General features: G+C 53.5%; 1 protein-coding gene and 1 long non-coding RNA gene across 5 annotated transcripts; one reads left to right on the top strand and one right to left on the bottom strand.

Annotated features, from left to right (window-relative positions):
- The first annotated feature begins 24,782 nt into the window (after positions 1-24,782).
- LOC137457156 (uncharacterized) lies at positions 24,783-29,011 on the top strand. The gene is made up of 3 exons (XR_010991217.1): positions 24,783-25,049; positions 25,405-25,506; positions 28,219-29,011. It is a non-coding gene; the product is annotated as an uncharacterized lncRNA (long non-coding RNA).
- Positions 29,012-29,557: 546 nt separating this feature from the next.
- TMEM268 (transmembrane protein 268) lies at positions 29,558-48,835 on the bottom strand. Of its 4 annotated transcripts, none has more exons than XM_068168972.1 (9): positions 48,695-48,835; positions 44,954-45,264; positions 42,571-42,680; positions 41,966-42,073; positions 38,817-38,966; positions 36,964-37,074; positions 34,688-34,768; positions 32,607-32,798; positions 29,558-30,695 (listed from the first exon to the last, which is right to left on the bottom strand). In XM_068168972.1, the coding sequence occupies exons 2-9, from the start codon at positions 45,057-45,059 to the stop codon at positions 30,516-30,518; spliced, it is 1,038 nt and encodes a 345-aa protein (XP_068025073.1). In that variant the 5' UTR covers positions 45,060-45,264; positions 48,695-48,835; the 3' UTR covers positions 29,558-30,515. The 4 variants fall into 4 exon arrangements, with proteins under 4 accessions (XP_068025073.1, XP_068025072.1, XP_068025071.1 ...); XM_068168971.1 differs by lacking the exon at positions 48,695-48,835 and adding an exon at positions 48,159-48,273; XM_068168970.1 differs by lacking the exon at positions 48,695-48,835 and adding an exon at positions 47,773-47,988.
- Positions 48,836-53,415: the final 4,580 nt, after the last annotated feature.

The following is a 53,415-nucleotide window of genomic DNA, read 5'->3' as shown; positions in this document are numbered from 1 at the left end:
CAGGTTGTCCAGGGAGGTAGTGGAGGCCCCATCCCTGAAGACATTCAAGATCAGGCTTGATGGGGCTGTAAGAAACCTGCTCTAGTTGGGCATGTCCCTGCTGACATGGACTGGATGTTCTGTAAAGGTGGCTTCCAACCCAGTGCAAGCTCTGCTTCTATTGTATGAGTGTGCTCAGAGGGTTTGGCTCTGCACTGTGTGACAGGAGAGCAAGGACTGAGTCAATTCTTGCAATTCCTGACAAGCAAATTCCTGACAAACATCCAGGAGAACAAAGAACCATAGAATTGTCAGGGCTGGAAGAGACCTCAAGGCTCAGCCAGTTCCAAACCCCCTGCCATGGCCAGGGACACCTCACACTGCAGCAGGTTGCTCACAGCCACATCCAGCCTGGCTGCAAACACCTCCAGGGATGAGGCTTCCACCACCTCCCTGGGCAACCTGTGCCAGGCTCTCACCACCCTCATGGGGAACAACTTCTTCCTCACATCCAATCTCAATCTGCATCACTTCTAGTTTTGCTCCACCCCCCTAGTCCTATCACTCCCTGACACCCTCAAAAGTCCCTCCCCAGCTTTCTTGGAGCCCCCTTCAGATACTAGAAGACCATAATTAGGTCTCCTTGGAGCCTTCTCTTCTGCACAACCCCAACTCCCTCAGTCTGTCCTCATAGCAGAGCAGCTCCAGCCCTCTGCTCCTCCTCATGGCCCTTCTCTGGACACCTTCCAGCACCTCCAGATCCTTCCTGGAACAGAGGCTCCAGAACTGGATGCAGTACTCCAGGTGTGGTCTCAGCAGAGTGGAGTGGAGTAGAGGGGGAGTGTCACCTCATTGGCCCTGCTGGCTCTGCTGCTCTTGATGCAGCAACCTCAACATGGGCTGTGCTGTCAGCACACCAGGAGGGGTTAAGGCTGAGGTCCTGCTGCAGAGATGTCCTGAGAACTGAGAATTTGAAGCCCTTGCACTGGCTAGCAGCAGGCAGCAGTAATTAATGTTTCACACCTTGGATGAATAGAAATGATTCTCCAACATCTTCAGGTGTCTGTGACAAGCTGAGTGTGGAGCTGTGCAACCCCCTGGGACAGGATGTGCAGGTCACCAGGTAAGCTGAGGCTGACATGTGGCTGCTGCCATTTCTCCAGGTTTTGCTTCTTTTTCTAACCAATTCCAAGCTGTGGAGATAAAAAAATAGTAATAAAGACAAAACAAAATCAATCATTTGAAACAACAGACTGGAGAGATTCCCAAATCAAAGCAGCTCCAAGTCAGCCTCCTGCCACTGCTTTACTCGGAGCATCCTGCTGCCAGGGTGATGTTGCAGCCCTTCAGGAAGCATCTCCAGAGAATCACAGAGTGATAGAATCATGGAATGGGTTGGCTTGGAAGGGACCTTTCAAGGCCATCGAGGCCACCCCCCACCCCCTGCAGTCAGCAGGGATGTCCCCAACTAGAGCAGGTTGCTCAGAGTCCCAAACAACCTCACCTGGAATGCTTCCAGGGATGGGGCAGCTCCCACCTCTCCAGAAAAACCTGGGGCAGTGTCTCATCACCCTAGGGACCAAGCACTTCTTCCTTCTCTCCAGTCTGAATCTCCCTCTTCTAGTTTCAAACCATCACCCCTTGGCCTGTCCCAATTGGTCCTGCTAAAGCATCTGTCCCCAGCTTCCTGCTCAGCCCTTGAAGCACTGCAAGGCCACCACAAGGTCTCCCTGGAGCCTTCTCTTCTCCAGGCTGCACAACCCCAACTCTCTCAGCCTGCCCTCACAGCAGAGGGCTTCCATCCCTGCCAGCACTGCTGTGGCCTCCTCTGGCCCTGCTCCAAGGGGTCTCTGGCTGTGCTGAGGACTCCAGAGCTGGCCCCAGCACTGCAGGAGGGGTCTCACAAGGTCCCCATCCTTCCGCTGGCTGCAGCGGCTGCGCTGTGGCTTTCATCAGCGGTGCTGATGCTGCTTTGAGACCTTCTGCCACCAACAGCAGAGGTTGTGCCAGGCCTCGAATTTCTTGCATCTGGTCTGTGCACTTACCCAGGGCAAGGCTTTGGAGGTGGGCATCAGGACAAGGACATCAGCACAAGGACATCTAACTGATGTGTCCAAAGCAAGAGGCACTGGGACCTTGGGAAGCTCAGAGGGTTGGACACCTTCCGAGTCTGACGCCTCTGACTTGCTTACCGCAAGTGACTTCAGCACCCACCCATTCCATCACCTCAGAAAATGCATGCAAACATTAAGCAACCAAAACCAGAATCTCTCCACTCAGTCAGATAAACACTTGTGAACATATCTGGGGCTGGAAAACAAAACCAAGAGGGAGTTAAAAATGCTAACTGTACCTTTGTGGCCCCGGTAAAAGTCCCTTTATCCCTTCTTCAGCTCTCTCAGTTTCAAATTCACTGAGGCCAGGGCCAGGAGCTGAAGCCTCATCAGGAGATAAAAAGTTAGGTGGAAGGGAAATTCAGCAAGCAGTGCATGACTGTTCTGAGGTTAGCTTCAGCAGTCAGCCTTGGGACTGCTTCCCAGCACCTCTCACCGACTGTGGTGACTTTCAAGACAACCACACAGAGAAGGCTTTGCAGCACCCTGAATCCTGAAATGACTGACTGCTTACTCAGGCAGCAGCCCCCTGGGCAAATTACTCACTTTGTCACTCCTTCTGGTTTCTTTGCTCTATCATTCCCTCCACAGTGTGAGGCTGGAAGGCAGCTCTGGGTCAGGCCCTGCTGTATCTTCATCGCCGTTGCACTGCTCTCTTAGTCACTTGGGTGCAGAGAGGACTAAGCCCAGGACTTGGATGGCTTTGTGCATCCCAGGCTGTGTTTGCTGAGACAGGGGATTTCTCTATTGATGTTTTGTTTTCCTGGCTGGCCCAGCCATACACTCTTCCCAGAAATCCACCTGAGCAGAAATACCCACAGGCCCTGCAATGACTGCTGAGGAATCTGTCTCCTCCACCTCTGTCATTCTGACATGGGAAAGGAAACCCAGGGATTAGAGGGAGAGGAGAGGTGGCAAAAGGCCAGGCTGGATGTGCCTCTGAGCAGCCTGATGTAGTGTGAGGTGTCCCTGCCCATGGCAGGGGGGTTGGAATTGGCTGATCCTTGAGGTTCCTTCCAACCCTGACAATTCTATGATTCCAAAAGGCAGAAACTATGAAACTATGAAACTATGAAACTATGAAATGAACCTTTCACAGACATCTCACCCAGACCAGCCTTGGCATTGACTCAAATCCTTTCGTGGATCTCATATGGCACCCATCAGGACAATGCAGGGAGGCTCCCTCACTGCAGCCTGAAGTGAGCCCCCAGCTGTTGTGCACATCTGGATTTTGACATGGATTTTACTCTCATACCACTGGGAGCCCCAGAGCTTCATGGCATGGACATCTTCTGCTTGACAGGGACAGAGGAGCCTCCTGCCACTTGAGCTCACTCACCATGGGAGCCTCCAGTGCCACCCCTTACTCTGAGAGGTTTTCCTTCTCCCGAGAAGCCCTTCCACACACAAGGCCACAGTTGAGCCCAGGGCTGGTTCCAGCAGGCTCCTTTGTTCCACTGAAGTGAGCAACCCTTTCCAGTCAACCACCCATGATGGCTTCATGGCATGATTGTGATTCCTTCCAAAACTGCAGGCCTGAACCTTTTCTTTGGGCTCTTGTATTCCCCTCCTGTCACTGCTCTGCCACGACTGAGCCTCTTGCTTGCTGGGTTTCAAAGGGGTTGAAAAGCACTTTTGAAGGTGTGTCCCCCTGCAGGTGCCCCACAATAACCTCTTGGCAACATTCTGTACAAACCCACCATTAATTCCTGCTGCCCTTGAACCAGCACTGCAGGGAGAGTCCTGCAGCCTCAGCTTTCCTCTCATTCAACTTTCAAGCTCTTCAAGGAGCTGCCTGAGCTCAGTGCTGAGCCCAACAGAGATGTCCTGTCCCTCAAAACAACATCACTGGGAGGGCATCCCCTGAATAGCTCTGCAGACTCCTCTCCACCAGTCCTCACCACTTCCCTGCCTCTAGGGCTGCTTGGTGGAGGCTCCTGCCCCACACCTCGGCAGGGGGCTGACCTAAGCTCCCCCCATTGCCTAGTAGCTGTTTCAGCTCCATGCCCAGTCCATGCTATCACCATGCTGCCTCTAACACTGCACACAAACCCTATCAGCTTGCACCAATCATTACATCTGCTTTGGCTCTTGACTTTCTGCAAGGGTCTCTCTAAGCTAAGGCTGCAGGGAGGCTGCACAAGGTCATAGAATCAGAGATTCACAGAATCAGAGATTCATAGAATAGTTTGGCTTGGAAGGGACCTTAAAGATCATAGAATCATAGAATCAATAAGGTTGGAAAAGACCTCAGAGATCATCAAGTCCAACCTATCACCCAACACCTCCTGACAACTAAACCATGGCTCCAAGTGCCACATCCAATCCCCTCTTGAACACCTCCAGGGATGGGGACTCCACCACCTCCCTGGGCAGCACATCCCAATGGCAAATAACTCTGTCTGGGAACAACTTTCTCCTCACCTTGAGCCTAAACTTCCCCTGGTGCAGCTTGAGACTGTGTCCTCTTGTTCTGGTGCTGCTTGCCTGGGAGAAGAGACCAACCCCCTCCTGGCTACAACCTCCCTTCAGGGAGTTGGAGAGAGCAAGAAGGTCTCCCCTGAGCCTCCTCTTCTCCAGGCTAAGCAACCCCAGCTCCCTCAGCCTCTCCTCACAGGGCTTGTGCTCCAGACCCCTCTCCAGCCTCACTGCCCTTCTCTAGATCACCTAGTTTCAACCTCCCTGCCATAAGAAGGAAGACCTTCCACTAGACCAGGTTGCTCAAGGCCTCATTCAACCTGGTCTTGAACACCTCCAGACCTCTAGACCAGGCTAATTCAAGGCTCTATCCACTCTGCTTCTTCAAAGCCAACAGCAGCCCCAGAAACCTTGTGCTCTCTTCCCTCTTCCATGGTAAAGCAGCTTTGCAGGTAGAGAGGGCTGGGTGGGTTGATCCAGGCAGCTCACCTCCTCAGCCACAAGAGTTTCCTAATTCTGCTGGACTTTGGAAGCCAGCTAAGAAAGCTGATGAATTTTTGTTGCTGTTGTTGTTGTTTGGCTCCTGGTGCTGGCTCAGCTTCTCTGATCAGCCACCTGCTTTAGCATGACCCAGAGGTGTCTGAGTGTTTGCACAAGAGATGCCTGGAAGGCTGAGGCATAAACAATTGCTCATCCCCACAGCAAGGTATCAGTCATCCCTGCCTGCTTTGTTCCTTGATGGGGGCAACCCCATGCACCAGCAGATCTGGTATGTTAACAGTGCTCAGAAACAACTTCCCTGCTTGCCATAATTAGGTATTGGGGTGGATGTGCCGAGCCCAGAGAGTGGTGGTGAATGGTGCCACAGCCAGCTGGCGGCCAGGCACCAGTGGTGTGCCCCAGGGACCAGTGCTGGGCCCTGTGCTCTTTAACATTTTTATTGATGATCTGGACGAGGGCATTGAGTCCATCAGCAGTAAATTTGATGATGACACCAAGCTGAGGGCAGGCATTGATCTGCTGGAGGGTAGAGAAGCTCTGCAGAGGGACCTCAACAGGCTGGGCAGAGTCCAAGGGCAGGAGATTGAACACATCCAAGTGCCAGGTGCTGCACATTGGCCACAGCAACCCCATGCAGTGCTACAGGCTGGGGGCAGAGTGGCTGAGAGCAACCAGGCAGAAAGGGACCTGGGGGTACTGGTCGATGGTAGGCTGAACATGAGCCTGCAGTGTGCCCAGGTGGCCAAGAGGGCCAATGGCATCCTGGCCTGCATCAGGAACAGTGTGGCCAGCAGGAGCAGGGAGGTCATTCTGCCCCTGTACACTGCCCGGGTTAGGCCACACCTTGAGTCCTGTGTCCAGTTCTGGGCTCCTCAGTTTAGGAAGGAGGTTGACTTGCTGGAACAAGTCCAGAGAAGGGCAACAAAGTTGGTGAGGGGTTTGGAACACAAGCCCTAGGAGAAGAGGCTGAGGGAGCTGGGGTTGCTTAGCCTGGAGAAGAGGAGGCTCAGGGGAGACCTTCTTGCTCTCTACAACTCCCTGAAGGGAGGTTGTAACCAGGTGGGGGTTGGTCTCTTCTCCCAGGCAAGCAGCACCAGAACAGTCTCAAGCTGTGCCAGGGGAGGTTTAGGTTGGTTGTTAGGAAGAAATTCTACACAGAGAGAGTGATTGCCCATTGGAATGGGCTGCCTGGGAAGGTGGTGGAGTCACCATCACTGAAGGTGTTCAGGGGGAGACTTGATGGGGTGCTTGGTGTCATGGGTTAGTGGCTTAGGTGGGTTGGATTGGTTGATAGGTTGGACACGATGATCTTGAAGGTCTCTTCCAACCTGGTCTATTCTATTCTATTCTATTCTATTCTATTCTATTCTATTCTATTCTATTCTATTCTATTCTATTCTAAAACATGCCAGGACCATTCACCTGCTCCCTGCTTGGGTAGGGTCCTTAAACCTGATCTGTAGCCTCTAGCTGGGATTAAATCAGGGGCACTGCCCTGATGACTCCACCCAGAATCTCTTTTTCCTTCTATCTGCTTTCATTTCTCTGCATCTGTTGTGAGTTTTAAGAACCTGAAAGGAGGTTGCAACGATGTGGGGGGTTGGTCTCTTCCCTCTAGTATCAGGTGTTAGAGGGAGAGGAAGTGGCCTGAAGTTGTGCCAGGGGAGGGTTAGGTTGGAGATGAGGGACAATTTCTTTGCTGCAGGAGTGGTCAGGGATTGGCACAGGCTGCCCAGGGAGGTGGTGGAGTTTCCATCCCCGGAGGTGTCCAAGAAACCTATGGCTGTGGCACTTGGGGACATGGTTCAGTGGTCATGGTGGTGTTAGGTGGATGATCTTAGAGGGCTTTTCCAATCACAATAATTCTATGTTTCTATTGTCTTTTGGGTCTCTTCCAACCAAAACAAACCTGTGGTTCTATGATTCTACCCTTTCTACCCTTCTGCCTTTACTTTCCTCTCCATTCTCATCTTCTCCCCATCCCCAAACACTGCCACATCATGTGGGGCCCACATCAACAGCCACACAGTGCTTGTTTGCCCCCAGGAAACTGCTGGTTGAGATGCACAGTGGGTGCAAAATACTACATCTCACTGTCCCTGGCCATGGCAGGGGGGTTGGAACTGGATGATCTTCAGGATCCCTGTCAAGCCAAACCCTTCTATAATTCCATGACACACTCTGCAACACCTCTGCGACACCTCTGCAGAGCTAGCACGCCTTTCTCCCCCTGCACTGACCTTCCACCCTTTCCTGGAGAGGCTGATGTTCTGTATGCCCAGCTCCTCTAGAGGAGCACTACAGATCTGTGTGGAGAAGGGCAGTGTCCCTCAGCGCTGCAGCCTTATCTGCACTGTCTTGGTGAGGCCCTGACCTGCTGTGAGTCAGCAGCGCTGCAGGGAGAGGGCTGAGAGCAGCTGCCTCGTGGGCTGAACACACAGGGATCCCTTATCACCCACTCCTGACAGATAAGGACTGGAACACAAATAAACCTGGTGTGTGTTGCGAGGCCTGAGTGCATCACCCAGCACTGCACGTGGGGCTGCTCTCAGTGACTCTGCACAGGGGCTTGGACTTTCTTAAAAGCATCTGCAGCCTGAATTTGGGAACAAGCTCTTCACCATGAGGGTGCTGGAACACTGGAATGGGCTGCCCAGGGAGGTGGTTGGGGTCCCATCCCTGGGGATATTCAAGGTGAGGCTCAACGGGGCTCTGGGTAACCTGATCTAGTTAAAGATGCCTCTGCTTACTGCAGCAGAGGTTGGACTGGATGACCTTTGGAGGTCTTTTCCAGCCCAGACCACTCTATGATTCTATGATCTGTATGAATTTGGAGTGAGGCAGGGGTTGGTCTCTTCTCCCATGCAACAAGTGACAGGACAAGACAAAACAGCCTCAAGTTATGGCTATTAGGAGAAGTTTCTTCTCAGCAAGGGTTCTCGAGCACTGGAACAGGCTGCCCAGGGAGGTGGTGGAGTCACCATCCCTGGAGGTGTCCAAGAAATGTGTGGACATGGCACTTTGGGAGATGGTTTAATGGTCTTGGTGGTCTTTGATCTTAGACTCTGTGATCTCAGAGGTCTTTTCCAAATGATGGAGTCAACATCCCTGGAGGTGTCCAAGAAATGTGTGGACATGGCACTTTGGGACATGGTTTAATGGTCTTGGTGGTCTTTGATCTTAGTCTCTATGATCTTAGAGTTTTCCAAACGATGGAGTCACCATCCCTGGAGGTGTTTAAAGGATGTGTGGATGTGGTGCTGAGGGATGTGGTGGTGAGGGATGTGGTGCTGAGGGATGTGGTGGTGAGGGATGTGGTTTAGTGGCAGTGTCTTAGCAGTAGAGTTGGGATTGTGAGCTCTTGGCAAGCAGTTGGAGTTGATGATCTCAAAGGTCTCTTCCAACCTCAACAGGTCTATGAGTCTATGACTCACTGAGCACAGCCCTCAGCCCAGTGAAGCATCACCGAGCCCTGGAGGCATATTTCCTTTCCACCCAACTGTCAGGACCAAAACCTTAGGGAAGACATTTTAAGAAGGATGCCTTTGCCCTTGGCACCTCACCTCTGATAAAGGGCATGCAGCCTGCCTGCATGAGCAGAGCTGGAAGAGACCTCCTGCTCCCACAGCACTTGGTTTGCCTTCAGCCCTCTCCCCTGGCTGTGCCATTACCCTGGGATTTCCACTGCAGCACGAGGGAAAGGCAGAACCCAGCTTGTTTGCTTTTGAACTTAATAAATAAACCTCATTTCCCAGACTGCTGTTTTGATGAGCCAAGTGGGAGCTCCTGTTTGAACAGCAAGGAGCTTATCTGAAAGCATAAAGCCCTTGAGTGAACCCTTCCAGAGCAGTGAGCTCAGATCCGGTAGCCCAGGCTATTTTTACTTCTGTTTTATTTCATGCAGCTCAATTTCCACATCAGCCCTGGAATGTAGGCCTGGATTTGGGTTTTAAATAGAAATGAGTCTAGCAGGCTGCAAAAATAAGCCACTGGGAGATGCCTGGTTGCAGCTATCTGCCTCCAGCCCTCGCTCTTGGCTGCTGGACAGGCAGCCAGCTGGGAGGAAGGACCCAAACATCACAGGCAGAGGCTCAGCCACTCTGCTGCTTGGCTGTGCTCACCGCATGCAAACCAGCTAGGATGAGGCCACTGCTTCCTCATACACTCACAGAATGGTTTGGCTTGCAAGGGACCTTGAAGATCATCCAGTTCCAACCCCCTGCCATGGGCAGAGATGCCTTCCACCAGCCCAGCTTGCTCAAGGCTTCATCCACCTGGCTTTGAATACCTTCAGGGAGGGGACATCCACATTCTCCCTGGGCAACCTGTTCCAGTGCCTCCCCAGCCTCACTGGAAAGAATTTCCTCCTCATCTCCAGTCTCAATCTCCTCTCTTCCAGATCAAAGCCATTGCCCCTCATCCTATCTCTACAAACCCCAGCTTTCTTGTAGCACCCTTCAGACACTGGAAGTCCACTGAGAGGTCTCCCTGGACTGTCTCTCCTCCAGGCTTCCCTTCTCCAGAGTCCTGTGTCCCCAGGGTTTTGGGTGAGGTGGGTTCCATCCAGGCTTTATCACAGGTTTCTTGTAGCACCCACCAGGTACTGGAAGGCTGCTCTAAGGTCTTCCTGGAACTTTCTCTCCTCCAGGCTTCTTCCCTTCTCCAGGTTGCTCAAGGCCTCATCCATCCTGACCTTGAACACCTCCAGGGAGGGAGCAGCCACAACCTCCTTGGGCAGCCTGCTCCAGTGTCTCATCACCCTCACTGCAAAGAAGTTCTTCCTCATCTCCAGTCCAAATCTCCCCTCCTCAGGCTTTAATCCATTCCCTCTTGTCCTATCACTATGAGCCCTTTTAAAGGTCCCTTCCCAGCTTTATTGTAGGCACCTTTCAGATAGAGGGGCTTGGAAACTCATTGCCCACATAGGCTGCCACCCTCTTTGGGAAGGAAAAGCCCATGCCTACACCAAAGTCTATTCCATTTCCCAATATCCCAATGAGAGGGACTAGGCACCTCTGGGTGCTAAAGCTCCCTGCCTCCCCCAGGACATAGAATGGAATGGAATGGAATGGAATGGAATGGAATGGAATGGAATGGAATAGAATAGAATAGAATAGAATAGAATAGAATAGAATAGAATAGAATAGAATAGAATAGAATAGAATAGAATAGAATAGAATAGAATAGAATGAACCAGGTTGGAAGAGACCTTTGAGATCATCAACATCTTTCAACATCTTTCCTAACCTGAGGAGCCCAGAACTGGACACAGGACTCAAGGTGTGGCCTAAGCAGTGCAAAAGATAAAAGATAACATCAAGCACAGGGAAAAAAGTAGGAGATGAAGCTGGGGGCAATGGCTACAAAAGGATCACCAAAGCTTGAGGAGGGCAGATTTGGACTGGAGATGAGGAAGAAATTCTTTCCAGTGAGGGTAGTGAGACACTGGAACAGGGAGGTCATGGATGATCCTTCCCTAGGGATATTCATGGCAAGATTGGATGGGGCCTTGAGCAACCTGGTGTAGTGGGAGGTGTCCCTGCCCATGGCAGAGGGGTTGGAACTGGATGGTCTTCAAGGTCCCATCCTCTGCATCTATGAATCAGTGAATTTCATCAGCTTCCCAAGAGGCCTTGGCTCTTTCAGCCAGCCTGGCTGCTCAGACCATTTGTTTCCCATGTCCAAAATTAGAGTAAACAAAGATGCTGCCAGCTGGCAGCCAGGGCAAGATCTCCATATGGATACATCCACGCAGCAGCATGCTCCACAAAGGCTGCTTCCTGGAGCACATCATGGGAAACCACCAGCCCTGGGTGCTCTGGGCACATCACAGCCCTTGCCTGCACTTCCCAGGGATCCCACCCTGCCCCCAGACGATCCTTTCTAGTGGCTTTTGTGTCAACAGTGGCCAGGTGCTCCTGAGTCACCTCCTCCCACCATGCCAGGCTTCAGGGGTTCAGGGGATGGAGGCAGCTCAGCTCCCTGCAGAAGGCAGATGCTGTCCCTCACTGGTTTGCTTTCACTCGGGAACAAAGCATTTGTGCATCCCAAGGACCAGCCTCTGCCTCTTCCTTCTTGGAACTGACATCTGCCAGCCCAGCCACGATGAGCTTTGGCCACAGGGCTGCACAGACAAGTAGCTAAAAAAGGAAGTCCCTGCCTTATTGCTTTGTGGGTGGAACACAGAGTCTGTGTCTGTGCTCCAAGTTCGGGAACAGAAAAGAGAGAAGAAATCACAGCCATGTCCCTGAAATCCCCATGGGCAGGATCCCAAAGGACACAGCTCCCACACAGCCCCACACAGGGAAGGTTTGAGGAACAGCTGGCTCCCAGTCAGAGAGGAAGCCTGTGATAAAGCTTGGATGGAGCCCAGCTTACCCAAAGCCCTGGGGACACAGGGCTCTGGAGAAGGGAAGAAGCCTGGAGGAGAGAAGGTTCCAGGGAGAACTTTCAGCAGACTTCCAGTGTCTGAAGGGTGCTACAAGAAAGCTGGGGAGGGACTTTGTGCAAGGGTTTGTAGAGATAGGGTGAGGGGCAATGGCTTTGATCTGTAAGAGGGGAGATTGAGACTGGAGATGAGGAAGAAATTCTTTCCAGTGAGGGTGGGGAGGCACTGGAACAGGTTGCCCAAGGAGGTTGTGGATGTCCCCTCCCTGGAGGTGTTCAAAGCCAGGGTGGATGAGGCCTTGAGCAAGCTGGGCTGGTGGGAGGTGTCCCTGTCCATGGCAGGGGGTTGGAACTGGATGAGCTTTAAGCTCCCTTCCAACCCAAACTTCTGCAGATCTGACTCTGCTCTCTTTGACATCAGCAGCTTCAGATCAGCAGAGGGAAACCACCCTGGGGAGGTTTCTCTGCCTTCTGAGTGTGTCCCTATAGCTTCTTGCCACAGCCATTTGTAGCACAGACTTATCATGGTATCATAGTATCATAGTATCAGTCAGGGTTGGAAGGGACCACAAGGATCAGCCAGTTCCAACCCCCCTGCCATGGGCAGGGACACCCCACACTAGATCAGCCTGGCCAGAGCCTCATCCAGCCTGGCCTTAAACACCTCCAGGGATGGGGCCTCAACCACCTCCCTGCACAACCCATTCCAGGGCTTCACCACTCTCATGGGGAAGAACTTCCTCCTCACCTCCAGCCTGAATCTCCCCACCTCCAGCTTCATTCCATTCCCCCTACTCCTATCACTGCCTGAGATCCTGAGCAGTCCCTCCCCAGCCTTCCTGTAGCCCCCTTCAGATCCTGGAAGGCCACAATGAGGTCACCTGGGAGCCTTCTCTTCTGCAGACTGAACAGCCCCAACTCCTTCAGTCTGTCCTCACAGGAGAGGTGCTCCAGCCCTCTGCTCATCCTCCTGGCCCTTCTCTGGACACCTTCCAGCACCTCCAGATCCCTCTTGCAATAGGGAGGCAGTATTCCAGGTGGGGTCTCCCCAGAGCTGAGCAGAGGGGGAGAATCACCTCCCTTGCCCTGCTGGCCACACTTCTCCTGCTGCAGCCCAGGATCTGGTTGGCTTTCTGGGCTGCAAGTGCACACTAAGAGCTCCTGGTGAGCTTCTCCTCCCCCAGCACCCCCAAGTCTCTCTCCTCAGGGCTGCTTTCCAGCCAGTCCCTGACCAGCCTGGATTTGTGCCTGGGATTGCCTCCACCCAGATGCAGGACCCTGCCCTTGGTCTTGTTAAACCTCCTGAGGTTGGCTTGTGCCCAGATCTCCAGCCTGTCCAGGTCCCTCTGGATGGATCCCTTCCCTCCAGCCTGTCTGCTGCCACACAGCTTGCAGTGCTGCCCAGGAGCAAATGGATATCGAGAGCCTGGCTGCAGCTCCAGGGGGTGTGAGGCAGCAGAGCTGCTGGGATGGAGCAGGTGCAGAGCTTTTTTATCAACAGAAACCTGGCTGGATGCAGATTCATAAACCCCCTCTTTATCTAGCAGCCCTAGCACAGGAAATGAATTCAAAAGCACCCTCCAGCAAATTCCAGGGTGGGCAAAATTCATCAGAGCAACATTTCATCTCCTTGGTACTTTGTCATCATATGTATATAGATATAGATAATGTAATTTTTTTTATCTCATTTCTTCCTTTTCTTCTTTTCTTTGTTTGTTTCTTTTTTTTAATGCTGGGTTCTTACCAAAGAAAAAGAACAGGGATGAGGTGGCCAAAAAAATAGGAGCTAGTCGAGGCTGTTCCTGTGAACAGCTGTAGTAATGGGCTGGAATGTAGAGTGACAAGAGATGAGGCAGCAGCTCCTGATAGGTGTGTGTTTAATAACCCAGAGTCTAGGAGATGATTAATTGCCTTTGTAGGGAATTATTTACTGAGATTTAAGCCAAGGAGGAAATAACATCTGCCTGGAGCCAATGTATCTTCTCTAGGAGGGGGGGATGGGGGGGGGGTGTAATTGTTCATTTTGGAGAGCTCTCCTTTGCCACAACCTCAATGAGCCCAAGTCACATTAGCTGCTTGTCTCCAGGCTGTGCCCTCTGCCCCTCTCCCATCTGAGTCCTGTCCCACCTCTTGCTAGCACCCAGCACGCACAGGAAGGGGTTTAGGGCTGTGCAGGGAGCAGCAGCAGCACCCAGGACCCCAAACTCCCTAGAGTGTGGGATCCCACCCAGGTGAAGACCTACAGCAGGAGATTAGAATAGAATAGAATAGAATAGAATAGGATAGGATAGGATAGGATAGGATAGGATAGGATAGGATAGGATAGGATAGAATAGGAGTGGAATGGAATGGAATGGAATGGAATGGAATGGAATAGAATAGAATAGAATAGAATAGAATAGAATAGAATAGAATAGAATAGAATAGAATAGAATAGAATAGAATAGAATAGAATAGAATAGAATAGAATAGAATTAACCAGGTTGAAAAAGACCTTTGAGCTAATTGAGTCCAACCTATCACCCAACACCATCTAATCAACTAAACCATGGCACCAAGTGCCTCATCCAGGCATCCTAAACACTTCCAGTGATGGGGACTCCACCACCTCCCTGGGCAGCACATCCCAATGGCCAATCTCTCTTTCTATGAAGAACTTTCTCCTCACCTGCAGCCTAAACCTCCCCTGGCAGACCTTGAGACTGTGTCCTCTTGTTCTGGTGCTGCTTGCCTGGGAGAAGAGACCAACCCCCACCTGGCTACAACCTCCCTTCAGGGAGTTGGAGAGAGCAAGAAGGTCTCCCCTGAGCCTCCTCTTCTGCAGGCTAAGCAACCCCAGCTCCCTCAGCCTCTCCTCACAGGGCTGTGCTCCAGACCCCTCCCCAGCTTTCTTGCCCTTCTCTGGACACCTTCCAGCATCTCAACCTCTTTCCTAACCTGAGGAGCCCAGAACTGGACACAGGACTCAAGGTGTGGCCTAAGCAGTGCTGAGCACAGGGCACAATGACCTCCCTGCCCCTGCTGGCCACACTGTTCCTGATCCAGCCTCTCTCACAGGGGGTGTTTTGCTCAAAGGAAATCAAGTGTGGTCCCTGCTCAGAAACATGCCTTAGCTCAGCAGGAGTGAAGGCCATGGAGCAATGAAGCTGCTGGCTGTCAAGGGTTAGGGCTGAGCTAACCCCTACATGACAGATGCATTCTGTGAATCCCTTTGCCTTCCCAAAGGGAAGAGAAAGGGAATGAGGGACAGAGGCTGGTGGGTTGGGAAAGAAACTACACCAGTTTGAATCCAGATGAAACTAAATCTGATTAAGTAAAATAGAGACCAATAGACACAAAGCAGTCTGCAACCCAACCCCTGGTGGCAATGGCAGCACCTTTGGCACCAACAATGCTGGGGGCAGGCCCTGGGGAAGTCCCAGGCTGGACTCAGCTGCAGGAGTTGGATTGAGTAACACACAGACTGGGGGGGAAGGCAGAACAGAGTCCTCCTGGGACACCAACCACTGAAGAAGAGGCTTGACCCTGGCAATCCCTCAGCTGTCCATGGGATGCAATTCCTTCTTGGCCAGTTTGGGGCCACCTGGCCTGTCCAGTCCCCTGTGCAAGTGTCAGCTCTCACTTCTGCAGCCCAAGGTGGGGCACAAGCTGCGGCAGTGCTCTTGCTCTGCAGCGGAGCAAGGCTAAGCCAGAGCCTTCCTGCAGCCCAGCCCTTGGCAGGAACTCTCCCCAGCAGCTTCTCCCTGCTAGAGGCAGGCACTGGTTGAGCAAACCTGCCCTGAACTGAAGAAAGTGCCTCTCTAAGCAGAAACTGAGGTGAGAAATGACATCATTGAACAGATTTAGTTCTGTCTAGCTCAAACCAGGACACTTGCATAAGAGCACAGTGAGAGCAGAGCCAGGAGTGGAGCTGTTAGCTCCTGCCCAACCCTGGGCACCCAACTGTTGTGCCTCTTTAGGAAACCTCCCACAGGATTTGTCACATCCTCCATGTCTGCCTTGTCTGGTGGTGAAGGAGAAGAGCAAGGAGGGTCATGTCTGCAAGGGTGCTGGCTCCTTGGGAAGAGCTGAACATGGGGAGCAGGACAGCCTCAGGTTGCCAGCAAAGCGCCACCAGCCCGTGCCAAGTGGCAGAGGCCTTTTGACACCTCTTTACCCCAGGAGACACCAGCTGTCCCTTACAAGGGTGACTTCTTTACCCCAGGAGACACCATCCTGACAATGTCTACACATTTTTTAGACACCTCCAGGGATGGGGACTCCACCACCTCCCTGGATGGGGACTCCACCACCTCCCTGGGCAGCCTGTTCCAATCCCTGACCACTCTTGCAGCAAAGATATTTTCCCTTCTGTCCAAAATAAACCTCCCCTGGCACAACCTCAGGCCATTTCCCCTTGTCCTGTCAAGAGGAAATGGCCTCATGAACCTGTGCTGGCTCTTCATAGCACTTTTGTGGTGGGCTGAAGCCACAACTTTCTAGTTCTCTTCATGGGGAGGGCTGGCTTCTGTGCCTTTATTTTCCTTTCCTGAGCTGCCCACTCTTCTGATTCTCTTGGACTACTTTCTGGTTTCAGCTTGGCAGCCATTCCACAGCATGAACTAAAACTAAAGCTGGCTGTTCACATGGTCTGGAAGAAGGGTTGTCAAGCCCTGGAATGGGCTACCCAGGGCAGTGGTGGAGTCTCCATCCCTGGAGGGGTATCAAAGCCATGGAGATGTGGTGCTGAGGGCCATGCTTTAGTGGTGAGCTGACAGTGCTGTGTTGGATTTAATGATCTTAAAGGTCTCTTCCAACCAAACCAATTCTGTGATCCTATGATTCTAATTTAGAAGTGGAAACTTGCCTTCCCTTTTAAAAGCTGTGCTTGGGGTTTTATCAACTGGTGTCAGCATCAGTTCACACTTTCCACCAACCCAGCTTGCTCAAGGCCTCATCCAGCATGGCTTTGAACACCTCAGCCTCCCTGGGCAGCCTGTTCCAGTGTCTCACCACCCTCACTAGAAAGAATTTCTTCCTCATCTCCAGTCTCAACCTCCACTCTGTCAGCTTTCCCCCATTCCCTCTCACCCTATCAGTACAAGCCCTTGTAAACAGTCCCTCCACAGCCTCCTTGTAGGTCCCCTTCAGGTACTGGAAGTCACAGCACTGAGAGTTTTGGTGGTTTCCCATCACATTTTGCCCAGTACCTTGAAAGGGGTGTGGGGGAGGATGGTGCAACAACTGAGTCCTTAACCAGGGTGCTAACTATGCCCCTGCTAGTACAGCAATAAATGGGATTGACTTCAAGGGAAGAACCCCAGCTTGCAGCCACTGATAGCATAGCATAGGATAGGATAGGATAGGATAGGATAGGATAGGATAGGATAGGATAGGATAGGATAGGATAGGATAGGATAGGATAGAATTAACCAGGTTGCAAAAGACCTCAGAGATCATCAAGTCCAACCTGTCACCCAACACCAGCTGATCAACTAAACCATGGCACCAAGTGCCACATCCAATACCCTCTTGAACACCTCCAGGGATGGGGACTCCACCACCTCCCTGGGCAGCACATCCCAATGGCCAATCTCTCTTGCTGGGAAGAACTTCTTCCTAACCTCCAGCCTAAACCTCCCCTGGCACAGCTTGAGACTGTGTCCTCTTGTTCTGGTGCTGCTTGCCTGGCAGAAGAGACCAACCCCCACCTGGCTACAACCTCCCTTCAGGGAGTTGCAGAGAGCAATGAGGTCTCCCCTGAGCCTCCTCTTCTCCAGGCTAAGCAACCCCAGCTCCCTCAGCCTCTCCTCACAGGGCTGTGCTCCAGACCCCTCCCCAGCCTTGTTGCCCTTCTCTGGACACCTTCCAGCATCTCAACATCTTTCCTAACCTGAGGAGCCCAGAACTGGAGACAGGACTCAAGGTGTGGCCTAAGCAGTGCTGAGCACAGGGCACAAGGACTTCCCTGCTCCTGCTGGCCACACTCTTCCTGATGCAGGCCAGGATGCCATTGGCCTTCTTGGCCTCCTGGGCACACTGCTGGCTCATGTTCAGCTGCTGTCAACCAGCACCCCCAGGTCCCTTTCTGCCTGGCTGCTCTCAGCCCCTCTGTCCCCAGCCTGTAGCACTGCCTGGGCTTGCTGTGGCCAATGTGTAGCACCCAGCAGATGGTGTTGGTCTGACAGCTTTGGGAGCAAATTAACTAAGAGTGCTTTCCACTAAGTTAGGCAGGGGTGAGGTTTTTAGAGCAGGCCAGGGATTTGGCTGTTAATGCTGATGGAACATTTAGAGAGGAATTACTCTGGGCTACTTCACAAATCAGCCCAGGGTGGCTGCAGGCCAGGCTGTTGACTGCCTAGACCTGATATAACTTCAGCTCAGAGTAGTTTTAAGTCTCCAGCAGTGGCTCCTTTGCCTTTTAATGTGGTTAGCTGGGATTTACAATGCTGTAAGTGGGGCTGAAAGGAAGCTTTCTGTGCCTGTTAAAGAGTGAAATTGGTGTCTTTACGAAGGGCCCAGCCAGCCAAAGCTTCTGCAGGACTCCATTCTCAGGGTGGATGGAGAGTGGGATTTTTCAGCACCACCAAACAGACCCCCAGAGAGACTTGCTGTGGGTTGGGAGGCTTTGAAAACCCTAAACAAAGACCTGACTGAGTCATAGAACCACAGAATCCATCAGGTTGGAAGGGACCCTCAAAGGTCATCCTGTTCAGCCTCCCTGCAGTCAGCAGGGACATCTCCAACTAGAGAAGGTTGCTCAGGGCTCCATCAAGTTTCACCCTGAATGCCTCCAGGGATGGGACCTCCAGCACAGCCCTGGGCAGCCTCTTCCAGTGTTCCACCAACCTCACTGTGCAGAACTTCCTCCTGATGTCCAACCTAAACCTCCTCTGTTCCAGTATCAAACCCTTGCCTCTCATCCTATGGCCACAGGCCCTTGAAAACAGCCCCCTGCAGGTCCCCTCCAGGTATTGAAATGCAGCTCTAAGGTCTCCCTGGAGCCTTCTCTTCTCCAGGCTGCACAACCCCAGCTCTCTCAGCCTGGCCCCACAGTAGACTGGAGCTTGCCTGCTCCATGCTGTGTGCAGGCACTCAGCTCTTTGCACATGCTGCCCATGGAGGATCCTGGGTCATGCAGAAGGGGAGGGCAAAGTGGCTTGTGGTGCTTGTCTCAGCTGGAGATTTGTGGTGTGGGACTGACCCCAGTCAGAGAAATCACGACCATTTATTGCTACAAGAGAGAGGTTGGGCTGGGCAAGAGTCATGCTCTGCTGCTCTGAGCCAGGGCAGGAGCTAGGGGTTAAGTGAGACAGAATAGAATGGAATAGAATAGAATAGAATAGAATAGAATAGAATAGAATAGAATAGAATAGAATAGAATAGAATAGAATAGAATAGAATAGAATAGACCAGGTTGGAAAAGACCAACCTATCACCCAACACCATTTAATCAGCTAAATCATGATACTAAGTGCCTCATCCAGGCTCTTCTTAAACACCTCCAGAGATGAGGACTCCACCACCTCCCTGGGCAGCACATTCCCATGGCCAATCTCTCCTGCTGGGAAGAATTTCTTCCTCACCTCCAGCCTAAACTTCCTCTGGCACAGCTTGAGACTGTGTCCTCTTGCTCTGGTGCTGCTTGCCTGGGAGAAGAGACCAACCCCCACCTGGCTACAACCTCCTTTCAGGGAGTTGGAGAGAGCAAGGAGGTCTCCCCTGAGCCTCCTCTTCTCCAGGCTAAGCAACCCCAGCTCCCTCAGCCTCTCCTCACAGGGCTGTGCTCCAGACCCCTCCCCAGCTTTCTTGCCCTTCTCTGGACACCTTCCAGCATCTCAACCTCTTTCCTAAACTGAGGAGCCCAGACCTGGACACAGGACTCAAGGTGTGGCCTAAGCAGTGCTGAGCACAGGGCACAATGACCTCCCTGCTCCTGCTGGCCACACAGTTCCTGATGCAAGCACTCTAATAGACACAGTGGAAATCTCACCACCAGAGTTAACTGGGGCAAGACAAGCAAGAAGACCTCATGAGATCTGTGCTGTCAGATGCTTGTGCTGTCCTGTTTGAGGCTGGGCTGCACTTGGTCTGCCTCCCCTCTGGGCTGGGATCGTGGGATAACTCCTCCTGCCACCAGCACATCCCAAGCAAAGTGTTTGGTCTAACTCCTCTCTGCTGTCTGATTGCCACATCAAAGAGAAATTCTCCAGAAGCAGCTTCCCCAGGCAGGAGTGAGGGAATTCAGGGAGAAAATATCCTCAGGAGTCACCCTTGTAAGGGACAGATGGTGCCTCTGGGGAGCCTGTTCCAGAGTTTGAGAGCCTTTAATTGAGGAACTTTCTTCTAAAGTCCAACCTAAACCTCCTCTGGTGCAACCTGAGGCCATTTCCTCCACTTGTTTCTTGAGAGAATAAACCAAGCCCAACCTGGCTCCAACCTCCTGCCAAGAAGATGCAGGAGGCAGAGATCTTTATCCTGTGCTTTGTGGGCAAATCACCTCCCTGGTAGTGATCCCTGGCTCCCTCAGAGGCTGTCAGGATTGCTAGAAATTCCCAGCAAGAGTGATGATGGCAGCAGGGCCAGGCAGGGTGACAGCTCCCATGCCATCGAAGTGATTAGCAACCAGCAGGAGCTGAAACACACCCTGAGGGATCTCCCCTGTTGGCTCTGCTGCCAGTATTTGCTCAGTGCCTGGAGAGGAGCCAAGCTGGGCTGGCACTGCTGCCACCCATCTGCCCTCGCTCCACAGGGCACAAACCAATCCACCATCTCTCCCTGGGGCTCTTACAAGCCCCCATCCTCCTGGAACCCTCCCCACGATGGCTGGGCACTTTCCATGCCATAGTTATCATTTTCTGAGCTGCATTGGTGTCTCTCTTCCCTCTCAGCAAGGATGTCACTTTGCCAAGGGCTGGAAAAGGCACAGGTAGAGGGGTTTGGGTGCTTTGCCACCAAAGGCTTTCATTTCCCTTCATCTCTCCTCAGGCTTGCAAATGCCAGGACCAATTATTCAGTAAGATGTTCTTTTTGCAATGCCTGCCTGCAGGCTGGAGCCTGGCTGGGCCAGAGGTCCAGGCCTGTCAAACAAATGAGCACCATTCCACAGCAAGGAGTTCACCAAGGTGACAAGAGCCAGTCCCACCTGAGGAACAGTTGATTCAGCAGGAATTCCCCACCACTGATGCCAAGAACAAAGCACCCAGGAAAACATGATGCCACCTTTGGCTCCAAAAGGAAAAGCTTCTCCCTGTCTTGTTAGGCACAGTCACAAATAGCTGCCACCACAAGGGTCTCACCAGCCCCTGTGCACCAAGATCCCTCCAGCCCTGCGTGCCAGACTTCTGGAGCAAAGCCTTGTTTGGGCTTGATGGCATTTTGCTCACACCTTGCCTCCTGCTGATGCCAGAGAGGTTCCTGACACAGCCCAGCAGTCTGCCTGGGCTTCTTTCCCAGCACCACCACCAGCAGCACCAGGTTTGCAGAGGCACATTTTGCCTCCTGGCTGCCCTGCTGCTCCAGAGCTGTGGCCAGGCTGTTCAGACAGTTTGCAGTGACCCAGCACCTTGGTGGGTGCTAAACATCAGCCTTCCTTTCTCCTGAGCCCCACCAGATCTCCCTACCCATCTCTCCCAGCTCATGTATTACCCCAACTTCATTATCAACCCAACTTCATTATTATCCCAACTTCATTATTATCCCAACATTGTTATTATCCCAACTACATTATTATCCCAACTTCCAGGGAAAGTTTAGGCTGGAGGTGAGGAGAAAGTTCTTCCCAGCAAGAGGAATTGGCCATTGGGATGTGCTGCCCAGGGAGGTGGTGGAGTCCCCACCCCTGGAGGTGTTCAAAAAGGGATTGGATGTTTCACTTGGAGCCATGGGTTAGACATGAGGGTGATAGGTTGGACTTGATGATCTCTGAGGTCTTTTCCAACCTTATTGATTCTATGATCTCCTCCTAAGCAAGTAGGTGCTCAAAGAACACTGAGAAGCTGAGCTGAAGTGGTGGGAGAAGGGCAGATGGAGCAAGGCTGAGGGCAAAAGCCACCAACAAACCTGGGGATATTGTGGGCATGCAGCTGTGGCCACATTGCTCCTTGTATCAACTCTAGTGTCATACACACAAACAGTGTCTTCAGGTCTATCTGCAGAACCTCCAGGTCTTGGAGGTGGCCACAGCAGAGTCCAGGTTGCCCAGGGAGGTGGTGGCAGCCTCATCCCTGGAGGTGTTTGCAGCCAGGCTGGATGTGGCTGTGAGCAACCTGCTGTGGTGTGAGGTGTCCCTGCCCATGGCAGGGGGGTTGGACCTGGCTGATCCTTGGGGTCCCTTCCAACCCTGACAATTCAGTGATTCTATGACCTGAGAGAGGGACAGGCTGCTGCCTAGAGATGAGGTCCCTCATTGACTTCACAACCTCTCCAGCCACTCTGAGAAAAGCAGAGCTGAGCTGTTCTTTTTCAAAGGCCTCTGCTAAGAAGAGCTCTCTTCCAGCAGCTGATTTACTGTCCCTCTGAGACTCCAAAGTCAAATCTCTTGGTCTAAAAAGTCTTTTCCTTCACCTCCAGTCCTCAGTGACCCTTACTGTTCACTGGCAGCCAGGCTGAACTTGCTCTTGCTTGCCCACACCACTAAATCACACATTATCTGGGCTTGGATTGGGGAAAAGTTCTGGATAATGAGGCATGAGATAGAAGAGGACTCAGCTGAGTCTTAGTTGTGTGCTCAGCAAAGCTGCTTGGAGTGGAAAAAAAGTAGCCAAGATGGATTTTTGCCATTAAAAACCAACTTGGGTGATTTAGGACATGGGTAGGAGGAGATGCTCTGAGTATAACCATGAAGCATCTGTGGAGCCTCCCACCGTGGAAGGAACCATGAAGTGGAAGCTTATCTGCTCCACTCTGATGAGACCACAGCTGGAGCTCTGTGCCCTGTCTGGAGCCTCTGTTCCAGGAAGGATCTGGAGGTGCTGGAAGGCATCCAGAGAAGGGCCACAAGGATGAGCACAGGGCTGGAGCTGCTCTGCTATGAGGACAGGCTGAGGGAGTTGGGGTTGTTCATTCTGGAGAAGAGAAGGCTCCAAGGAGACCTAATTGTGGCCTTCCAGTATCTGAAGAGGGCTACAAGAAAGCTGGGGAGGGACTTTTGAGGGTGTCAGGGAGGGATAGGACTGGGGGGGTGGAGCAAAAGTAGAAATGGGGAGATTGAGATTGGATGTGAGGAAGAAGTTGTTCCCCATGAGGGTGGTGAGAGCCTGGCACAGGCTGCCCAGGGAGGTGGTGGAAGCCTCATCCCTGGAGGTGTTTGCAGCCAGGCTGGAGGTGGCTGTGAGCAACCTGCTGTAGTGTGAGGTGTCCCTGGCCATGGCAGGGGGGTTGGAACTGGCTGAGCCTTGAGGTCCCTTCCAGCCCTGACAATTCGATGCTTCTAAGAAGGGCCTGAGGAGCATTTGCTGCAAATAGGCACAGTGGGAAGCATGGGAGAGCTCCTGTGGGCACCTCGCTGGGAGCAGGCAGGGAGCAGAGATGTTCTCCTCACCCGGGAGACCTCGGGCAGCGCCTTAGGTGCTGAGATGTGCGCCACAGGACAACCTCTCCTCCAGCAGGCCTCCTGCCACCTGCCTTTTCTCTTTAGCTTAGCACCACCTAGAGGGATGCATCTGCAAACCCAAGGCGTCAGCTCTGCAGAGGCGACACACAACACGCTGGGGCTGGAGCAGGGCAAACCAAACAGCTGCCAGCAAAGCCTCCAAAGAGCAGCTTGCTCCTCCAGCTACCTTCACTGCCTCAAGAACAGGGCTGTGGTGCAACCATTCCCTTAGTCTTGGCAAGCTCTGCTGTGAAATGGAAAGATGGATTGGAGGTTGGGAGTCTGCTCAGGACTTGGGACTGCTCAGCACAGTCTCAAGCTGCACCAGGGGAGGTTCAAGCTGGATGTCAGGAAGAAGTTCTTCCCAGCAAGAGAGATTGGCCATGGGAATGTGCTGCCCAGGGAGGTGGTGGAGCCACCATCACTGGAGGTGTCTGAAAAGAGACTTAGTCCCATGGCTTAGCTGATGAGGTGGTGTTGGGTGATAGGTTGGACTTGCTGATCTCTGAGGTCTTTTCCAACCTGGTTCATTCTGTATATTTATCTTTAATTTTGTTTTCCCCTTTAACCCCCTAGAGATCTTGCACCACCCCCAAGTTCCAGTGACCTCTCTTGTGACGGCTTAGAGCCAAGCTCATTCTCCATGTCCCTTTGAGTCTTAACCCTTCACTAACAGCACACAGCAGCTGAGCTGAAGGGTTCTGTGCTGCATCTCACAGTTTGCAGTGCATCAGCTCTCCCAGTGTGGAACACCAGGACAAGACCAAGGGTGGGCTGGAGAGACTTTAGCTCCTCCCTACCTCACACACTGATCCTGCATTTTCTTCTGAGCAACAGTGCCATGAGATGCAATACCTGGAGATGCAATACCTGGCTTCCACCAGCCCTGTATGTGGCCAGCCCTACAACATCCCAAGGCAAGGCCATCCAAACCAAAGCCTGACCTGCCTGAATCACTGAGTGCTTGGTTAGGAGACAGGAGGCAACACTGCCCTGGGCAAAGGGCAAAGCAGAAGCTGCCAGAATTCCCCTGGCTTTGAGATTAAGGAGTGCAGCCCAAGCACAAGCAGCAGCTGGGTTTGCAAGGGATGCACAAGCCCTGCATTCCTTTAGGAACTTGCTGCAGCAACCCCAAGGACAAAAAGCAAGCAGTGCTCTGGAGGTGACATCAGGGCAGGAGCCTGTCTGCTAGGGATGTCACCCCACCTTCCCCTGCATACAAGGGGATGTGGTATAAGAGGGTTTGAAGGGCTGGCTGGGGAGGGAAGGGCATTCTTCTCCCTGCAGTGTTCAGACAGCAGCAAGAAAACAGAGAACATGTCCTCAGCCCTGCTCCTCATGAGCAAAGTGCAAGCTGCTCTCCTGCTCAGCTGAGAGACCACAGCACAAGGTCTATCCACCAAACCTAGGTCCTCCACCAGCCCTGAAACACAACCATTAGCTCTTCCAGCCAAAGCCAAGCCAACCCTCCAGCATGCTTGGCTCAAAGGAGTTCGTAGCCAGGTGGGGGTTGGTCTCTTCTCCCAAGCAAGCAGCACCAGAACAAGAGGACACAGTCTCAAGCTGTGCCAGGGGAAGTTTAAGCTGGGGGTGAGGAGAAAGTTCTTCCCAGAGAGAGTTGTTAGCCATTGGAATGTGCTGCCCAGGGAGGTGGTGGAGTCCCCATCCCTGGAGGTGTTCAGGAAAGCCTTGGATGTGGCACTCAGAGCCATGGTTTAGTTGTCAGGAGGTGTTGGGTAATAGGTTGGACTTGATGATCTCTGAGGTCTTTTCCAACCTGGCTTATTCTATGATTCCATTATCTGAGTGCTTTCTCCTGGCCTGGAGGCGCTGGGCTGCCTTTCCCAGCACACACAGCCCAGCCTGGGGGCAGATCCTGCCTCCCAGCATGTGATGGGTGTTACCGGAGCACCGTCCCTGCGTGAGCCAGCCACCGACGGAAGGAGGAAGCTGGGCTGAAAAGAAACTAAACCACCACAGAGCTGACTGCGAGAGGAGGGAGAGGACGAGACAGGCTGGCTGGAGAGCAGAGCCTTGCTGAGCCCCGGAGACAATGGTTTGAGTAATTATCAACGGTAAGGAGCCCTGGTGTTTGAGGCAGGAGAGCTTGGAGGGGGTTCTGCCAGGGAAATGCACTGCCTGGCTGGCACTGCCTGCCCTGCCTTGGCTTGTGGGGGGCGAGAGGCTGGAGCCAGGGTGGTCTGAAACACAGACAGCACCAGACACAGAAACTCCCTTTTAGCCCATTAAAACCAGCTCCCCTCTCCCCCACCCCCCGGCCATCCCATCTCCCTCCATGGATCCAGCACAACCTCCAGCAGCTCCTCCTCCGCTCACAGAGAGCTCCCCGCCTGGGGCTGTGTGGGGAGGGGGTGTGGGGCAGCCGGTGCTCTGCACTGCTGCAGCCAGCAGTCTCCCCTTTCCCACCAGCCTGTCGCTACGTGGCCAGGAAGATGAGGACCCTGTGCAGCCAGGAGCACCAGGAGCCACCACCCTGCCCGGCACAGGCAGCTCCCCACAGCCACCACCGAAGTAAGCCTGCAGCTCGCTGGGGCTGGGGCCAGCCACACACCTCAGCCCCGACCACGCTGGCGATGGAGGCGCCAGGGTTTGGGCTTACAAGCTGGCTCGGGGTGGGGAGGGGGGTCACCTCCTGCTGCTGCCCACTGCCAGCTTGCAGGGGAGATGCTCTGGGTCCCCAGCCCCCCCTGCCCGTGCTGCAGTGACCACAGGCTTCCTCCGAGCCAGGCACTGTGTCTGAGGGAGAACCACACCAGGTAGAAGTTGCACAAGTTTCTTTCTCCTCCCTGCTTTCTCTTCCCTGGCTGCGTTGTGTCTTTCAGGGGCATGGCTGCAGCCCAGCCCCCGACAGGGAGGACGAGCAAAGAGCAGCTTTGGGAGAGAGGAAGGACAGAATTCCTCTGGCCACAACCAGAGGGGCGAGTGGCTGTGACCTGCTGAAGCTTTGCTTCCCCAGAGCTCCATCCCCCTGGGGCAATCGATCTGATTTCAGGCACCCTGCTAAATGCCCAAATGCAGCAGCCCGGCCCCAGCTGGCGCTGAGATTTCTTCTCCTTGCTGCCAATCCTCCCCCAGCCCCTTCCTGGCCCGTTTCAAAGCACACAAATGGCTTTGACTTTGCAGATCCCTCAGGCAGTGCCCTGCGGAGCAGCTGCTCCTCCTGCCCACCCCCGTGTCAGCACCTACCCAGCAAGGACCTTCCTGGCTCCTTGTCCCTCCCCCGGCCGTGGGGGCTGCTGGTGGTGTGGGGATCTCAGCAGGGTGCTGCTGCTGCTGCTGCATCTCCCAGCCATGTGCCCAGGCGTTAAAGCTCGACAAGAAGTCATTTTTCTACAGCAGGCAGAGGGATTTCAGCAGGGGAAGATCTGCCCCACCAAGAGCAGTTTTGCTGCTTGAGCTGAGTCACTCCCGATGGCTCTTGTGCAAACATGCCCAGAGCTGCAGCCCAGCACATGCCCAGGCAGCTGCCTCAGGGCTCAGATGTGTCCCATGGCCTCCTGCCTCTGCCAGAAGCTGAGGGCTGTCAGAGGAGAATTGCAAGAAAGATGTTGGCCCTGCAGAAGAGGAGGCTCAGGGGAGACCTTCTTGCTCTCTCCAACTCCCTGAAGGGAGGTTGTAGCCAGCTGGGGGTTGGTCTCTTCTCCCAGGCATCCAGCACCAGAACAAGAGGACACAGTCTCAAGCTGTGCCAGGGGAAGTTGAGGCTGGAGGTGAGGAGAAAGTTCTTCCCAAAGAGAGTTGTTAGCCACTGGAATGTGCTGCCCAGGGAGGTGGTGGAGTCCCCATCCCTGGAGGTGTTCAGGAGGGGATTGGATGTGGCACTTAGAGGCATGGTTTAGTTGTCAGGAGGTGTTGGGTGACAGGTTGGGCTTGATGATCTCTGAGGTCTTTTCCAACCTTATTAATTCTATGATTCTGTGTGGGGCTGAGCTGTTCCCTTTCTGCTGCTTCCATGTCCTGTGTGCAAGGAGAAGGGGAACTACATGCCTTTGGGGGTCCCATAATGTCTCCAGAAGATCACCTTTCCCCTCAAAAAAAACATCTAGATCCTTAATAGGGGGAGGGAAGTGAGATGTTTCTCTTTGTTAATGCCTAAATTAAGTGCAGAACATCATCATCTGGGCTGCAATGAATCATAGAATTGTCAGGGTTGGAAGGGACCTCAAAGATCATCCAGTTCCAACCCTCCTGCCATGGCCAGGGACACCTCACACCACAGCAGGTTGCTCACAGCCACCTCCAGCCTGGCTGCAAACACCTCCAGGGATGAGGCTGCCACCACCTCCCTGGGCAACCTGTGCCAGCCTCTCACCACCCTCACAGGGAACAACTTCTTCCTGACATCCAATCTCAACCTACCCATTTCTAGTTCTGCTCCATCCCCCCCAGTCCTATCACTCCCTGACACCCTCAGAAGCCCCTCCCCAGCTTTCCTGTAGCCCCCTTCAGATACTGGAAGGCCACAATTAGGTCTCCTTGGAGCCTTCTCCTCTCCAGCCTGCACAACCCCAACTCCCTCAGTCTGTCCTCACAGCAAAGCAGCTCCAGCCCTCTGCTCATCCCCATGGCCCTTCTCTGAGCATGTTCCTGCTCTGCATGCTCTGCAGAGCCCAGAACAGGAAGATCAGGGCAGGCACTGAGGTGTGTTGATGAGAGCAATCACACTCCTCTGAGCACTGGAGGAGCTTAAGCTCTTTCTCTGCAGTTAATTGCTGGGTGTTTAATTGCCTCAGGGAGCTGCCCTGTGCATCTCTGGCAGGTTGGGCACAGGGACTCCACCAGTGTGAGGGCAGTGGTAGACTGCACCAGTTTAAAAGGTAGGGGTGGGCTGCACCTCTCCTTGGCATGGAGAAGCCCACAGCAGGGAGCTTTGGGGTGTCCCAGGAAAAGGAGCACACAGGAGCACACAGCTCAGCAGAGCACAGAGCTGGCTGGGAGATGGAGAGGACCTGCAGGCACTGGTGGTGTCCAGGTCACAGTTTGGAGGCTACAGATCTTTATCCCCTCCTTGCAGGAAGCTGGGCTCTGCTGGGGAGCTCTCTGGGTCCTAAACCTGGCCTGGGGGCCTCACACTTTCCTAATGTGAGGTGGTTTTCCCATCAGCAGGTTTGGTGAGCACCTTGCCCGTTCACACCCCAGCCTTGTCCCTTCAGCAATCACTTTTCCTGCTGGCTGATCCTGAATCTTCCTCTCCCCTTTTCCCTGTTGTTTTTGCATTTGCAGATGTAAAGGCATCAGCAGCCCCCCAGGCAGGAGCCTGGCTTCCCAGGAGCAGCAATCCCATCCAAGAGCAGCCCTGCAAGTCCTGAGGGTAAAAGCCTTTGTGGTCCTCCCCTGAAGGCCACAAGCTTTCTTCCCACTGCTTTCCCCTGGGAATCCTGCAACCCAGGGATTGGGAAACATTAGCAATTCCCTCCTGTGTCTGCTCTCAACACAGAAGAACTGTGCTAGAAGGTCCTCACTGACCTCATGGCACCAGCATTTTCTAGGTGGCAGGAAAACAAGAGATTGCCAACGTGTACCAGGTGCTCCTGGCACTGTTGGGCCATGGAGCACCAGGGGAAGAGCAAGGAGCCATTGCCTGCCAGCAGCAAAGCAGATCTGTCTGCTGTGGAACCAGCTTGTGCTCCCACAGATCCTGGTGTGGGTTTGCATGAAGGCACAATCAGCTCCTGAGGAGCCTTAGAGCTTGGTTCTGTGGAAATCCCATGGCCATGCTTTAGTCGTGAGGTCTGTGGTGAGGGGTTGGACTTGATGATCTTTGAGGTCTCTTCCAGCCTTGGTGATTCTGTGAAGCTGTCCTTACTGGGCAGCCAGCACCCTGGTGTCACACAGCACCCACAGAGCAGAGGGCTGCAAGGACCACAGTGGGATCCCCCCCTCCAGCAAACCCTTCCCCAGTGTCACAGAGAGCAATGACAGCAGGATCACAAACCCTGCACCAGCAGGGAGGAATCTGCTCGACCCCTTCCTGTGACAGCCCAGGCTGGGCCAGAAATAAAGGTGGATGGCAGAGGCTGCTTGGGAACGTGGTGGTTTTCCTTCTGGAAGGGCTTTGCTGCCATAGCCTGCTTGGACAGACTGATGCTGCACTGAGCTCACTGCTGAGGTTCACCTTGCTGCTCTTGGAGGAAGGGATGGCTCTTGTCCCATCACTCTGTGTGCTAAAGAGAGACAGGGAGGGAGCAGTCATCCTGCAGCCCGAAGGAGAGCTGGCTGTGAGCTCCAGGGTCTGCAGGCCTCAGCCTCTTGCTGCCATCCTGAGTGATGGTTTGGCCTTTGGTACCAAAACTGTTCTGGTAAAGCATCATTTGAGGAGGAGATGCTTGGTGGAGGGATGGGATGTACAGAGTGAAGGGTCACAAACTAGTGACCTTAACTTGAATCCCCTCCTGGCTTTCTGTGCCCTGTGCTGAACTTTGTTACAGTGAGAGAGGCACAAACCCTGCCCAGGGGGCTGCAGAAGAGGGGGGGTGGGGAGGAAAGGCTGGAAGGTGATGAACAGACCCAAATCTCCTACACCCACTCAGTCACAGCAAGGCTGGAAAACACAGACCTTAGAACCCTTTATTCTGCCCATTGCCACTTCCTAGGACAGCTGCCACCACCAGGCTGTGTGGTTGGGTGGTCAGGTAAACACCAGTGCCTGCAGCCAGCTGGATTTCATGGCAGGCCTGGCTCTGGGGACAGAGGAGGACACCAGCAGCTCCTGAGCCATACAGCAGTTCCCCATTCATGGGCACCCCCTGAGCACACCACCTCTTGTAGGCTTACTGAGCATCATTGCCCATTCCCTTGTGGACTCCAGACAAACTCTCCTCCTCACCACTGGCTCCTGTGTGCACACACAGTGGGGAGGAAGGAGGAAAGGAAAACCAAAGGAGGTCAGCCTGTCCCAAAGAGGAGCAGGAAAGGGAGTCTGAAAAGAACCCTGCTCCAGGATGCACTACCCAGGGCCTGGTGCTTGCTTCAACACTTCATCCCAGGCATCACCAAGATGTCCATCACCATCCTCCCAGGGCAGGCAGCAGCAGTGGCAGCTCCCAAGCATTGTCCCAGGCTAGTTCTTAAGTCATGTCTGTCTTAAGGCCATGTCCAAAGCCCAGGACAGAGCTGCCTGTCACTGACAGCTACATGACACAAACCTAATCCAGAGCAAACCTCACATCTGCAGCCCAGCTACACACAGACTGAACTCCCCCCAGGCAGGCACAGGGCTGGCACCCACAGGCTCCCTCCAGCTCTTTGCAGTCCCCAAGGAAGAGCAGTGGGAAATTTCCCAGGGGAGCTCCAGGCCCTCCTTGGATTGTTTCTGGTCCTGAGGACAGCTCCTTCACACCAAGCCAGAGGGCAGGCAGAAGGTCCCAGAGGTGAGCACCTTCCTAGTGGGGGCCTCACATGTTTTATTAGAGTCACATTCATCCAGAGAAGTGCAGCAGGAGTGGGGACAGCCCTCTGCTCTGCCCCCACAGCTTCTGCACGCTTGTGCAAGGACAGCTGGGCTCTGCAGCCCCCTCCAGTCACCTGCCCATGAAGCAGCTCTGGTGTGTGTTGAGTGTGGTGGTCTGGATGAACTGGCAGAGGCAGGGCACGCTGCTCTGCTCCAGGTGCCCCCCTGCCACGGCCCGAGGGAGCTGCCCAGTGACCAGGAGCCGGACGTAGCATCCACTGAAGATCACCAGGAGCTGCTGGGCCATCACCTGGAAGGAGCACAGGGGGTGTCAGAGCAGAGCATCTACCTGCAGGATGCCCAATGCCAGCACAAGGGGCAGTGGTGGAAGCTGAGGCAGAGGAAGTGCCATGGAAACAGGAGGAAAAGTTTTGTCACTGTGAGGGTGACAGAGCCCTGGGACAGGCTGCCCAGGGGGGTTGTGGAGTCTCCCTCTGTGGAGATACTCAAGACCCACCTGGATGAGTTCCTGTGTGACCTGCCCTGGGTGCTCCTGCTCAGGCAGAGGGCTTGGACTGGATGAGCTTTGAGGTCCCTTCCAGCCCCTCCCATTCTGTGATTCTGGGACACATTAAGTACCATTTGCTCCTTCATTCAAGGACTGTCCTTGTGTGAAGGGAACAGGACAGGAGCCAACAGCATATATAACTGTCCCAGATCCCCTTCTGGTCACACTGTCCCCACAGGGGAGTGACATGAAATGACCACTGAGTGGTGGGAGGCCAGAAAGCCAGGCTGTTCAGGGACCTGCCCAGTGCCTCCTGGTGCTTGTTTGTACCTGCAGACAGCCAGAGAGCTTCAATCTGCTGGATGTCACCTGCACTGACTTTGCTTAGCAACAGCAAGCAGGGAAGAGTGAAATAAATCAAAACCAGCCCTTCTGAGGCTTCTTGCTGAGCAGGAATGAGGACACACTTGTTCCTCAGCACAGCACAAGCCTTTGAAGGCACACTCCACAGAGGAGGCATGGCCAGGCCTCATCTCCACCCTGCACACAGGCACTGGGTTCCTGCACAGACCCTGGAAGAGTTTGTCATCCAGATGTGCAGACCCCCTGCCACCAGCAAGGCAAAGCTCAAGCCATTGGTTCCCCAAGGATTCAGCACTAGCTGCTCAGCAGCATCAGGGCTGCAGAAGGTGTGTGCAGACCTTCAGCCTTCCAGGGGCTCCTACTGGTGAAAAAAACAATAGAGGTGTTCCCACGGTTGGCAGCAGCTGGGACAAGGTTTGGAGTCGAGGTGCCTGGGGAGGAGATTCAGCACCTCTGTCTTACACAAGCCCCATGAGGAGAGGCTGAGGGAGCTTAGCCTGGAGAAGAGGAGGCTCAGGGGAGACCTTCTTGCTCTCTCCAACTCCCTGAAGGGAGGTTGTAGCCAGCTGGGGGTTGGTCACTTCTCCCAAGCGACCAGCACAAGAACAAGAGGACACAGTCTCAAGCTGTGCCAGGGGAGGTTTAGGCTGGAGGTGAGGAGAAAGTTCATCATAGAGAGATTGGCCATGGGAATGTGCTGCCCAGGGAGGTGGTGGAGTCCCCATCCCTAGAGGTGTTTAGGAAGAGCCTGGATGAGGCACTTGGTGCCATGGTTTGGTCCTGAGGTGTTGGGTGATAGGTTGGACTTGATGATCTCTGAGGTCTTTTCCAACCTGGTCTATTCTATTCTATTCTATTCTATTCTGTTCTGTTCTATTCTCTGGCGAGGGATCACAGGCTCACAGGATGTCAGGGGTTGGAAGGGACCCAAAGAGATCATCCAGTCCAACCCACCTGCCAGAGCAGGACCATACAATCCAGCTCAGGTCACAGAGGAACACATCCAGACAGGCCTTGAAAGTCTCCAGAGAAGACTCCACAGCCTCCCTGGGCAGCCTGTTCCAGTGCTCTGTGACCCTCACAGTGAAGAAGTTCCCCCTTGTGTTGAGCTGGAACCTCCTGTGCTGCAGCTTACATCCATTTCTCCTTGTCCTATCCCATGGAGCAAGTGAGCAGAGCCTGTCCCTGTCCCCTCCCTCCTGACCCCCAGCCCTCAGCTATTTATAAACATTGATTAAATCCACTTTCAGTCTTCTCTTTTCCAGACCAAAAAGCTCCAGCTCCCTCAGCCCCAGCTCCCTCAGCCTCTCCTCACCAGGCACTGCTCCAGCCCCTAATATTTCTCCTTACCTCTGGTGGGCCCTCAGGAATGAGGTGGAGCAGCTCATTGCATGTCACAGGCTCTTTATTTGCTGCAGTGGATAAGAGAGGGGACTCTTCACGTGAAGCCTCCTCCTCCTGCTCCTCCTCCAGCCGCGGGTCAGGCTGAACCACTGCCTCCAGCACCACGCAGAGCTGGTCCAAGCTGTGCCGGAGGCCTGACTGCAAGAGAAAGAGAGTTTAGGGGTCTCCAAAGGCAGGCAGCAGAGGTGTCCTGAGGACAGCTTTTAAAGGGCAGCATTTCATCCTGCATGGGTTTTTTTTTCACTCCTGGGGAGTTTCCAGCAGCAGCTGGGGAAGGGTCTGGAGAACAGGGCTGGGGAGGAGCAGCTGAAGGACCTGGGGCTGTTTAGTCTGGAGAAGAGGAGGCTGAGGGGAGACCTCCTTGCTCTCTGCAGCTCCCTGAAAGAATGCTGCAGTGAGGTGGGGGTTGGTGTCTTTTCCCTAGCATCAGGTGATAGGACAAGAGGAAATGACCTGAAGTGGAGCCAGGGGAGGGGGAGGTTGGGTGTTAGGGAAAATGTCTTTGCTGCAGGAGTGGTCAGGGATTGGCACAGGCTGCCCAGGGAGGTGCTGGAGTCATCATCCCTGGAGGTGTTCATGCCTGTGGTCATGGCACTTGGGGCCATGGGTTAGTGGCCATGGTGGTGTTGGGTTGATGCTTGGACTGGATGAGCTCAGAGGGCTTTTCCTAGCAACACAATTCTATGATTCTGTGACCCCAGTCCTGGCCAGGAGCCATGCCAAGCACGTGGAGCTGAGGATCTTCATCACACAATCTTCATCACACAGCCCTGCTGCCATCAGCTGCCTCTGGTGCTGGTGACTGCTCCCAGCACCATGGTCACAGCCTGACATGGAGAATTTTGTCTTTAAGAGCTTGAAGATCAACCAATATGTGGATTGGTGTCTTACTGACCCTCCCCTGACCCACATCTGTCCCTTCAGCCAGGGACATGAGCAACCCTGGCATTTTTGAGGGGATGTACCCCCTCACCTCTCATGCCATGGTCAGCAAGGGCAGTTTGGTCTTTGTAGCTTTATACACCCAGAGAGGGAAAAGCACCTTCTGAAGGCCAAGAGGACAATGTCCTTACCCAGTTAACCTGGTACAGTGCTCACTCATTCCTCAGGCTATGGCATTATCTCAGGAGGACAGCTCAAGGTGTCAGCTGGCTCAAGGTGTGACACAAGCTTTCAGAATTAGCCCTTGATTCTTGATGACTTTCCTTTATTAAACCCATACAGTTAATTATCCAGACACTCAGGTGCCAGCCATAGCCCTGCTGCTCTGGGCACTGACACATGCAGTTCATTCCCCTCCCAGACTGTCCAGATCCCAGATCACAGCAGGAGGGTACTTAGGCACTTGGTTCTCCTTGCCCACCTCCATCCCACCAGAGCGAGGGCACAGGGGAGGACCTGCTGCACTCAGGATCACAGGGTATTAGGGAATGGAAGGGACCTCCAGAGATCATCAAGTCCAAGTCCCCTGCCAGAGCAGCACCACAGAATCCAGCACAGGGCACACAGGAACACATCCAGATGGGGCTGGAAAGTCTCCAGAGAAGGAGACTCCACAAGCTCTCTGGGCAGCCTGCTCCAGGGCTCTGTGACCCTCACAGTGAAGAAGTTCCTCCTCATGTTGTGGCAGAACCTCCTGTGCAGGAGTTTATACCCATTGCCCCTTGGCCTGTCCCAGGGAGCAAGTGAGCAGAGCCTGTGCCCTCCCTCCTGACCCCCAGCCCTCAGATGTTTATAAACATTCATTAAATCCCCTCTCAGTCTTCTCTCCAGTCTTAAAGAGGTCTTTCAGCCTCTCCTCCCCAGGCACTGCTCCAGCTCCTTCATCATCCTGGTAGCTCTCCCTTGGGCTCTCTCCAGCAGATCCCTGTCCCTCCTGAACTGGGGAGCCCAGAACTGGATGCAATATTCCAGGTGTGGTCTCAGCAGGGCAGAGTAGAGGGGGAGGAGAACCTCCCTGGATCTGCTGGCCACACTCCTTTGCAGCCCAGGCATGACACCCCCAGCACAGCACCCCCAGCACTTACCTCTTGTGTCCTCTGCAGGTCCCTGATGTGAGCTGCCAAGGTCTGGAGGCAGTGCTCTGGGCTGAAGTGCACGAACCACAGCTGGGGCGGGCAAGTTAAGGAAGAGGTCTTCCCATGCTTCCCCCTCCACAGCCCTTAGATCTCCGTGCAGAACATGGTACAGGCCTTGGAGGAAGCAGAGCTGAGGCAGCTGCTGCCCTTGGGATGCTCAGGACTCACTTAGGAACCAAGTAGCACAGCACAGGGCTCATTCTAAGCCAAGGGCTCTGGATTGGGGCAAAACATTAAGGCAAAGGGGAAGAGAAGAGGGATTGCAGTGGCAGGGAAGGGAGGGAGGACATTGCCCCAGAGACAGCCAATCCTGCTTGCACAGCTCCTGCACCCTGGAGGGATGACAACCAGGGTATCCTAGGGCATTGCTCTTCACTAATCCCAGTGGCTTGAAGGCTTTAGCACAGGAAGGACATGGACCTCTTAGAGCAGGAGCAGAGCAGGCTATAGTAATGCTGTGAGGGCTGGAAGCCCTCTGCTGTGAGGCCAGGCTGAGAGAGTTGGGGTTGTTCAGCCTGGAGAAACCTCGTGGCCTTTCAGGGCTTAAAGGGCTGATCAGAAAGCTGGGGAAAGGCTTTTTAGCAGGGCCTGTTGTGACAAGACAAAGGGTGATGATACTGCAGCAGACTGAGCAATCATTAATCCTTGGGTTGTATTCTGCCCTCTGGTAGTTGTGGGACACGTGGCCAAAGGTGAAGGCTCCCCTAAATCTCTGTCTTGTCCCCTAAAGGTATCTCTAAAATGCAGCAAATGAGCCTCCCCCTACCTGGTTCCTTGGCAGGACAAGAGGAAATGACCTCAAGTTGTGCCAAGTGAGGTTTAGGTTGGACATTAGGAATAATTTCTTCCCCCAAAGGGTTGTCAAGCCCTGGCCCAGGCTGCCCAGGGCAGTGGTGGAGTCCCCATCCCTGGAGGGGTTTCAAAGCCCTGTGGGTGTGATGCTGAGGGACATGGTTTAGTGCGGAGCTGGAAGTTCTGGGTTGGAGACAACAGCCTTAAAGGTCTCCTCCAACCTCAATGATTCTATCAATCTTCAATCTACACATTTGAAAGGGCAAAAGTGCTTGGCAGACACAACCTTGGCTGCCAGGCAAGTGACCGTGAAATCAAGTGCTCTGAGGGGGCTGAAGCAGGGAGCCCAGGGCTGCAAATCACCTGGAGAGCAGAGGCACTGAGATGCTGCTGGCTTAGTTTGCCTCTGCAAGGCAGAGCAGGAGCTGCCAGGGACAGGGACTCTGGTGTTCTCTGTGTTGTTTGGGGTTCTTTTTCCACAGGCACAGTGCTGTCCCTCTGCTCTTAATGAGAATCATCACTGTCAGCTAAGCAGAAGACACTTGAAGGGATAATTGCCTGTCCAAAGGACTAATCCCACTTCAATCTCTGAGCCTCATTGTTTTTCATTGCCTGTGGGCACATCTCAATCTCCATTTATTGGAGAAGCAAAAATGCCCAATCCCTCCTGCCATCCAAGAGGAGAAACAATATCACAGAACTGTCAGGGCTGGAAGGGACCTCAAGGCTCAGCCAGCTCCAACCCCCCTGCCATGGGCAGGGACACCTCACACTACAGCAGGTTGCTCACAGCCACATCCAGCCTGGCTGCAAACACCTCCAGGGATGAGGCTGCCACCACCTCCCTGGGCAACCTGTGCCAGGCTCTCACCACCCTCATGAGGAACAACTTCTTCCTGACATCCAATCTCCATCTCCCCATTTCTAGTTTTGCTCCATCCCCCCCCAGTCCTATCACTCTCTGACACCCTCAAAAGTCCCTCCCCAGCTTTCTTGGAGCCCTCTGCAGATACTGGAAGGTCACAATTCCTTGTGGTCCCTTCCAACCCTGACTGATACTATACTATATACTATGATTAGGCCTCCTCAGAGCCTTCTCTTCTCCAGACTGAGCAGCCCCAGCTCCCTCAGTCTGGCCTCATAGCAGAGCAGCTCCAGCCCTCTGCTCATCCTCTTGGCCCTTCTGTGGACACCTTCCATCCCCTCCAGATCCTTCCTGTAATAGAGGCTCCAGAACTGGACACAGTGCTCCAGCTGTGGTCTCAGCAGAGTGGAGTAGAGGGGGAGAATCACCTCCCTGGCCCTGCTGGCTCTGCTTCTCAAATCCTAGAAATCCCACCCCCTGGAAACCCTCACGGACCATCCACAAAGACCTCCCTGTCATCAATGAGCTCCCCAGGAGGGGCACAAATGATTCCCCATGGAAAGGATACTTGCAGGACGTTGTGTGGCCCATCCAGGGCATCTGTAATGCCCAGTATTAAACTGTGCTTGATCAAGAGTTCATTGAGAGCTGCCAGCCTGACATCTGTATTCATGTTTATCTGTTAAAGAATGCAGGGGAAATGAGAATGCTCTGCAGCCAAGGCTGGGCCAGCCTGCAGCTACGATCTGCAGCTGGGCAATCCCAAATTCACCTCTCTGAAAGGAAAGCAGTGACAAGAGCAGCCTGCAATCAGGCAGGATTGTCAGCAGCCATCAGCACTGGCCAAGCCACCACTAGCAGATGGCTGTGCTGCCAGAAATCTCACTCAGGATTACTTCTTCTACAGACAAGATGCCTGAAGTGGAATTGACTTCCAGTCTCACATTCTCTCTTCCTTCCCCAGCACTCCCCAGGTGAAGGACTCCTTTCCTGAGGCTCTCTTTGCCTGCTTTCCCCATGGAAGCACCATTCCACAGCTGTCATCAGAGGTTTGCTCCCAAATCCATTACAGACAGTGGATTTTGAATCAAGCCTTTCCAAGACTGTCCTTCAGATCCCTCCTTAGAAAATTCCACACTGCTGTGATCCTGCAAGCAAAAGCTGACCAAAGCCAAGCAGAGGATGCTGCAGGCTGGCTGCCCTTCATGCTAATGTCATCTTCTCTCCTTCTACTGCTCAGTCTACCTCAGTTTTATAATGTTATTGCAATTTCGTTGAGTTAGGAGCTGCCTTTTCCTTCTGCACCTCCTGCAAGGCAGGTGTGGTGGGGCCTGGACCATGAGTCCACAGCTGAAAGGGTTGCCAAGGCATGGCACAGGCTGCCCAGGGCAGTGGTGGAGACCCCAACCCCGAGGGGGTTTCAAAGCCATGGAGATAGGATAGGATAGGATAGGATAGGATAGGATAGGATAGGATAGGATAGGATAGGATAGGATAGGATAGGATAGGATAGGATAGAATAGACCAGGTTGGAAGACACTTTTGAGATCATCAAGTCCAACCTATCACCCAGCACCATCTGATCAACTCAAACATGGCACCAAGTGCCTCTTCCAGGCTCTTCCTAAACACCTCCAGGGATGGTGACTCCACCACCTCCCTGGGCAGTACATCCCAATGGCCAATCTCTCCTGCTGGGAACAACTTCTTCCTCACCCCCAGCCTAAACCTCCCCTGGCACAGCTTGAGACTGTGTCCTCTTGTTCTGGTGCTGCTTGCCTGGGAGAAGAGACCAACCCCCACCTGGCTACAACCTCCCTGCAGGGAGTTGGAGAGAGCAAGAAGGTCTCCCCTGAGCCTCCTCTTCTCCAGGCTAAGCAACCCCAGCTCCCTCAGCCTCTCCTCACAGGGCTGTGCTAAGCTAGATGTGGTGCTGAGGGCCATGGTTTAGGGGTGATCTGACAGTCAGCAGCTGGACTGGGTGACCTTGAAAGGTCTCTTCCAACCAAAACAATTCTGTGACTCTGACTCCAGAGCACTGCAGGGACACAAGCAAATGATGCCAGCGACGGCTGCAGGGACTGTGGTCAGAAGCAGTGCTCTGCTGCTCAGTCCTCAGGGCTTCCCACCAGCCATGGGGGTGCACACCATGCACTGCAAGGGTTGCTTTAGCTCCAGCAGCAGCAGCAGGAGCTTTGAGCCAGCCTGCCAGGCTCCAACACCTACGTTTCAGGCATTACGACACCTGCCCCGGCTGTAAAACGTCCCTCGCCTCGACCTGATCTGCAAGTCTGCTTCCTCCTCAGAGAGCTGTGTTCCTGAGGTGCTTCCAGGAGATGTCCTGGCTCCTAGAACTTGGGTGGGAAGGAGACCTTCTCCTTGCACATTGCATGGGCACACAGACCACGAGCCCCCTCTTACCTTCCTCTGGCGACGGTCGATAACCAATATCACAGCCACGGTGACCACGACGGCAGCCAGGGTCACCAGCACACTGGCCTCCCAGTAGCGGCCAAAGGAGCACAGCTGGACTGTGGAGTACATGTTTGTCCAGAGAGAGACATAGAAAACCTGCAAAACCCATGGAGACTGATGAGAGAAGGGCTCCCCAGAGGGACCTTGCCAGGCTAGACAGATGGGCAGAGGCCAACAGGATGGCATTCAGCAAGTCCAAGTGCCGAGTGCTGCACTTTGGCCACAGCAACCCCAGGAAGAGCTACAGGCTGGGAGCAGAGTGGCTGAGAGCAGCCAGGCAGAAAGGGACTTGGGGGTACTGGGTGACAGTAGGTTGAATAGAATAGAATAGAATAAACCAGGTTGGAAGAGACCTTCAAGATCATCGTGTCCAACCCATCAACCAATCCAACACCACCCAATCAACTAACCCATGTAACCAAGCACCCTGTCAAGTCTCCTCCTGAACACCTCCAGTGACGGCGACTCCACCACCTCCCCAGACAGCCCATTCCAATGGGCAATCACTCTCTCTGTGTAAAACTTCCTCCTGACCTCCAGCCTGAACTTCCCCTGGCACAGCTTGAGACTGTGTCCTCTTGTTCTGGTGCTGGCTGCCTGGGAGAAGAGACCAAACTCTGCCTGTTTACAACCCCCCTTCAGGTAGTTGTAGAGAGCAATAAGGTCACCCCTGAGTCTCCTGCTCTCCAGGCTAAGCAGCCAGCAGTGTGCCCAGGTGGCCAAGAAGGCCAATGGCATCCTGGCCTGCAGCAGGAACAGTGTGGCCAGAAGGAGCAGGGAAGTCATTGTGCCCTGTGCTCAGCAATGCTTAGGCCACACCTGGAGTCCTGTGTCCAGTTCTGGACTCCTCAGTTTAAGGACATTGAGACTCTTGAACATGTCCAGAGAAAGGCAAGAAAGCTGGGGAGGGGTCTGGAGCACAGCCCTGTGAGGAGAGGCTGAGGGAGCTGGGGTTGCTTAGCCTGGAGAAGAGGAGGCTCAGGGGAGACCTTCTTGCTCTCTCCAACTCCCTGCAGGGAGGTTGTAGCCAGGTGGGGGTTGGTCTCTTCTCCCAGGCAGCCAGCACCAGAACAAGAGGACACAGTCTCAAGCTGTGCCAGGGGAGGTTTAGGCTGGAGGTGAGGAGAAAGTTCTTCCCAGCAAGAGAGATTGGCCATTGGGATGTGCTGCCCAGGGAGGTGGTGGAGTCACCATCTCTGGAGGTATTCAAGAGGGGATTGGATGTGGCACTTGGTGCCATGGTTTAGTAGTCATGAGGTGTTGGGTGAAAGGTTGGTCTTGATGATCTCTGAGGCTTTTTCCAACCTTATTGATTCTATGAGAGTCACAAAACCATGAGAGAAGTGAAGTGGAGAAAACTACCAATCCCTTCTGCCAGGGTAATAGCTCAGCAGAAACTGAGTCACAGGAGATCTGCAGAGGGTGGGAAAGGGCAGAAGTCCTTTGCAGTAAGGAATAGGGGAAATAAAGGACTAGAAGGATGCACAAAGGACTAGAAGGATGGAGTGAGCTCTAGTTTATTATAAAATATAGCTTGTCCTCAAAGACAGAGGGTGGCAGAGATGATGATTCATACCCAGGAAGGACTGCAACTGAGTTCTGCCATTTAGATAAGCAGTGCACTCCCTGAGCCATATTGATAACACTTCTTAAAGTCCTTTTATGTAGGAAGCTCCTCTGTCACAGCACTCAAGGTGGTGCAGAGATCACTCACTTGCAGTGACACTCAGATGGTGGGCACAGGGCTCAAGGACTGTGTTAAGGACTGGCAGATTTGGCCTTTGTGCTTGGCCTTTACCTCCCTCAGCCTGCATTTGGGCAGGAGATTGCCCAGAAGCAGAGGACATGTATAGCAGAGAGTGTCCCAGCATCATCCTGCAATAATATTTGCACTAATCAGGCAGCAAAAGCCTCAAAACACCAAGCAGCAGCTCCTGCAAAGGAGAAGATTTCTAATGGCTGTCCAAACAAATAGATGAAACTGGGATAAAGGAATCAGAGTTTATCACACAGGACACAGACTTCAGAGTCAGCCAGGTTGGAAAAGACCTCAGAGATCATCTAGTCCAACCTATCACCCAGCACCATCTGATCAACTCAACCATGGCACCAAGTGCCTCATCCAGGTTCTTTTTAAACACTCCCAGGGATGTTGACTCCACCACCTCCCTGAGTGACTCCACCACCTCCCTGAGTGACTCCACCACCCTCAGCACACTGCAGAGTATCAGCCTTGCAGAGGTTGGGGCTTCTGGAGGAGCTTCTCTCACCAGGAGATGACCAGACTATCACCTCAGCAAAGTGACTGCTCCATTGGTCTAGATTAGCATCAGGACCAGAACCTACAGGCTTTTAAACTCAAGTTTAAAGTAGTCTGATGGAGGCTCTACTAGCTACATATGCTGGTTACCCAGCCATGGACAGCCAAACCTCTTTGGTGGGACTGCCAGCAAGGGCTTGGAGAAGGTGCTTTGCCTTCCAGGTGAGGGGTCTGGAGCACAGCCCTGTGAGGAGAGGCTGAGGGAGCTGGGGTTGCTTAGCCTGGAGAAGAGGAGGCTCAGGGGAGACCTTCTTGCTCTCTCCAACTCCCTGAAGGGAGGTTGTAGCCAGCTGGGGGTTGGTCTTTTCTCCCAGGCAACCAGCACCAGAACAAGAGGACACAGTCTCAAGCTGTGCCAGGGGAGGTTTAGGCTGGAGGTCAGGAAGAAGTTCTTCCCAGCAAGAGAGATTGGCCATGGGAATGTGCTGCCCAGGGAGGTGGTGGAGTCCCCATCCCTGGAGGTGTTTAAGAAGAGCCTGGATGAGGCACTTGGTGCCATGGTTGAGTTGATCAGATGGTGTTGGGTGATAGGTTGGACTTGATGATCTCTGAGGTCTTTTCCAACCTGGTTAATTCTGTACCCTGTACAAAGATTCTGTGAGCTGGGATTTCCAAAGGAGCCCACTAGAATGGGGGGAAAGCAGTTATCTCCTCTCCCAAACCTCCCTCCCTCCCTGAGCACAAGAACCCCAGGTGCAAGTCTTGATGCATCTCAGCACATCCTTGGCAAGCCTGTCTGAGCCCCCCACCTCCCCACCCCCTCCCCAGTCCTCACCACAGCCACAGCGATCTGGAAGGCCCTGGAGTTGTAGAACATGTACCTCCTCACTTCAGGCTTCAGGACAGCATCCTGGAGCAACCTTCTCCACTGATCTGCTGCCACCTGCTCAGGGAGCAAACAGCAAACTAGAGCCACCCACCAGCTTTGGGCTCCTAGTCCCATCAGGACTACTTTGGGCAGTCACCGTGGGGGCACTGCCACCCAAAGCTGTGCCCCAGAGCCCCCTCCCACAGAGCACACCTCCAGTCTCATCCATACAGCTGACACAGCCCCAAGACCCCTGGTCTTGCCTCATTTGCAGTAAGTAATGTCTCCCTGGGAAGTGCAGGGAAAGTCACAAGAGAAAGCCACTTTTTAATGGCAGAGGCTGAGACAAGACAGATTGTCCCAGGGAGGTCCCAGCAGAGTGACTTTCAAAGGTGTTGAATGGGCTTCCTCCTGCAGGTTTAATCCAAGGTCACTGCAGTTGGCTTTCTGGCCATGGGGAGCAGGCTGAAGCAACTCTCAGCAGCCTGAGAGGTGGTTGCAAGAGCAAGGGAGGTGCAGGGAACCTTCACTCCCACGGGGTCCCCAGGGCAGATAACGCAGGAGGAGCTTACCTGAACCCCAAGGGACTTCAGCTTCTCTGTGCAAAGCTCCATGTCAAAGGAGGTGGCTGAGCAGTTGTTGTCCATGCTGAGCACCATGAGCACCTGGCCATTGAGGGGTTCTGCAAGAGCCCAAAGCTGTCATGAGCACAGCTCTGGCATGGGATTTTCTCCTAGAAGCTAAGGAGTACCTGGCAAAAGGAAGGCTGAGGAACATGGGCACCCATGACCTGTTCTGAGTGGATCCAGAATCCCCAACTGGACATTTCTGAGGACACCACAAGGTGCTTTGCAAGCAGCCTACTACTGTCTCCTGTAAGGAAACAACCCAAGGAAAGTGAGGGAACCCCAAGTACATTCCAGGAATGAGCAGTCAGAGATAACAGGGTGCTCTGATCTTCAGCAGGATAATGTCTTGCCTCACTGTCTTGCCTCACAATGGACTCAAGCTGCTGGGTGCTGCTGAGGTTATCTGCCTCTTGGAGAGACCCCTCCTTGCCCACCCACCCCAAGGAAAAGCTTGAACAATCCAATTAAAATGCGTTCCAACAACCACATTGTCTGGGATGTGGAAGGGCTGCCCTGGAGAATCATAGACCCATAGAACTGTCAGGGTTGGAAGGGAGCTCAAGGCTCAGCCAGTTCCAACCCCCCTGCCATGGCCAGGGACACCTCACACTACAGCAGGTTGCTCACAGCCACCTCCAGCCTGGCTGCAAACACCTCCAGGGATGAGGCTGCCACCACCTCCCTGGGCAGCCTGTGCCAGGCTCTCACCACCCTCATGGGGAACAACTTCTTCCTAACATCCAATCTGAATCTCCTCATTTCTAGTTTTGCTCCATCCCCCCCAGTCCTATCACTCCCTGACACCCTCAAAAGTCCCTCCCCAGCTTTTCTGGAGCCCCCTTCAGATACTGGAAGGCCACAATTAGGTCTCCTTGGAGCCTTCTCTTCTCCAGACTGAGCAGCCCCAACACCTTCAGTCTGTCCTCACAGCAGAGCAGCTCCACCCCTCTCCTCCTCCTTGTGACACCTTCCAGCTCCTCCAGATCCTTCCTGTGATAGCAGAATGAGCCTCATAGATCTTCCAGCATCCAGGTCCCCATTCCAGCAGAGATCCTGGGCAGCTCAAGGCCTTCATCTTCCCAGTTTTAGCTAGGGCCAGGATCAGAGCTGCAATCTAGAGACCCAGGTTGCAGTCAGGAGCACAGAAAGAGCGAGGACAGCCTGTCCTAGATTTGAGGAGCAGGCTGCTGAGAGCTGAGGCAGAGCAGTCTTGGAGAGGCACAGGAGAGCTGTGATCTCCAGGCATCCCATCTGGCACGCAGCTAGAGTTTATACAAGCTGTGCTGTGCCAAGAGGAAGAGATCAGATCTGAGGCAGTGGGTGGTTCAGGTGAGATCCTGGTTCTCTGAAGCCTTTCACCCAGCTCTGCAGTTTTGCTCCCACTTTGCTGATCTGGGGTCAGCCAGGTGTCCCCTGGGCTGCCCCAGCTGACACTGCTCAGTGCTCCCCCAGGCTGCTGTGCTGGCAGAGACACACCATTCACTCACTTCTCCCTTCCCTGCCACCTTTGACCTCCACCTTCATCACCTCTTCCCTGCTCAGGAGCAGGAGATGCCAAGGCAGAGGAGGCACTCACATTACAGCAGGGTGTGACTGCATGGAGCCCAAAAGGGAAGTGCAGACACAGCTGAAGCCTCCAGGATAAGAAGGTCTTCTTTGTCTGCTGAGGTTTATCTCCTCCTGGCACAGAGCAGTGGAGGTGGGGAGTGTAAGGCAAGAATGGAAACAAATAGTCTCAGCCTTGGGCTCAGCTCTCCTCTTCTCCATGGCTGCTGTGGGGAGGCTTCACCTGGATTACTGTGGCCAACTCTCAGGCCCCCAACACAAGAGGGACATGAGGACACAGAGATGATCAGAGGGCTGGAGCACTGCTCCTACAGAAAGGCTGAAAGGGTTGGGGCTGTTCAGCCTGGAGAAAAGGAGGTTCTTGGAGAGACCTTATAGCTACATTTCAATACCTGAAAGGGACCTACAGGCAGGCTGGGGAGGGAGTGTTTAGAAGGGCCTGTGGTGACAGGACAAGGGGCAATGGTTTGAAACTGGAGCAGGGCAGAGTTAGGTTGGACATCAGGAGGAAGTTGAACACCTCCAGGGAGAAGGCATCCACAACCTCCCTGGGCAGTGTCTCCTCTGGTAGTCTCTCCCCACCCCCAGGGTGAAGAATTTCTTCCTAAGGTCTAATCTAAATCCCTCCTCTTTCAATTTAAAGCCATCCCTCCCCATCCTATCACCACACTTCCTGCTAAAGTCCCTCCCCAGCTTTCCTGCAGGCTCCCTTTAAATACTGGAGGACCACAGTACAGTCTGACTGGAGCTGCTTGCTTACCTTTCACCCACTGCAGGGATCCTTCCTTCAAATCACTCTTCCAGTAGAGGATGGAGGAGAGGGAGCCCTTTTGCTCAGTTCCAGCAGCCTGGCTGTTCTGTGCCATGCTGAAGGTGCCTCTCCTTGAGGCCCTCTGTGTGGTGCTGTCAGAAGTTCAGCACGTTGTCTCCCCACTAAGCAGCAGGGCTCCAGCCCCAGGCAGGCAGCCAGCTCTCTTCCTGGGGGAGGAGATGGTGAAATCCTCAGTCACACTCCTACTGATGCCTTCCTCGAGGTCCTGCTTTCCATGAGCCAGGAGGCATTCTCTAGCCCTGAAAAGGGGAAGAGGAAATCCCATGGCTTGCAGAGAGAGCAAATGAAGGGTAAGAGCCACTTGGGTGTACTCTGCCCTTTGGACCCCACTCCCTGGGCAGGCTGTCACCAGGCAGGTGTTGGGCAGCCACAGGAGCAGCAGGCACAGGCTCACCTTCTGCTGCAGTCACCTTTTCTTGTGGTAAAGGTGGAAAAGCTACCCTTAAGCATGCCTTCAATTATCCCAACATCCTCACATCTGCAACTTTTGTGGACAACTATTCAAAGACCAGGCAGGATGCCTCCTTGTGAAGCCAGCAGGTGCTTTGCTGTTGCTGTCCTGGGGCACTTTCAGAGGGAAGGTGGAACTGTGCCTCCCAGGAGGGGAAGCACCCTGTTCCCTGATGCCTTGAAGACAGCAGATGCACATGAAGAAGCAGGGCAGATAAGGAGGGAAACTGCATCTGCTGAAGGCAGAAGCAAGCAGGAGCTCTTGCCCAGTAGCAGTGAGGCCTTTCAGGGTTTAAGAAAGATGTTGAGCTGCTGGAAGGTGTCCAGAGAAGGGCAACAAAGCTGGGGAGGGGTCTGGAGCACAGCCCTGTGAGGAGAGGCTGAGGGAGCTGGGGTTGCTTAGCCTGGAGAAGAGGAGGCTCAGGGGAGACCTTCTTGCTCTCTGCAACTCCCTGAAGGGAGGTTGTAGCCAGGTGGGGGTTGGTCTCTTCTCCCAGGCACCCAGCACCAGAACAAGAGGACACAGTCTCAAGCTGTGCCAGGGGAGGTTTAGGTTGGTTGTTAGGAAGAAATTCTTCCCATCAAGAGAGATTGGCCATTGGGATGTGCTGCCCAGGGAGGTGGTGGAGTCACTGGAGGTGTTTAAGAAGAGCCTGGATGAGGCATTGGTGCCATGGTTGAGTTGATCAAATGGTGCTGGGTGATAGGTTGGACTTGATGATCTTCAGAGGTCTTTTCCAATCTGGTCTGGTCTGGTCTATTCTATTCTATTCTATTCTATTCTATTCTATTCTATTCTATTCCATTCCATTCCATCCCATCCCATTCCATTCCACTCCATTCCATTCTGCTTTCCTTTCCCCTCTCTTTTGCTCTCTGGGTGGTGCCAGTAGCCATCCCCACCGCAGGCACCATGCCCGTGGGTTTTCCAGGCAGATGCTGCTGACGTAGGTCTCTAACCTACTGCCAGGGCCTGTGGGTGGTTATTAAAGCAAGTGCTTGAAGACTCTGGCATTTACTTTTCAATTATCTTCCCCTCACGTGGCTCAGCCCCCACCAGGCTGGCTCTCCAAAGCTAGCATTCACTTTCCAACCTCCCCTCGCTCTTCCCTGTGCACCAGGAGTTTGTTGTTCTCTCTTGGTGCAAGGGATCCTCTCAGAGATCTTCTGCTCCCCTTCCAAAGAGGATTGCTCTGGTTTTGACTGGTGGTGGTTGCTGCAGCTGCCCCTTTGCACAAAGCCAGGGCAGTGGCTGGTTGAAGGATCAGAAAGGCAACTGAAGCAAGAGAAACACCACCAAAGCCTCTTCAGGGATCATCAGAAATTAAACTGAGGCGACAGAAACAACACCAAAGCCTCTTCTAATTGCAGAAGACACTTGCAGAGGGCTGGAAACTCACAGGTAGGGGAAGCAAGCCATGGCAGATGTGGCAGAAGAGGTGTGAAGTATCTATGTGTGCATGGACACAGCACCTGCTCTGCAGCACTGCAGGCGAGGAGTGATGCTGCTGTAGCTAGAGTTTGCCTCTTCTGTGTGATCTCCTTGCTGAGCATGAGCTTCCACATGCCACAGAGCACGTCTCCCAGCACCAAAGGTGGATTCACACAGTGAATGTCTCACTGCTCTCCCTCTTTTGCCTTCCATCCCTTCAGGTTAGCATCAAAGAGACAGCAAGACGAAAAGCAAGACAAAAAAACCCAGCAGCAAAGCAAACAGTGAAAAACCAGAGGAAACAGGAGAGAAAGCTAATTAAAACCTCCCACCCTTTTGTTGCTGCTGTCACATTAAGTTAGGGATGAATCAAGGCTCTCTTTGGTTCAGATGTGGAGAATTTTGTGTCTCTAGAGGACAGTCCTCAGGAGATGACAACAAAGGGTGCAGCAGGGTGAGAGCAGCTCAGCCTCCCCCAGCCTGCTGAGGAGCTGCAGGAGGGAAAGAGGCTCCTCCAGCCAGGGCCAGCTCCTTGGCAAAGGCAGCTGGGCTTTTCTCTCTCGGTGCAGCACAGACCTGGCTTGGCTCTGGTGCCTTTTACTCCAGAGCAACTGCCTGTTTCTGGGGATAGGTCCTCCCCAAATCTGCCTCTGCCCCCTCATGTGCTAGCACGAGGGGCATCCTCTTATCCCCTGCACTCCCCAGGCTCTGTCCCTCCCCACATCTCTTCCTATTCTTCGTGCAGTTCCAGTGTCTCTCTGGTGACTCTCACTCCTTCAAGCTACAGACCTTCTTTTTAGGGCACCTCCAAGTCAAGCTGAAGAGCAGAGAAACTTTCTGCTTCATTTCTAGAGCAGAGGCTTACCTGGTCCAGCTCACCCCCTGGTCCCGGGAAGCCAGCTCCACTCCCTCTTCTTCCTCCTCCTCACAGTCCTTCAGCTGCCATTATCCTGCTCTGCGCTTCCCAGGTGCCAGAGTGTCCCACCACCGAGTGGGGAGGGCGCTGCCCTCCCTGTGTCTCCCAGGGACCACAGACTAAGCAGGCACTGCTCACTCGAGACAAGAAGCCTGCACCTCCACACTCATTACCCTGAGCTGCAAGCACCAACTTGCAAAATCTCCCCTGTGCATGTGACTTTTCCCCTAAGCTGGTTTCAGAGACACAGTTTTAACCCTCTAGAGCGCCTCAGAAGTGCTTCCCCACCACAGGCACAGCCACGGGAGGAGATCACAGCCGGGAGTTGCCCTCACCTTTTGCAGGGTGTGTGTGTGGGGTCCAGGGCTGGAGCCTAAAAGGCTGTGAAGAGCTGAGGGGGGGTGCAGAGAGCAGAGCAGGCTCTCCTCCTTCTCAATCAACAGGGCAGGACTGGCGGAGTACACATCCCAAGGTTGCATCAGATTAGTTGCCTTGAGCCAAAGCCAAGCATCGGTGGCAGGGCTGGGGAAATCAGGAGAGGTGAGGGGAGATCTCAAGGCTGAGAACAGGTCACTATATTCAGCCCAAGGTCGTATGCAGAAGGCAGCAGGGACAGCAGGCAGGGTGGGAGCTGCCGCTGCCTCAAAACAAAAGGCTGTGCTGATGGGAGAGGGGCTGAGACGTTCCTCCTTGCATCTCCAGCTGCTGGACTCAGGAGAAAAGCAGGAGGCTCAGACACAGGGTCAGACAGACCCCCCAGAACAGCTTCACGAGCTGGAGGAGTCATTTGCTTGCATGCAAAGAGGCAGTGCTGAGAGACACCACAGGGAAGAGGAATCATTAGCCTGGGACTCGTGGGGTTATGGCTCACCGATAGCTGGAAGATCCATGGAGGGTAGGACTCAAGTCTCCCAGGGAGTGTCAGTGAATGGTTTAAAAGTGAAAAAGGAAAAGGGAGGCAGCTTGGCTGCAGTGTGCACTTCCTGCAGAAAACGCTGCTCTGCTCTGGGAGGGAGGAAATCCTTCAGCCCTGCTTGCTTCAGACATTGCTGAGCAATGAGTTCATTGCATCACGCGGCTGCATGGGCAAGAGACCTGACTGCAAAGCCACTTACCCACACGGGATCCTGTTACACTGGGAGCTGCCAGCTCCCACAGCCCAGGTGCTGAGAAAATCCAGGTCAGGCTGCTGGCTCTTGCCACTAGCTCAAGGCCCAGCTCAAATCCCCACCCAAGGTAGGACCATGCAAAGCTTCAGGTGCTTTCACAGGCGCTCCTCATCAAAAGCTTTGGCTTGGTTCCCTCCTCTCCCTGCCAAGGCAGGGAGCCTGACAGAGGGGGGGATTGTAACAACCAAAGTGCTTAGAGAGAGCCCCAGGCAAAGCTCTGTGGGGGCAATGAACTTGAAAGCAGCCTCCATAATCACCTGCAGTGCTCACCCCACACACCTCTGGTTTGGCAAGACCTGCCTGTATGGGCTGCTCTTGGCACCACCACCTCAGCCCAGCAGCACAAGCAGAAAAGTCCTGCTGGCCTGGGAAGGGCACAGCAAGGAAAAAAAACCCAAGCCCAAACCCACAGCCCCAAAGGACAGAAGGAAATTCCAAGTTTAAATCAATGCAAATTTTGTTGCTCTCAAGGAGCCAAAAAAAGGCCACACAGCATCAACTCCTTAGGACCTCCTGAAGGGCTCTTTAGGACCTCTTGGAGACCTTCTTGCTCTCTGCAACAACCTGAAGGGAGGTTGTAGCCAGGTGGGGGTTGGTCTCTTCTCCCAGGCAAGCAGCACCAGAACAAGAGGACACAGTCTCAAGCTGCCCCAGGGGAAGTTTAGGCTGGAGGTGAGGAGAAAGTTCTTGCCAGAAAGAAGAATTGGCCATTGGGATGTGCTGCCCAGGGAGGTGGTGGAGTCACTGTCCCTGGAGGATTGGACATGGCACTTGGAGCCATGGTTTAGGTGTTAGGTATTAGGTTGGACTTGATGATCTCTGAGGTCTTTTCCAACCTGGTTGATTCTATGATTCTATGATTCTAGATGTGTTGCAGTGGGTTGCCAGGTAGCCAGGGGCTCCCCAGGCTTCACCCAACAAGGAGAGTTCTCCCATGGCTGCATCTGCAGTGCACAAACCATGGAATCATAGAATCAACAAGGTTGGAAAAGACCTCAGAGATCATCAAGGCTAACTTCTCACCTAACACTTCCTGACAACTAAACCACAGCTCCAAGTGCCACATCCAATTCCTTTTTGAGCACCTCCAGTGATGGTGACTCCACCACCTCCCTGGGCAGCACATCCCAATGGCCAATCTCTCTTGCTGGGAAGAATTTCTTCCTAGCACGCAGCCTAAACCTCCCCTGGCACAGCTTGAGACTGTGTCCTCTTGTTCTGGTGCTGCTTGCCTGGGAGAAGAGACCAACCCCCACCTGGCTACAACCTCCCTTCAGGGAGTTGGAGAGAGCAAGAAGGTCTCCCCTGAGCCTCCTCTTCTCCAGGCTAAGCAACCCCAGCTCCCTCAGCCTCTCCTCACAGGGCTGTGCTCCAGACCCCTTCCCAGCCTCCTTGCCCTTCTCTGGAGCCCTTTCTGCTGGCCTCTCATCTACCAGCCCTGCTGATGGGTGGGGGCAAGAAAGGGGAAGAAATGATGAAGCAGCACTTTTTGGTGGCAAACTCAAGCAGCACACCTGCTTAAGCATCAGGTTATACAAGTACAGAATGGTTTGGGTGGAAAGGCACCTTTAAAGAGAAAGAGGAACTGGCCATTGGAATGTGCTGCCCAGGGAGGTGGTGGAGTCACCATCCCTGGAGGTGTTCAAGAAGGGATTGGATGTGGCACATGGAGCCATGGTTTAGCTGTCAGGAGGTGTCAGGTATTAGGTGATAGGTTGGACTGGATGATCTCTGAGGTCTTTTCCAGCCTGGCTGATTCTGTGATGATTCTATGATTCTACAGTCTGTCACCTCACAGAACCAGAATCAGCCAGGTTGGAAACAGTCTCAGAGGTCACTGAGTCCAACCTATCACCCAACACCATCTGATCAACTAACCCATGGCACCAAGTGTACCAACTCACTGCACAGTGGTGGCTTCATTTCAACCCCAAAACATCTGCCAGCTCTGGGGGAGCTCCCCTTCACCCCCCAGTCTCTGTGGTGCCAAGGAGCTGGTTATGGGCTGCTGGTGGTTGTGTGTTTGGTTGCTGGGGACTGGGTTTGATTGCAGCTTTCTGAGTTCAGCTTTACTCTGCTCTTCAGGAAGTCTCAAGCTGTTGCTTTCAGAACACTTCTGCCATTTGTCAAGATCATTTTGAATTGTAATTCAGTCCCTTGCACTGCTTGCATCTCCTCCCAGCTTGGTGCCCCTGGACATCTATAATAACTGTACTCTCTATTCCATCAGGCTGCATCAGTGAATACATTACAGGGAACCTGGTTCCAGGAAAAACAATATCTGCTCTTTGAAGTGCTTCCTCACACTGGCAGTAACACTACCACCTCCTGGCCCCTGTCCCTGGGGACAGCCTCCTTCTCAGTTGTGTATTTCATCTCTGAGATGCTTGCACTGCTTGATGCTCACTGCTTGTACACTGAGACATGTTGTAAGACATGGACTTGATGGAGCGGGGCCAGAGGAGGCCACAGCAATGATCCAAAGGCTGCAGCCCCTCTGCTGTGAGGCCAGGCTGAGAGAGTTGGGGTTGGTCAGCCTGGAGGAAAGAAGGCTCCAAGGCCACAGCAATGATCCAAAGGCTGCAGCCCCTCTGCTGTGAGGCCAGGCTGAGAGAGTTGGGGTTGGTCAGCCTGGAGGAAAGAAGGCTCCAAAGCCACAGCAATGATCCAAAGGCTGCAGCCCCTCTGCTGTGAGGCCAGGCTGAGAGATTTGGGGCTGGCCAGCCTGGAGAAGAGAAGGCTCCAGGGCCACAGCAATGATCCAAAGGCTGCAGCCCCTCTTCTGTGAGGCCAGGCTGAGAGAGTTGAGGTTGGTCAGCCTGAAGAAAAGAAGGCTCCAGGGAGACCTTCTGGTGGCCTTTCAGTGCTTAAAAGGCTGAGCAGAAAGCTGGGGACAGAATTCTGAGCAGGGTCTGTTGTGGCAGGATAAGCAGTGATGGTCTGAAACTCAAAGAGGGATATTCAGACTGGAGAGAAGGGAGAAATATTTGACACAGTGTGGCAAGATCCTGTCCCAGGCTGCCCAGAGAGGAGGTATCTGCCCCATCCCTGGAGCCATTCCAGGTCAGGTTGTTTGGGGTTCTGAGCAACCTGCTCTACTTGCAGATGTCCCTGCTGAGTGTAGGGTGTTGGACTGGATGAGGTTTAAAGCTCCCTTCCAACCCAAACCATTCTACAGTTCTGTGATACTTCATATCTCACTGTTTTAAATACTGAGAGGAGCACTCCTTGGATTGCTTTTTCCTGTTCTGACTCTGGCAGAGGCTGCCCAGGGAGGCTGTGGCTGCCTCCTCCCTGGGGATGTTCAGGGCCAGGATGGATGAGGCCTTGAGCAGCTGAGTCTAGCTGGGAGACATCTCTGCCCATAGCAGGGAGCTTGGAATAGATGATCTCTGAGGCCCCTTACAACCTAAGGCAATCTGTGATTCTATGATAGAAGTAGACCAGACTAAACTAGAATAGAATAGAATCAATAAGGTTGGAAAAGACCTCAAGGATCATCGAGTCCAACCTGTCACCCAACACCTCATGACTACTAAACCATGGCACCAAGTGCCACATCCAATCCCCTCTTGAACACCTCCAGGGATGGGGACTCCACCACCTCCCTGGGCAGCACATTCCAATGGCTAACAACTCTCTCTGGGAAGAACTTTCTCCTCACCTCCAGCCTAAACCTCCCCTGGCACAGCTTGAGACTGTGTCCTCTTGTTCTGGTGCTGCTTGCCTGGGAGAAGAGACCAACCCTCACCTGGCTGCAACCTTGCTCCAAGTAGTTGTAGAGAGCAATGAGGTCTCCCCTGAACCTCGTGTCCTCCAGGCTACCACCACTCTCTCTCTGTTAGCTACAAAGCTTCAGAACCTTCACTTCTGACTTTGTTCAGTGTCAGCAAGGCTGAGAAGCCATCCCTGCTACTCCTGCTCTCTTTGCCATGGCCCCACTGCAGTCTCCTCCCTACACAGGCCTTGGCCCTGCAGCCAGCCAGCACAGGCAGATCTCCATTTCTTCTGATGAAAGTGCATTTGCAGTGGATAGAATAGAATAGAATAGAATAGAATAGAATAGAATAGAATAGAATAGAATAGAATAGAATAGAATAGAATAGAATAGACCAGGTTGGAAGAGACCTTCAAGATCATCCTGTCCAACCTATCAACCAATCCAACCCACCTAAACAATTCAACCATGACACCAAGCACCCCATCAAGTCTCCTGCCACCATTTCATTTCTGGGTTGGTTTGTTTATTTTCAGTTGAACATGAAGTAAGAGAAGCCTTAATTAAGACAACAAAGCTGTTGGAGGCCTTGTTTTGTCATAGAATCATAGAATGGTTCAGGCTGGAATAGACCTTTAAGATCATCAAGTCCAACCCAACACTGCCAAGTCTGCTGCTAAACCATGGTCCTTCAGCACCACAGCT

Source organism: Melanerpes formicivorus, unplaced genomic scaffold (genome assembly GCF_026170545.1).
Source record: "Melanerpes formicivorus ecotype bairdi unplaced genomic scaffold, bMelFor1.0.p_v2 SCAF_162, whole genome shotgun sequence".
Taxonomy (NCBI): Eukaryota; Metazoa; Chordata; class Aves; order Piciformes; family Picidae; genus Melanerpes; species Melanerpes formicivorus.
This window is presented reverse-complemented; position numbering and strand designations above follow the sequence as displayed.

Bases quoted from the DNA above. Each gene is read 5' to 3' on its own strand.
- TMEM268 (XM_068168972.1), bottom strand. From the start codon at position 45,059: ATGGCACAGAACAGCCAGGCTGCTGGAACTGAGCAAAAGGGCTCCCTC. The intron at 42,074-42,570 runs GTAAGCTCCTCC...CTCCCTGAGCAG, and splicing joins TGAAGTCCCTTGGGGTTCAG to GTGGCAGCAGATCAGTGGAG. The intron at 38,967-41,965 runs GTGAGGACTGGG...TGGGTTTTGCAG, and splicing joins TCCAGATCGCTGTGGCTGTG to GTTTTCTATGTCTCTCTCTG.